Source organism: Brassica napus, chromosome A3 (genome assembly GCF_020379485.1).
Source record: "Brassica napus cultivar Da-Ae chromosome A3, Da-Ae, whole genome shotgun sequence".
NCBI lineage: Eukaryota > Viridiplantae > Streptophyta > Magnoliopsida > Brassicales > Brassicaceae > Brassica > Brassica napus.
The window spans coordinates 36,666,785-36,738,873 of NC_063436.1; the positions used below are offsets into that span (position 1 = coordinate 36,666,785).

Genomic DNA, 72,089 nt, shown 5'->3' on the forward strand with positions numbered 1-72,089 from the left:
GTTTCGCGAAAGACACCAGAGAACCCGTTAAACCGACGCTGGTTTAACGTGTTTGGATTACAAAAACTCACGTGGTTTCGCGAAATACACCACGTTAAACCGACGCTGGTTCAATGAGTATTTCGCGTGTTCCTAGAGAGTTGGGTATTTCTCAACTCGCGAGGACATGAGCTCTACGAGGTGTCAGGTTGGAGATGGAAATTTATGCTTTGGCGGGGTCCTTATAATTGAAGATGGATGGATTACCAAAACTCACGTGGTTTCGCGAAATACACCACGTTAAACCGACGCTGGTTCAATGAGTATTTCGCGTGTTCCTAGAGAGTTGGGTATTTCTCAACACGCGAGGACATGAGCTCTACGAGGTGTCAGGTTGGAGATGGAAATTTATGCTTTGGCGGGGTCCTTATAATTGAAGATGGATGGATTACCAAAACTCACGTGGTTTCGTGACAGACACCAGAGAACACGTTAAACCGACGCTGGTTTAACGTGTTTGGATTACCAAAACTCACGTGGTTTCGCGAAATACACCACGTGAAACCGACGCTGGTTCAATGAGTATTTCGCGTGTTCCTAGAGAGTTGGGTATTTCTCAACTCGCGAGGACATGAGCTCTACGATGTGTCAGGTTGGAGATGGAAATTTATGCTTTGGCGGGGTCCTTATAATTGAAGATGGATGAAGCTACCAAAACTCACATGGTTTTGCAAAATACACCACGTTAAACCGTCGCTGGTTCAATGAGTATTTCGCGTGTTCCTAGAGAGTTGGGTATTTCTCAACTCGCGAGGACATGAGCTCTACGATGTGTCAGGTTGGAGATGGAAATTTATGCTTTGGCGGGGTCCTTATAATTAAAGATGGATAGATTACCAAAACTCACGTGGTTTCGCGAAAGACACCAGAGAACCCGTTAAACCGACGCTGGTTTAACGTGTTTGGATTACAAAAACTCACGTGGTTTCGCGAAATACACCACGTTAAACCGACGCTGGTTCAATGAGTATTTCGCGTGTTCCTAGAGAGTTGGGTATTTCTCAACTCGCGAGGACATGAGCTCTACGAGGTGTCAGGTTGGAGATGGAAATTTATGCTTTGGCGGGGTCCTTATAATTGAAGATGGATGGATTACCAAAACTCACGTGGTTTCGCGAAATACACCACGTTAAACCGACGCTGGTTCAATGAGTATTTCGCGTGTTCCTAGAGAGTTGGGTATTTCTCAACACGCGAGGACATGAGCTCTACGAGGTGTCAGGTTGGAGATGGAAATTTATGCTTTGGCGGGGTCCTTATAATAGAAGATGAATGGATTACCAAAACTCACGTGGTTTCGTGACAGACACCAGAGAACACGTTAAACCGACGCTGGTTTAACGTGTTTGGATTACCAAAACTCACGTGGTTTCGCGAAATACACCGCGTGAAACCGACGCTGGTTCAATGAGTATTTCGCGTGTTCCTAGAGAGTTGGGTATTTCTCAACTCGCGAGGACATGAGCTCTACGAGGTGTCAGGTTGGAGATGGAAATTTATGCTTTGGCGGGGTCCTTATAATTGAAGATGGATGGATTACCAAAACTCACGTGGTTTCGCGAAATACACCACATTAAACCGACGCTGGTTCAATGAGTATTTCGCGTGTTCCTAGAGAGTTGGGTATTTCTCAACTCGCGAGGACATGAGCTCAACGAGGTGTCAGGTTGGAGATGGAAATTTATGCTTTGGCGGGGTCCTTATAATTGAAGATGGATGGATTACCAAAACTCACGTGGTTTCGCAAAAGACACCAGAGAACACGTTAAATCGACGCTGGTTTAACGTGTTTGGATTACCAAAACTTACGTGGTTTCGCGAAATACACCACGTTAAACCGACGCTGGTTCAATGAGTATTTCGCGTGTTCCTAGAGAGTTGGGTATTTCTCAACTCGCGAGGACATGAGCTCACGTGAAGAAGTCAGGTTGGAGATGGAAATATATGCTTTGGCGGGGTCCTTATAATTGAAGATGGATGGATTACCAAAAATCACGTGGTTTCGCGAAAGACACCAAAGAACACGTTAAACCGACGCTGGTTTAACGTGTTTGGATTACCAAAACTCACGTGGTTTAGCGAAATACACCACGTTAAACCGGCGCTGGTTCAACGAGTATTTCGCGTGTTCCTAGAGAGTTTGGTATTTCTCAACTCGCGAGGACATGAGCTCACGTGAAGAAGTCAGGTTGGAGATGGAAATTTATTCTTTGGCGGGGTCCTTATAATTGAAGATGGATGGATTACCAAAACTCACGTGGTTTCGCGAAATACACCACGTTAAACCGACGCTGGTTCAATGAGTATTTCGCGTGTTCCTAGAGAGTTGGGTATTTCTCAACTCGCGAGGACATGAGCTCTACGAGGTGTCAGGTTGGAGATGGAAATTTATGCTTTGGCGGGGTCCTCATAATTGAAGATGGATGGATTACCAAAACACACGTGGTTTCGCGAAAGACACCAGAGAACACGTTAAACCGACGCTGGTTTAACGTGTTTGGATTACCAAAACTCAAGTGGTTTCGCGAAATACACCCCATTAAACCGACGCTGGTTCAATGAGTATTTCGCGTGTTCCTAGAGAGTTGGGTATTTCTCTACTCGCGAGGACATGAGCTCAAGTGAAGAAGTCAGGTTGGAGATGGAAATTTATGCTTTGGCGGGGTCTTTATAATTGAACATGGATGGATTACCAAAATTCACGTGGTTTCGCGAAAGACACCAGAGAACACGTTAAACCGACGCTGGTTTAACGTGTTTGGATTACCAAAACTCACGTGGTTTAGCGAAATACACCACTTTAAACCGGCGCTGGTTCAATGAGTATTTCGCGTGTTCCTAGAGAGTTGGGTATTTCTCAACTCGCGAGCACTTGAGGTCACGTGAAGAACTCAGGTTGGAGATGGAAATTTATGCTTTGGCGGGGTTCTTATAATTGAAGATGGATGAAGCTACCAAAACTCACATGGTTTTGCAAAATACACCACGTTAAACCGTCGCTGGTTCAATGAGTATTTCGCGTGTTCCTAGAGAGTTGGGTATTTCTCAACTCGCGAGGACATGAGCTCTACGATGTGTCAGGTTGGAGATGGAAATTTATGCTTTGGTGGGGTCCTTGTAATTAAAGATGGATGGATTACCAAAACTCACGTGGTTTCGCGAAAGACACCAGAGAACCCGTTAAACCGACGCTGGTTTAACGTGTTTGGATTACAAAAACTCACGTAGTTTCGCGAAATACACCACGTTAAACCAACGCTGGTTCAATGAGTATTTCGCGTGTTTTTAGAGAGTTGGATATTTCTCAACTCGCGAGGACATGAGCTATACGAGGTGTCAGGTTGGAGATGGAAATTTATGCTTTGGCGGGGTCCTTATAATTGAAGATGGATGGATTACCAAAACTCACGTGGTTTCGCGAAATACACCACGTTAAACCGACGCTGGTTCAATGAGTATTTCGCGTGTTCCTAGAGAGTTGGGTATTTCTCAACTCGCGAGCACATGAGCTCTACGAGGTGTCAGGTTGGAGATGGAAATTTATGCTTTGGCGGGGTTCTTATAATTGAAGATGGATGGATTACCAAAACTCACGTGGTTTCGTGACAGACACCAGAGAACACGTTAAACCGACGCTGGTTTAACGTGTTTGGATTACCAAAACTCACGTGGTTTCGCGAAATACACCACGTGAAACCGACGCTGGTTCTATGAGTATTTCGCGTGTTCCTAGAGAGTTGGGTATTTCTCAACTCGCGAGGACATGAGCTCTACGAGGTGTCAGGTTGGAGATGGAAATTTATGCTTTGCCGGGGTCCTTATAATTGAAGATGGATGGATTACCAAAACTTACGTGGTTTCGCGAAATACACCACGTTAAACCGACGCTGGTTCAATGAGTATTTCGCGTGTTCCTAGAGAGTTGGGTATTTCTCAACTCCCGAGGACATGAGCTCTACGAGGTGTCAGGTTGGAGATGGAAATTTATGCTTTGGCGGGGTCCTTATAATTGAAGATGGATGGATTACCAAAACTCACGTGGTTTCGCAAAAGACACCAGAGAACACGTTAAACCGACGCTGGTTTAACGTGTTTGGATTACCAAAACTCACGTGGTTTCGCGAAATACACCATGTTAAACCGACGCTGGTTCAATGAGTATTTCGCGTGTTCCTAGAGAGTTGGGTATTTCTCAACTCGCGAGGACATGAGCTCACGTGAAGAAGTCAGGTTGGAGATGGAAATTTATGCTTTGGCGGGGTCCTTATAATTGAAGATGGATGGATTACCAAAATTCACGTGGTTTCGCGAAAGACACCAGAGAACACGTTAAACCGACGCTGGTTTAACGTGTTTGGATTACCAAAACTCACGTGGTTTAGCGAAATACACCACGTTAAACCGGCGCTGGTTCAATGAGTATTTCGCGTGTTCCTAGAGAGTTGGGTATTTCTCAACTCGCGAGCACATGAGCTCACGTGAAGAACTCAGGTTGGAGATGGAAATTTATGCTTTAGCGGGGTCCTTATAATTGAAGATGGATGAAGCTACCAAAACTCACATGGTTTTGCAAAATACACCACGTTAAACCGTCGCTGGTTCAATGAGTATTTCGCGTGTTCCTAGAGAGTTGGGTATTTCTCAACTCGCGAGGACATGAGCTCTACGATGTGTCAGGTTGGAGATGGAAATTTATGCTTTGGTGGGGTCCTTATAATTAAAGATGGATGGATTACCAAAACTCACGTGGTTTCGCGAAAGACACCAGAGAACCCGTTAAACCGACGCTGGTTTAACGTGTTTGGATTACAAAAACTCACGTGGTTTCGCGAAATACACCACGTTAAACCGACGCTGGTTCAATGAGTATTTCGCGTGTTCCTTGAGAGTTGGGTATTTCTCAACTCGCGAGGACATGAGCTCTACGAGGTGTCAGGTTGGAGATGGAAATTTATGCAGTCTTTATAATTGAAGATGGATGGATTACCAAAACAACGTGGTTTCGCGAAATACACCACGTTAAACCGACGCTGGTTCAATGAGTATTTCGCGTGTTCCTAGAGAGTTGGGTATTTCTCAACTCGCGAGGACATGAGCTCTACGAGGTGTCAGGTTGGAGATGGAAATTTATGCTTTGGCGGGGTCCTTATAATTGAAGATGGATGGATTACCAAAACTCACGTGGTTTCGTGACAGACAACAGAGAACACGTTAAACCGACGCTGGTTTAACGTGTTTGGATTACCAAAACTCACGTGGTTTCGCGAAATACACCACGTGAAACCGACGCTGGTTCAATGAGTATTTCGCGTGTTCCTAGAGAGTTGGGTATTTCTCAACTCGCGAGGACATGAGCTCTACGAGGTGTCAGGTTGGAGATGGAAATTTATGCTTTGCCGGGGTCCTTATAATTGAAGATGGATGGATTACCAAAACTTACGTGGTTTCGCGAAATACACCACGTTAAACCGACGCTGGTTCAATGAGTATTTCGCGTGTTCCTAGAGAGTTGGGTATTTCTCAACTCGCGAGGACATGAGCTCTACGAGGTGTCAGGTTGGAGATGGAAATTTGTGCTTTGGCGGGGTCCTTATAATTGAAGATGGATGGATTACCAAAACTCACGTGGTTTCGCAAAAGACACCAGAGAACACGTTAAACCAACGCTGCTTTAACGTGTTTGGATTACCAAAACTCACGTGGTTTCGCGAAATACACCACGTTAAACCGACGCTGGTTCAATGAGTATTTCGCGTGTTCCTAGAGAGTTGGGTATTTCTCAACTCGCGGGGACATGAGCTCACGTGAAGAAGTCAGGTTGGAGATGGAAATTTATGCTTTGGTGAGGTCCTTATAATTGAAGATGGATGGATTACCAAAACTCACGTGGTTTCGTGAAATATACCACGTTAAACCGACGCTGGTTCAATGAGTATTTCGCGTGTTCCTAGAGTTGGGTATTTCTCAACTCGCGAGGACATGAGCTCTACGAGGTGTCAGGTTGGAGATGGAAATTTATGCTTTGGCGTGGTCCTTATAATTGAAGATGGATGGATTACCAAAACTCACGTGGTTTCGCAAAAGACACCAGAGAACACGTTAAACCGACGCTGGTTTAACGTGTTTGGATTACCAAAACTCACGTAGTTTCCCGAAATACACCACGTTAAACCGACGCTGGTTCAATGAGTATTTCACGTGTTCCTAGAGAGTTGGGTATTTCTCAACTCACGGGGACATGAGCTCACGTGAAGAAGTCAGGTTAGAGATGAAAATTTATGCTTTGGCGGGGTCCTTATATTTGAAGATGGATGGATTACCAAAACTCACGTGGTTTCGCGAAAGACACCAGAGAACACGTTAAACCGACGCTGGTTTAACGTGTTTGGATTACCAAAACTCACGTGGTTTCGCCAAATACACCACATTAAACCGACCCTGGTTCAATCAGTATTTCGCGTGTTCCTAGAGAGTTGGGTATTTCTCAACTCGCGAGGACATGAGCTCTACGAGGTGTCAGGTTGGAGATGGAAATTTATGCTTTGGCGGGGTCCTTATAATTGAAGATGGATGGATTACCAAAACTCACGTGGTTTCGCGAAAGACACCAGAGAACACGTTTAACCGACGCTGGTTTAACGTGTTTGGATTACCAAAACTCACGTGGTTTAGCGAAATACACCACGTTAAACCGACGCTTGTTCAATGAGTATTTCGCGTGTTCTTAGAGAGTTGGGGATTTCTCAACTCGCGAGGACATGAGCTCACGTGAAGAAGTCAGGTTGGAGATGGAACTTTCTGCTATGGTGGGGTCGTTATAATTGAAGATGGATGAAGCTACCAAAACTCACGTGGTTTAGCGAAATACACCAGAGAACACGTAAACCCAACGCTGGTTCAATGAGTATTTCGCGTGTTCCTAGAGAGTTGGGTATTTCTCAACTCGCGAGGACATGAGCTCTACAAGCGATAAGAAATCTCCTCTTCTTCTTTTTTTTTTTGCTAAATTGTAAATATCATTAATGAAAATAAAGGTTTGGTTACAAAGTGAATTGTAGCCACATTCTGTTTACACAGCCTTTTCGATAGTCAGTGATCCATCTCCAATTACAACTACCCCACCATCGCAAAAATTTCCATCTCGCTTTGATCTTCCACGATTAAGAGGAACGCGAGTTGAGAAATACCCAAGTCTCTAGGGACAACCGAAATACTCATTTTTGAAACACATTACATCGACGACATCATCTCGAAAAGTGTCTTTGGTTGATTCAAATTTCATTTGATCTTTCTTGTGTTATTCGACTCAGCTGACTAATTGTCTTTTTATTTCAGACATAAGGTAGATGGCAAAACTGTATTGTTGTCTTTCATTTTATGAGTTTCAACTTTCAAGTGACAATATTTAAGAGTTATGTAAGTCACGTACGAGTGACAATATTTCAGACATTTTAGTTACGACGACCCGAGTCAGTGATCCTCCACGCTTATGTCCTCGCGAGTTGGATCTGTTGTTAAACGAGCTCGCGGTCAGTTGTTAAAGAAAAAGAAAAAAAGATGGGCTTACAGGTCTAAACGGGCATGACGTTGACAGGCTTTAAAAGGGTACTACCTCGACGGGCTTTAAACGGGCGGGTTCTAACCGGCAGGGCCTAAACGGGCCCGGGTTGCCCGTATTAATATCCTTACAGCACCAAAGTGATTAATGTAGGTTTATCAGAAATGCCCACCTTGGTCCTGTAGGTATTATACCTTTTTCCTCAAAAACTGTTCTTTTCCAAAGTGCACAATATAGCCTTTCCGAAGTGCTCACTTTGACGCGATAAGAAATCTGGTTTTGTTACAAAGGGTCCACCACCATCCACATCAGTAACCAAACCTTCATTTTCATTAATGATATTTACAATTTGGCTTGAATCAACCAAAGACACATTTCAACAAAAAGCCGTGGGTGTTGTTTTTCTTTTTCTTTAACAACTGACCCGTGAGCTCGTTTATTTATTTTTTATAGATGCAGTTCAGTTACTTTTAATTACAGATTTATTTGTTGTCTTTCAAACAGTTTTGCCATCAGACTTAACAAGAAAAAAAAGAAACAATAATAAATCTGTATTGTTGCGATGGTGGGGTAGTTGTAATTGGAGATGGATCACTGACTATCGAAAAGGCTGAGTAAGCAGAATGTGGCTACAATTCACTTTGTAACCAAACCTTTATTTTCATTAATGATATTTACAATTTAGCAAAAAAAAAAGAAGAAGAGGAGATTTCTTATCGCTTGTAGAGCTCATGTCCTCGCGAGTTGAGAAATACCCAACTCTCTAGGAACACGCGAAATACTAATTGAACCAGCGTCGGGTTAACGTGTTCTCTGGTGTATTTCGCTAAACCACGTGAGTTTTGGTAGCTTCATCCATCTTCAATTATAACGTCCCCGCCATAGCAGAAAGTTTCATCTCCAACCTGACTTCTTCACGTGAGCTCATGTCCTCGCGAGTTGAGATAATACCCAACTCTCTAGGAACACGCGAAATACTCATTGAACCAGCATCGGTTTAACGTGGTGTATTTCGCTAAACCACGTGAGTTTTGGTAATCCAAACACGTTAAACCAGCGTCGGTTTAACGTGTTCTCTGGTGTCTTTCGCGAAACCACGTGAGTTTTGGTAATCCATCCATCTTCAATTATAAGGACCCCGCCAAAGCATAAATTTCCATCTCCAACCTGACACTTCGTAGAGCTCATGTCCTCGCGAGTTGAGAAATACCCAACTCTCTAGGAACACGCGAAATACTCATTGAACCAGCGTCGGTGTAACGTGGTGTATTTCGCGAAACCACGTGAGTTTTGGTAATCCATCCATCTTCAATTATATGGACCCCGCCAAAGGATAAATTTCCATCCAACCTGACACCTCGTAGAGCTCATGTCCTCGCGAGTTGAGAAATACCCAACTCTCTAGGAACACGCGAAATACTCATTGAACCAGCGTCGGTTTAACGTTGTGTATTTCGCTAAACCACGTGAGTTTTGGTAATCCAAACACGTTAAACCAGCGTCGGTTTAACGTGTTCTCTGGTGTCTTTCGCGAAACCACGTGAGTTTTGGTAATCCATCCATCTGCAATTATAAGGACCCTGCCAAAGCATAAATTTCCATCTCCAACCTGTCTTCTTCACGTGAGCTCATGTCCTCGCGAGTTGAGAAATACCCAACTCTCTAGGAACACGCGAAATATCATTGAACCAGCGTCGGTTTAACGTGGTGTATTTTGCGAAACCACGTGAGTTTTGGTAATCCAAACACGTTGAGAGAGTAAATCACTCCCTATGGTAATTTGAGTGATATCAACGATATCCCAAAAGTTATCTCTTCGTATATTCCACGTTCACGAATCTTCGTAAAATTAAAAAATTTCAAATTTGTTCTCCTAAGACGAATAACAAATACGACGATCTAGCAAAGAGTTAGAATATGAGATGACAACTCATAATCTTCCCTCTATATTCACACGAATACAAACATGCTCTTAAAACGCAAAACTCAATTTATTAAAAAGAAGCCACAAAGCGGCATGGATTCGAAGCCACATGCGGCCAGTCCCAAAAATATAAATACGGCCACACTTGGCCAACGCAAACAGCCAACAAGGCTAGTCTCGAGGCGACAATGGTCCAATAACCTCTACACGACACATAACTAGACCGTACTGGTCTCACTGGAAAACATATCGTAAGAATCTTAACTCCAGAACGAACTACGAAAGGCTTGATCCCTTTCACAAGGGTACATTGGCAGCCTTCATAAGGAGCAGCCCCAATCTGATCACATTCCATTCTCGTGATGACTAAAGAATGAAAGTCTGACGCCTTATAGGAATATGAGAATGATATTAATTAATTTTCGTAATAAAATAACCTCGACAAAAGTTTTCGAGAGAAAAATGAAAAGCATTCCTAGCCATAGATTCCGAATAAAACATTACTCGCCCGCAAGAATCATGCCCGAAACTTGCAGTCTGGGGGGGGGCTAACTGTTGGAGTAAAAAAAGGTAATCTCGAAATCAACATCTAAGATTACTACTCGTAAGGAACTTTCCCGAAATAATAACAGAAAGGTCCTAAGTAGAAATCCTCGGAATATCAAAACGGCCCCGCCCTTACCCAACACGACGTATGGCGAGTAGGACGTACAACGTGCAACTCGTCACTAGCCGTACGCAACTCGTTACTCGCCGTACGCAACATGTCACTCGCCGTACACAATTTGACACCGCTCGTCACTCGACGTACTCCACTCGCCACTCACTGTATGCAACTCGTAACTCCTTGTATGCAACTCCCCACTCACCGTACGCCACTAGCTGTATGCCACTCGTCGTACGCCGCTCGCCAATGGCAAGCACAACTGCACCTTATTGTTGGGGTCAAAATTGGTAACGACGAAATCAATGTCGAGAAGTTCCTAAGAAATTTTTTTAAAAAGAAAGTAAGAATACGGAAAACTAAAACTTCATATTTTTAAAGACTTTTGCACGACAAGCTCCTCACAAGGGATCATTCAACCCATTGAACGGACAATTCCCGAGCATCTGAACAACCAAACCAGCATCATCTGCCCGCTATCAGGCAAGTTGGATAAGCTAAGTTCAACTCAACCAAGGGCGAGTTGGATCGACCAATTCAACTCGCTGTTGGGCAATTTGGATGAGGTCTCAAGCTCTCCCAACGGCGAGTTCGATCGACCAACTCCAACTCTCCATTGGGCGAGTTGGACCAGTCTTTTCCAATTCAGCATTACGCGAGTTGAATCAGTCCAGTTCTATGTATTCTCGTCTCTGAAACTCCCCCCCCCCCTTCGGGTATCATTCAAACTATCTCTTGTTTCGTCTCGATTGGAGTAACCGTTAGAACTTGATAATAAAAATGATGAAGACTTATGTTCTCGTATAAGTTCGGATCAATCCTATAAAACGATATCGGTTTACTAAACACCAAGGTTATCTCAGCTATACGATTGATCTCCCCTGTTTCGTAAAATCGGCGTCGTACTGAAGGCTATTCGTCCAAAAGAAATCGTAAAAATGTTTTCATCGAAAAGCGTCCCAAAGGGTCTAAACCCCGGCAAAAGCCCACTTACGATTTTTAACAAAATATTGGCCCAAAGTGACTATGATGGTTTATCGAATATTCGCGAGAAACGATAAATGTCAAGTTTGAAGATAAATGTCAAGTTTCAAGGTATAATAATGAAGATCGGAAAAATAGAATATTTCCACGAGAAGATAAATTCGACCCAAGGACAGAAATTGAAAGCCCAAACCGACCTATGAGGAGTATATAAGGGACGCGAAAGCAAGAGGTGCATGGACGATTCTTTTAGATTCATATAATTCTCTGCACTTAGCAACTTTAGACATTATTCTCTACATGTTTTGATTCTATGACTGGCACTCGATTACCAGACGAACTCGCACAAGCAGTTCGATCTCTTGGTTCATTCTTTCAATTGAACTACATTCGGCTTGATCCTTGAAAAAGGTACGTAGACAGGCTTTCATAAGGTTCAGTCTGAAAATCAACAAAACCTTTTTTCATGTCTTTTTTGGTTTGTTGTTATCGTGCTATGACTCAACTAGTTTTAAGGTTTTTGATGGCTAGAACTAGGGAAATCACTGACAGCTCTTGCGGCCAAAGCTTTTATAATCTTTTGGAATAATCGCCATGCTCTTACGCAGATCCGAATTAAAGATCTACTTTCTCTATAAATTTGTTTTGTTGTCTTTTCATATTTTCTGTATTTATTTGGTCACTTGTCGTTGGCTCTCTCAGAGAATCCGGAACCTCATGGAAATTTAGGGTTTCTTGACTTTCCTCTGACTACGGAAATCGACGGTGTGAATTCGGTTCCCACAAATAAAAGCTTAATTGACAATAGAAAGGAATTGCAACAAACTAGAACTGCATAATAGAAGGTTACATAATATCAAACATAGTAATGTTTTCCACATTTGTGACAAATTCCTTTCGAGTTCGTATTAGTAGCACCCGGTTTTTTTTTTTGAACAGTGTGTTCGCGTTGGCTTTTAACTTCCATGTGGAATGAAACATGATTGATTTTTATGAGGTTCTTGTTTTTATCTTCAAACTTTATCATGCTGAGTATATCATCCAAAGACGTTAACCTACTTTAAATACGCCTCAAATAAATCCTGAAGTTCACCCAACTTGCAGGAAGATTCTCGATCAAACAATTTACTATAAAAGTATTGCAAAGCGAAATACCCTCTGAACTCAAATCGCAACAGATTGAGTGAAATTTCTCAATTTTTTGAACAATAGGTTTAGAGTCCACTATTTGGAAGTGTAAGAATTTAGTAGTGGCAAAATGTGTACTCCTCATCACATCTGCTTTTGTGATTCTTCTCCAAAGATAAACACAATGCCTCAGAAGCTTTTTCATAAAAATATAATGCAAAAAAGGGGTCGGTTAGTCAGCCTAATGTCATTCTTTTACACATATAATCACCATGGATCCACGCTTCTTCACTTGCAAGTATGACGACATCTGTGTTACTAACATGATTAACTAGTTTTTCCTCACAAAGGTACCTAACCAACTTCAAATAGGATAAATATAGTTGCATCTCTCGTTTCCGAATCCAAAATTATTTTCGTCAAAACTTTTAGGCAGTGATGCAGCTGCAATATTACACAATTCAAAGTCCATTACCTCCTGAATTGATTGGCCATCGAGTTTTTTTTTAAGATTCATCTACAAGAGCAATATTTCAAACAGACAATATCATCATATGGATATTATAATAACACAAGAGAGTAAACAAATAAACGGGAACATTTCAAACAAATTCAATAATATAGAGCAAGAATAGTATACCGATAGATATTTAAAGAGTGCTTTAATTTATGAAGAGAAATCAATTTAATACATAAGGTAACTATCAGAGGTAAAAGATTTCATTAGAAGATACAATTAACAGAGGTTCAAAATAGTTTAACAAAGCGTATATGACAAAACTTGGGTATATCCGAGATATTGCAGGATTCAATATTTATTGCAAGATTTTCATTCTTTATTATGTGTGAGAGAATATCGGTCAGCAGAAAATCAAATTTTAGTGGCAGTTGTAGAAACAATGGGGGTGATTGGTAGTTGCTGTAGGTGCTGTCCACAGCTCTATTTATTTTCACAGCACCAAATTCAGAGCAATCAAGCTTTAAATTCTTTTTTGAAACTACAGCTCTTAAAATATCCTACAGCTGTACAAGTGCTCTGCAGAGCCAAATATCCAAAGCAATTTTTTAGTGCTTCAATAAAATTCTACAGCAATAAAATCTAAAGCCACAGCAAAAAGTCTACAGATTTTTTTCTACAGCAAAATATTTAAAGCTACAGCCATTACCAATCGGACCCAATATCCATCTTATTAAAACTCAAGTACAAATTAGCTTTGTTTGGAAACATGTATAGCATTTTTTTAAAAAGGTTTGTTTGGAAAGATAGATTGTAGTTTAAAAAAAAGTTTGTTTGGAAACATGGATTGCAGTTTTAAAAATGAGGTTTGATTGGAAACATAGATTGTAGTTTTAAAAAATAGGTTTGTTTGGAAACATGGATAACAGTATATTAAGAAAAAAAAGTAATGGGCTTATACTTTTAAAAAAATTTGGAAGTTCATTATATTGTGAGAAATTATCTATCTGGTATATAATCGGGTTCGGTTCAGTTCTGTTTGAGTTTCGGGTTTCCGGGGTCAAAGATTTTAGCCTCATTCTAATATTTCTAAATTTCTGTTTGGGTTCATTTAGAATTTTTGCGGGTTCGGTTCGAGTTCAGATATAATTTTAAATTACTTTTAAAATTTTATAATACATTATATATTTATATACTTTAAATTTATCAAAAAGTATAAACAAAATAATATATTAAATATAAATTTAAATAACATATGTCAGAATACCTAAAGGTAACATATAAATTACTTTAGTTCAAATATTTGGATAGAGAATCAATAATTATTTTAAGTATTTTTGGTGTTTTAAGTATACTTTTACTATTTTATATATTTACTATTGATTATTTGTATAAATTTTCAAGTATTTAAACCAACTTAAAAGTATCATATATATTCTAGATGTTTTATATATATTAAATCTAAAAATAATTAATATATATAAGTATATAAATCTATTTCGTATACATTCGCGTACCCGAAATACTTCGGCTCGGATCGGATTCGGTTTTGGTTCTCTAAAAACCAAAATTTTGAATAAGTCAGATATTTACTCAATTTTGGTTTGGGTTTGGTACTACTTTTTCGGATCGAGATCGGTTCGGTTCTTCAGATTCGGGTATTATGCATAGCTCTTATATTATTGACATGAAAAACAAATAGAAACATAATTTTGAAAAATATACCCGCGCGGACGCGCTGGTCAAAGTCTAGTTAATCTTATGAGAAAACTATTCGGAAACATTATAAATTCCTATAAAAAGTCAATATTCCCTTTTACAGTGGGCATCGTTTTCAAAAATAAGAAACTATTTCGAAAACTATATTAAATGCTAAAATTAAACTATATGGATTATATTGTTTGTTAGATCAGAATAGCAAATTTTTAGTAGCGGTTACAGAAATATTATCAATTTTAATATTATCAGAAAAGCAAATATTGTGAGATAATATTGTATGTGATCGGTTGTGAATGTGAAAATAGTATCATTGTTTAAATGGCTAACTCAATCAAAACCAAAAAAAATCATAGTATAACTTACACTGAACTAACCCTTAAATGGAATACATTGTTTATGTAGACTCATACTTTGAGTTGAAAACATTTTACACACATAATAAAAAGAAAATAGACTTTGACCCGCGCGCCCGCACGGATATATTTTTTTCAAAAATATGATGCTATTTATTTTTCATGTCACTTTTATAAATCATATATGTGTCATAACTAATTGTATTTTATACGTACTATCATATAATTAATAGTATTTTATACGTACCATCATATAAATAATCACATATATTATATTTTTAAAATTTAATGTGAAATATAAGAACCATAATTTAAGTTGATGTTTGAAATTGGGCTTTGTATTGTATTTTTCTTATATATATTGAAAATATTTTTTTTATAATGGTTATTGGAAACTATTTTAGTAAAAATCTATGGGCAATTCTCATAAATAGACCATTTTCAAGTTTTTGTCACAAAAATAGATCATAAGGAGGAAAATGACCAAAATATTTCATTTAATAGGTAAAAGGACACTAATATCCTAGATATATAAAAAACAAAAAAAAAATAACAAAAAAAATTTAGATTATATGTTTTCAAATTTGAACTTTTTTATAAATTTTTTTTTGAATTTTTTTCGAAATTTTTTATTTTTTTTTTCAAATTTTCTTTTTAAAATTTAAAATTACTTTTTGAAACTATTTTTCAAAATTTTTATTTTCAAATTTTTAGTATTTATGTTTTATTTTATAAAATTTTAAACCTCAAACTCTCCCCACCCCTTAACTCTAAACCCTAAGGTTTGGATTAGTTAACCCTAGGTATAAGTGTATATTTACCTCTTTAATAAACATTTTGGTCATTTTGATTATTAGAGTTTATATTTGTGATAGAAACTTTTTTAGTGCTATCCTAGGGTATTTCCCAAAATCTGTTTTTGAATATATGTATATTTTGAATCAAATTTTGATATAAATAATTTTTAAATTATTATTTTTATTTGAAATATGTATATAAAGTTTAATTTTTTTATGATTATTTTAGACAAAAGATATTTTTAGTAATTAGATTGGACTATTTTTGTTTATTTTAAAGGTGGCCTAGATAGATAATTTTCATAATATAATGGATTTCCTATTTTTCTTAATAACATAAACCTATTATTATTATTTTCTTAATATACTGCTATCTATGTTTTCAAACAACATTATACTCTTTTTTATACTGCTATTTATGTTTTCAAATAATTCTCAAATGTACTTTAGTTTTAATAATATAGATGTGAATTTTGAATATAGCAGTTAGAGTATTATTTTGGGGGGTAAATAGCAGTTAGATATTATTGGATGCAATGTAAACAAAGATTTGTATATATATACTCAATCAAGTAAATAAATACATTATTCAAAGAAACCAATCAGAAACAATATATTATTTTCAACCACTAATGAACAGTAGGAAGTTGTGGCTTCCTAAATTTTAGGAGGTTATTAAGTTGACTATGATCACAGAATATAATATTGTTAAACAATTTTGGTTTTTCTAACTTTTTTGGCACGTAAATATTGTATACATATTTGCAAGATTTTCGGTTTCATAGATATTATTTGTTTTATTTTCAAACTTTCCTTGTAGGTAAAATCCGCATGGTTCAAAATACGGAACCGGTTGATTAATTAAACCTAATACATCATCATGTGAAATGCCAATCGAACAGCCTCTGTTTTTATTAAACTTCGTTGAGTATGTTTTACGAAAATCTTATTAGTAATATTCATATAGAATTGCATCAATATCATAATATATGTGAAATTAAATTTTATACATATATTATATATTATATGTATTGTTTATCCGATTCAATATGTAAGGGTAATATGCCAATGTGTATATTGTCTAATTATTACATATATGATTTAAATTGTTAAATATGATACTATATTGGCCCACAAAAAACTTGTGAATCATTTTAATGGGCTTCAATAAAAACATTATAATGCAGGCCGAGATTAATATATAGAGAGAGTGGCATTCAGTGGTAATTATTGAGGAAAACATAGGATCAAATACTAATTGTACTTCAGTTTTAATAGTTTAGATATGTAGATTACAAACTGATGGTCTTGTACGAACGATTTATTAGTCAAGGTTATCCGAATACATACCATCTTTGGCAAAAAAAGTATTATGATAAATTTAAATAAGAGCTGGGAAACTATTAATAGAACAATACATGTAAATAATAAGTTGTCACATATGAAATCCTATTTCACAGTACACTATTTGTAAAAATGCAAGAATTTTATTCTTTCGTAATCTTCGGGTAAGTTTTCAGATATGACGTGATATGGACCACAAACTTTCCTGCTCACATCATGAATCATTGCCGTCTTACTCGTTTTAAAAATATTTGTTTTATGATCAGTTAGCTTAATGTTTTTTTGATCCTCATAGTATCTTTAATTCTTCTGCATTAGATAACAAACACATTATTATACAAATTTTTTTATACAAATTTGAAAATAAAAAATTAGGTGAATATAAATTTCTAAAGTATGACAATTACGGAATGGTGAATATGATATTCAGTATAATTATCATTCATCTGCATTAGTAAAGAATCGTTGGTAGCAAGATTCATATGTATTAGATATGCAAGATTAGTACATGAATGAAAGACTATAAAATAGTCGAGCAAATTAGTTTATATGTACTATTTATTGTAGATCGAAAAAATTCAATATTAAACATATTCATATAAAATAATCCCTAGAATATTGATAGATCAATATTAAGGGAAATCCTACTATATAAAAGGGACTAAATTCAAGGCTTTTGAGACTATCCACCTCAGCCAAAATATTCTCATCCAAAAAGAATTAAAAATAAATGTCATTTAGAAGATAATTAACTAATATAAAACTTTTGATATTTCTAAAAATTTCAAATTTGTAACTGCTAATTTATTAATAGAATCATATATCTATATTGAATTATGTTCTATTTTTAATCGTTACTTTAAGAGTAAATAAATTATTAATTTATAATATATATATAGTTTATAACTTTATATTGTAGTTATAAATAAAGAGAAAATAACCGGGAAAGGTGAAGAAACTCATATAAAATTATGTAATTAAAATGGTAAAATGGTGAATATGATGAAGTGAATCTAAGAAAATTTGTTGTACAAATTATGGTGCTTTCTTCGTCCACTATAATGATTTAAAATAATATATATTCATATAAATAAGTCAATATTTGTTGTTTTTTTGTAAGATGTTAAGATTATCATTTTCTGAAAGGTTACACTGATCCAAAGAGATTAGTTTGTGGAGCTAACCAAACGAGGATTATAGTGTTTACTTTGGAAAAAGTAATAGGTTGAACGATAGATGGCGTGCGTGTTTTTTCACATGGAAATCTGCACATATATTAAAATTGTAAGATTTGAATCATAGAGAAAATATAGTGTATATGACTGAAGTTGATTCATTCCGAAACTAAAGATGGCTAAAATTCTTCTTTGTCAAAATGCATAGATGTGAATCTTATATGAATAGAGTTCTCAATTGCTTATAGCAGTGTAATAAATTCCGTGTGTAAAGGAAAAAAAATGTTATATAAGTGAAAACAAAAATTATGATTTTTTTCTTGTGCCTATAGGCTCTTCGCAATTTGAAGAAGAAAGAACATATTGTGTGAAAATCTTTGGCTCGGTCAAATTTTATCGAGTTGTTTATAAAACTGTTGTTATATGATTCATGTAAATTTTCAGTGTTGATTTAAAAGCCCAAGAAAACCCATCTATACTGACTTTTTGATTTTTTTCTGTGATTTAAATTTAAAAAAGATAAAACTTTCGATAAGTTATGTAAACTCAGAACAAGTATTTAACTTTAGAAAGCATTTACATGTAAAAGAAACAAACCGACAAATAATATTATAAATAAAATAAATTTATAAGACACAATCCGCGCGAAGCGCGGAAAAAATCTCTAGTCTATTATATAATAGGAGAGTTTCTCTCCTCCTAATGCGACACGTCAGCGGTATGAAAAAATGTCAAATATGTGGCTCGAACCCGGGTTATTAAGATATAATCACCCACAACTAAACCATTACACTAAAGGATATTTTTTACATTGATGGTCGAAACTAATATATATTATAAAGGCCGGAAACTAATATAACATTGTGGACCCCACCTCTTTTTTTTTTTTTAATTGATGGGTAACAAATGGACTTCGACAAAAAGTAGACTTTGGGCTTATTGATTTTCTGTTTATTAGGCTTTGTATTTGCCCAAAGTGGTGATACAGACAAAGCTAAGAAGATTAGGGAAGCCGCCATCTTCACCATCTTCTTCGTCGCTTGCGATTCCCATTCCGGCAATCAGCTATTATGGTCGATCTTTAAAGTTCTACGCACGTTTTGCGCCTACCAAACGCTTAGTTTCTCCTCTAACGCCTTCAGAGCTCTCATATATATATAATCCCTCGAGGTAAAAGCTCCATCTTGTCTCGAACTTTTCTTTCTCATTTTTCCGATCGCTTTACTTTCTCACATCCGTCACGAAAATGACTTATCCAGCTGTTCCAGCCGCTTCAGCCGCCGTTCCCTACTCCACCTTCAACTCTCTCCGCCTTGGAAGGTCCACTCAGTCCATTGTTGGTCGGCTCATCCGATTCTAGGATTCCAGGCACATTAACAAGAATTGAGAGTTTATGGGCATCACCATTCTCCTCCTTGATGAACTGGTGATGATTGTTTCTAACTTATTTTTTTTATCACTTTAACTCTGCTTTGCTTATTCTTTGTTCATATATGAAACGTGTCTTCATCTTTTTGTTTTGGTTTTGTCTATGGGTTTTTGTATGAACAACTAATGATTTTTCTCTGTTTTTCTTACAGGATTCTGTGATCTACGGTTTCATCCCTGCAATCTCCAAACAAAACAAGAAAACTGAATGAATTATGTTTTTAGCAACCGAATCTAAAAGAAATAAAAGACATCTTACTTAACAAATTAAAACCTTTTCTTTTGCAGATTTCGACGACGACGACGAAGCATCCGAGGACCAACGACAATGGAATGATGCGGACGAAGCCTAAGTAAACTCCTCTTCAATAAAGCATCACACTATTATCGCTCCCCAATCTCACAAACTTAAGCTCTAATCATGCCAGGGATCCCACAGGTGATGCTGTCCCGACGACGGAGAAAAAAAAGAAGGATAACCTAACGTTTTTTTTTTCAGTTTTTAAGTTCAAATCATGTTTTAGACATAGAGCCCAACATAATTTGAACCCAAACATTTTAAACCCACAATTACTTTTTCATAATGTAAAAACATCAACTTTCGTTTATGTTTTGTTAAACTATTTTAATCTTTATGTTTTGTTAAACTATTTCACACAAGGGGCAGATCTCCTTAGAAGGGGAGCCACTCGCCACGATGCTTCCAGTTTCACCATTCTTGAAACTCTTATGAACCACAAAGCCAATATAAGAGCTCTGTTTCAATCCAACGGCTGAATTTTGTCACATACCACCGCTAAGCCTGAAGAGGAAAGAGAAGTGGAGTGCTGCGTTTTGGAAGATGGTTACTTGGAGTTTACAAGATGAAGATGGAACCCGTGACGAGGAAGACAAGGAGAAGTGTTACTTGGAATATCCTAACGTTGAGGATGTAGACAATGTGTGATCTTAGCGATGAAGATTAGTGTAGCTTTAATATATGCTACTACGGTCCTTGAGCTCCCTAACAAGTACTAGCAAACCAGATTGTTTGTTTTCAAAGGGGGGTGGGCTCAGATTTAGAGATCTTCAAGATTTTAATACAAGCTCGCTAAACAATTCTGGCGATTGCTAGACAAACCAGATTGTTTGTTTTCAAAGGTTTTTAAAGGATGATATTTTTGAAATACTGATCCTTTGGACGAACACAGATCATATTCATCCTGTTATGGGTGGAGAAGTATCTGCTCACCTAGATCTCTGGTTAAAAAAGGGCTAATCAAAAGAGAGAGAATAGGATAATCTATCTCTGTATAGACAATTCCGTGGATCCCCGCTCGTCGCCCGAGGTCAGCAATACCAAAAACAAATACTCAATTTTTAAATCCTTCTTTAAAGGTGGAACATCTCATCAACCCGGTTGATTGTTCATGGAATGTGGATTTGCTTAATGCATATATACATCCTGACGATGTGAAACTCATTAGAGGTTTAGCAGTAAGTAGATCTAAAAAACTAGACACAGTGGGATGGAGTTTTACGGAGTCTGGTAAATCAGGTTTTAGAGTTGAATATTTATACCCAGATAGAATTCAAAGAATAAATTATTTTGGACCAAATGTAAAACCTCTGTTAGCTTTTTCTTGGAAACTGAAGTGTCCTCTAAAGTTGAGACATTTTGTGTGGCAAATTCTATCTGGTACGCTACCAGTTTCAAAGAATCTTAAAACTCGGGGGGTCGATTGTGATACATGTTGTAGTATGTGTGGGGCAGAAGAGGAGTCCACTTACCATGTATTTTTTGAGTGTCCACCAGCACTACAAAAAGGGGCACTCTCTAGAATTCCTTCCTCTCCGACGATTTTTCCATCTTCCTCGTTTTCACCAGTATGGATTATCTATTTTGGAGACTGCCAAAAGAGGAGGATCTTAGCTATTTCCCGTGGATATTATGGTATATTTGGAAGGCCAGAAATGATAAGATATACTCAAAAAAGGATGGAAACCCACAGGAGATATTGCGGTTGGCTGATGTGGAAAGTAAGATTTGGATGGAGGCTCAGTTAACTATGAACCGCACTTCTGAGAATTCCCATAGTGGGAGCTTACAACAACCTGTTTGTCTAGCCTTGGAAGATACTAGAGTTTGTTATATTGATGGGGCTTGGAAAGAGGAAGAAATATTTACGGGACAAGGGTGATTCTGTAGAAAGATTGGCTCGACATATGTTATGATGGGGGCAATGAATCTTTGTAGGAGTTTGTCAACTTTGCATGCTGAGAGTGAAGCACTAATTTAGGCAGTGGAGTGCATGAAGACCCTCCAGTTCTCTGATGTAGTTTTTGCGATGGATTGTTCTCAACTGTTGAAGATGGTGTCGATACCTGAAAAATGTCATGGTTTCTCTACACACATGGAATGATTCAACCCCAGTAAGATTGTCTTCCTTCACTTCCACATCAAACATATTCCTAGAGCACAAAACACTTTGGCGGACAAGCTTGCACGTGGTGCGAAGAGTTCTCCTTCATCTATGCTTTATGTCGATTCAGTCCTACCGGTTTGGCTTGCTGGACCGGTTGGAGGTTCTTCGTAGTTTCTAAATGATGTTGTCAAAAAAATGTATGTAATAATGACAAATTGTAAATTTCAAACATTAATTGTATCTACTGAACTTTGATTGGTTAAAAGTCATAGGAAATAGTTAAACAAAGAAAACAATGCATTTATTATCAAAATTTTACATATTTTCTTAATAAATATGAAAACTTTAGAATATACATTATTTTGAAACATAAGGGAAGGAGTATTTAACAACAATAAACCGAAGGAGTTTGAACTTTCCATTATGGTTCTTATTTTTCTTTATTTTTGTTTCTTGTCTTTTTTTTTAACAAATTTTTTTTTAACGACATAATAATTTTTTTTTGTTTCTTGTCTAAAATGTTTCTTTTACACTTCTTTTATTTTATTTTTCAGCACGCATCTTTTTTTGTAACTATATTTGCTTAACAATTCTTTTTTTTTTCACTTAACAATTCTTCTTATCACATAACAAAAAGAAACCTCTAGGCTCCAAGAAGAAGGGGGTGATTGGTTGGGATTTAGCAAGTGACTTTAGCTTTAATTTTTATCTACAGCTTTAAAATCACCAATCATGATTTACATTACTTTTTAAAGCTACAACCAAAAAATTAAAGCTACAGCCAAAAAACAAAAAAAACTAGCTATAAAAGTCTTATTTTCTAAAGCTCCATCTTTTTAGCTGTAGGAAATTTTAAAGGTACAGCTCTTAAAGCTAAATCAAAAAATCCTACAGACAAAATTCTAAAGTAAATTTCTAAAGTTACAACTCAACCAATCACCCCCGAAACTTCGAATCTTCCTAACTACAGTTTATACCAATTTTAAAAATTACCTCAAAAGAAAAAAAAAATCCATCTGCATTACTAATTACGAGCGAGGAGAGGATCAAAACGATGTAGATAAAATAGTATTTACCCATGTCTACTCGAATTAAAGACCACATCAAACACTACAGAAAACATTGTATCATATCATACCAAAGTCAGGTAACTCGAGATCTAAAAATTCGAACTTGGTGGTCAAATTTGAAATCTTTGCACATGCATATAAAGAAAAGCAAAACACAATTCGATACTTTGTTGTCAATTCTTTTCTTCCCAGACTGAAATACCCATTACACTTTCCAAGGTATCTTTTGCTTTGTATTAGCTATACCACATACGTTTTTTTTTACTTTTAGTTTACTACATAAGCCTCACAACCCACAACACAATTCATACTATTTCCTATTAATTCCACAAAAATGCATAACAAGATTGGCTCTCTACCGGTCAGATCCGATCCATCAGCCCGGCCTATATCCCGTCACAACTCAACGAGCTACATTGATCGGGTCAAAGAAAGCCTTACAACAAGAGTGTCCAAATTCATATGCGCTATTTTCTTAACGGTTTTGCTATGTTTAAGCATTGTTTTTTTCATCTTATGGATCAATCTACGTCCTCATCGACCCCGTTTCCACATCAGCGAGTTCTCTCTCCCCGGTTTGGGCAACACTGACGGTTTCGAGACCTCCCATATAAGCTTCAAGATAACGGCTCATAACCCAAACAAAAAAGTTAGTGTTTACTATGATTCCATGGAAGGATCCGTTTACTACAAAGAGAAACGGGTCGGGTCGACTAAACTCACTCACCCATTGTACCAGGACCCGAAGAACATGAGTTTGATCGAAGGAGTCTTACGTGGGCCCACAATGACGGTGAATAAGGACCGTTGGAAGCAGATGGGACGAGACAGGAATCAAGGGAAGGTGGTGTTTCGTTTGGATGTAGTGTCCGTGATACGGTTTAAGGTGTACACTTGGCACAGTAAAAGGCATAGGATGCACGCAAACTGTTATGTTGAGGTCGGCTGGGATGGCATGTTGCTGAGCCAGACCAAAGACAAGAGATGTCCGGTTTATTTCACTTAACCAAATGTGACACAATAATGATTTGAACCTTTTTTTTTCTTTTTTATTAATATGATTCCAATTTGATTAGTTCAACATATCGGCTGTATTCTAAACATTTCTTCTAAATGATTCCAAAAATTATCCTAAAATGATGGTTCATGTGTATTTAGTTTAGGTGTCACATTTTGATTGGCATGATGACCTGTACAAATTCTTATAGCCATCCTATAATTCAACGTCAATGTTTATATATTTGTGCCTAATGATTTGCACCATTTACGCGCTTATGTTTATGTGAGTCATGTTGTTTGATTTATAATTAATATTATAAGGACTAGGTGATGACCCGCGCCTTGCGCGGAGTGAACGAACTAAAAGAAAATAAAATTTTGATTAATGTCTTAAAAAGATAAAAAAATAATAGTAACAAATAATTCATGTTATATGACACAATGCTGTAACTTTTTATATACATATCAATGAAAACAAACAGTTTGGACTTTCCGATTTATTGTGTTATCAAGATTAAACGAAAAAATAATAATTAAGAGTATTAAGATTCTTAGTAGACTCATATGTTATAGTTTTTCACAATTTCATATTGTTTCGCCGAATCCCTAAAAATAGTAGATGGATAAATGTAATATCTAAAAATAGTAGAAGGATAAATGTAATCTGCTAAAAATAATAGTTGCCAAATTAAGTGGGTAGATCAATATGGGCTATTATTTCAGATGGACTACTTGAAATGTTTCGTTTTATACAAAATATTGTCCTTGATATATATATTGTCAAAATTGTTAGGGTTGACAATTGTTAGGATTTAGATGTTTGAAATTAGAAGAGATAAATGCAATCTGATACTGTAGCTAGAAGTTTAGTGTGATATATATATAGTCACAATTGTTAGGGTTTAGACCGCCTCAATTCAATCCGAGAATCACTCCGAGAAATTCCTTATTATTTGATTCCAAGTGAAAATTTTGGAAAGTAATAATTGGAAGGAAACAAAATATAGGAAATAATAAAGTAAATTATATTTGATTATATAACTTAACCGGATTCGATTTTTATATAAAAATTAGAATAAATGTCTGCCACCATTAATGTTAATTTTGAAATTAAAATTTTTAGTTCTTAAGTTAAGGGATTGCATATAATTTAATATGTATATCCTTTTGAATACAATCCGTCATATAAATGTTAATATATATATATATGAAAAACTAAATTGAGACCATCAAGTTTAAACAGTTCGAAATTGTCTCAAGAAGTTGTTATAACATCAGTTTATGCTTGGAATGGAAAGAGTGAGACTAAAGATTGATGTTTATAAAGAAGTACTGATGTTTTATCGATCCTACATTGCCCAAGATTATATAGGAAATGTATTTAACTACATTTAAGGAAAAGCTTTAGAATCACACATTTATTCTATTTTTAAACAAATGTAGAATTGGTTCTGACTTGCCTAAAATATTCATGTGATCACATAATTTAGTCTATTCTTGTCTTAGAATTAATGCCACATATATGTTTAGTGTACAATTAATGGCAAGTTTTATTAGTAAACTATTTATACAATAAAAGATTGTGATCATGTTAATACATACATTTTTTCTAATTTCCATACAATAATAGGTTTGACTCCTTCACAAACCTTCAATCACATTAATAGAGAAATGTATGGACGAAATTAATATATATTCTCTCAAAAATCCATTTTTATATTTGACAACCCAGTATGTATAAGATTAAGCATGCTGTTAACCATATATAATACATATATAAACAAATGAAGGAATATATTATGGTTTTCCCTTATAGTTAATATCATATAACTTTGCAAAGTAAGAAATCCATCTTACCTTTAGATTAAATAATTTATCCAATTATCATTGTACCAAAGAAACAAACTATATGAAACAATTTATAAACTTGTTTATGTTTCTATTAACCAAAATTTACGAATCATTGATTTACTATATAACAAAACCACTGAAAATGTTTTGTTTCAAGGATCAAATAAGACAATGTTCACATAGTATAATAGATTTGTGACACTTTTCATACCTTTGAGAAAATAAGATATGTGACAATGTTGACATACTATAATATATACTATCTGATAATAAATATTTTATTATGTTTTTTTTGAACCGATCTTGGTTTTAGTAAATAGTCCATAACCGTTAGCATAAGTGAAATTCATTTTTGTGTCAAGCACCGCAATAATAAAATGTTCACATGATATAATAGATAATTGAATATTTTTATATTGTACTAAGGTATAACAAAATGGTTTAATGTTTGGTAAAGACAAACAAAATGGTTATTGCGGGTAGAATTAATTTCCTTTAGCGTAAGTTGAATTTATTACCGCACGAAACATATAGTATACTAACTTAGTAGTTTTAATAAGTAGTGGCATTACATGTAATTAATCTAGGTAAAGAAGGGCTATTAATTATTGGATGTGAGAGAGATTCTTATGATGACACTAAGGGTCCAACTGGTGACACCAATTGAGGAAAAAAATTGCAGGGAATACTATGTTCCTCTCAGTTCCCGTCTTTTGTTACCAGTTAAAGGGAAATTTTATTACTTGTAGGAATTAGAAATTCCCCCACGTTCCTTTTCTTATGAGGAATATAGTGTAAATATATTCCATGTCAAATTAGATAAGGAATCAAAAGGAAAACTATAAAAATGGTAAAAAATATATATTAATATGTTAATGTACCAAATAAATTTATAGAAAACTGACATTTTAAACCAACTTCTCAATGTACGTAGGTTTGTCTTCTTCTATATAACACTAGTTCATCAAGCTTTTTCTTCATATAACCCTAATACATCTAGAAACAAGAGAAGCAGGTAAACTATACTTTTAAGATTATTTATTTTGTGTATAAGAAAAAACACACGCACTGATCAGTGTTGGTTAATAATAAAACTTGTTTCATGTTTTATATTATAGCTATCATGTCAACTCCAAGAAATCAAAACGGAGCACGTCGTGGACGTAAGTCAAACAATGAGGCAAGAACCACAATCGATGGTGAAACCACTCGTGAAGGCCAGGTAATTATGTTATATAATTTTTTCTGCAGTAATGAGCTGTATAAATGAGATATTTTAAGTTAACAACTAGAAATATGTACTTTAGTATCTGTGGAAAGACAAAAATTGTCAAGTTATGCTTGAACTTGTCATTGCGGAGTTAAGAGCAGGAGACTACCGTAGTAGAATGCCCGATGCTGCTGCTAAGAAAAGAATTGAGAACAAATACTTTGAGTTGGTGGGAGAAAAGATTTGTTGGGATCCAGAAATAACTAACAAAATTGGTTACCTGCGTAAACTATGGAGTATCAATGGTCAACTGATGAAACGCACTGGAGTTGCAGTTGATCAATCTACTGGACAGATAGATATGATGCAAACTTGGTGGGCTGATCGGATTGCAGTAAGTCTTTATGCATATACAATTAACTATGTTCTTATTAAAAATCTAGTAACCTACATTTTTATGGTTATCTCTGTAGGAATATGGAAATAAAGGAAAATTTGTTAGCGTGTTGCAAAAAAAACCGTTGCCGTTCAAAGATTTGCTAGACCAAATTTTTGGTGAACATGATGTTGAGCAAGATGAACGTTATTCTCCGCATATGCTTGGCCAACATATCCAGCAGATTCAGCCTTCTTTGCCTAGCAATGATGACACGGTATTTGACCAAATGCAAGAAGATCAAAGTGTTGAACAAATTGCAGATGCGACTAACGATCAAGGATCCCAACCGCCAACTCGAAGAACATCAGCCCGTCGCCCTCCAAGAAGAAGAAGTAGTTTTGAAACACAGGTTGAGAGTGGATTTCAACGTGTAATAGATACTCGGCAAGATATTTTGGAAGAATTACGGTCACGAAAAGTTCAAAAGCTATCATATGGTGATGCGACGGCTGTTCTAGAAAAACTACCAATTGAACAACTTGGAGTGTTTTGGTGGGCAGCAAATAAGCTGTTGAAGAATGAAGTAGATGTCCGTGAAGCATTTATAAAAATGGAGAGTCAAGATATTAAGATCAGATATTTGGAGAGTTTAGTTGGCATAGATAGATACGGCAATCCATGCACTCATGTTGATCTGCTAATGACAAGTCAGAACCTCTTTCAGAATGTTGGAATGACTGGAACTAGTTCAATGGGAACTGAAACTGTTAGAACTGATTTCATGGGCTTACTTGGGATGCACTCTTCTGAGTTAGAAGAATCAACAAAAAATGCAGCACGTGTAGTCCATATACATGATGATGGAAGTGATGCTGAAAAGCTTGTTTAAGTTTTCTGAGATTTATATTTTGGTGTTTGATATTTATATGGATTTTATTTATTTTTATTTATAAAAGCATGAAGTTTTTCTAAGGATTATATCAATAATAAGTTTTATAAATATATATGCAGGATCTTCGTATTATATATTTACTTTCTCGTGGAACTGAAAATCTAGAAGAAGATGAGTTAGTGGAGCTTATGTTATTGGAAGAAGAAGAATTTATGCAAAGGTACATGCATCCTATATTAGAGTATTACAAAAACAACTTTTGCAAGAATCCAATGAACAACGTGTGGGGAAATGGTTGGAAAATAATACGGGAACAAATCTACAGCAATGAAATCTCGTGCCGTACTCTTATTCGTATGAGCTCAGAAGCGTTTATCCGTTTATGTGAAGTCCTTGAGAAAAAGTATGGGTTACAAGAGTCGCTTAATATTAAAGTCGATGAGAGTGTTGCAATTTTTCTTGTTCTCTGTGGTCAAAATGACACTCAACATGACATCGGTTTAAGATTCGGTCATGCCCAGGAGACTATAGGTAGAAAGTTTCATCATGTTCTGGGGGCAATGGTAAAATTGGCAGTTGACTACTTACGGCCAAGAACTGCTTCTGAGTTTGAAGCAATATCTAATAGTTTACAAGGAGATAAACGATATTGGCCATATTTTAATGGATCTATCGGGGCTCTTGATGGAACACATGTACCCGTAATGGTGACTCCAGGTCGTGATGCATTACGATTTGTTAACCGGAAAGGAACGGCAAGTCTAAATGTTCTAGGAGTATGTGATCACGATATGCTTTTTACATATTGTTTCGTTGGAATGGCAGGATCAACACATGACTCTAGAGTGCTAGATACCGCTATGCGCGATGATCCGTTGTTTCCTAAACCTCCTGGAGAAAAATATTATCTCGTAGATTCTGGTTATGCAAATAGACGTGGTTATTTAGCTCCATACCGAAAAGAAAGAAAAGAAGGTACTCGATATCATCTTCAAGACTTTATAAATTGCGAGCCTCCAAGAAATAGTAAGGAAATGTTCAATAGATGGCATGCATCATTACGTTCAGTTATTGAACGTACGTTTGGTGTATGGAAGAAAAAGTGGAGGGTTTTAAATGAATTCCCAAGGTACGACATCTCCACACAGAGGAACATTATATTTGCAACAATGGGGCTTCACAATTTTATTAGGTGGAACAAAATTAAAGATGTTGATTTTGAGGAAGCGACTATGGAGAACAGTGGTGTGCATATGCATCAAAGTGAGAATGATTCAGATGATGAAAATGATGTACGAGGAAATGAAGAAACATCAACGACAGTTTATATGAAGATTGTTCGAGATCAGATTGCTACACAACTGTGGTCAGATAAAAGACTTGGCTCCCGTCGAGTATAGGTCAGTATGTGTTTTTCTCTTTATTATTATATACAAATTCTTGGATATATCTATATCTCTTAAAAAGCACAATATATACTTTCAGTAACACAAGTTTTTGTTTTGTAGTTATGAGCTACATGCATTGTGGCAATTGAACTGGACGTGGCAACATGAAGCGTAGACCAAAAATCTTGCTTACATTATTTATTATTTTTAGAGTTAATTATCTGATTATTTATTGTTTGAAATTTTGTTCCTTGTTTTGGTTACCATTCACTGACAATTTGTTACATTCCTTCTCTACAATTTTTCCTTCTAATTAATTCCATATCATTCCTTTAGATTCTTTTCCCTATGATTCCTTTCATTTTTAAAGTGGTCACCAGTTGGACCCTAAGCAATGACAATTTTGTTAATCACACATGGAACAAAGGTGTATTGTTAATAGTGCTTCCCAAATAATAAGAAAGGGATCATTGTTGTCAAAAACAAATTAAGGATAATTAATTAGTGTGTTTTACAAGATTGAAACTTTCATTTTTTTTACAAGTTTGAATTATTCAACTGATAATGACTAACTTGAAATAAGTAATATGAAAGAATATATAAGTTTATATTGACTTTGTGATAGGAAATAGACCTATATTTAATTTCTTCAGCTTTCCATATATACTAAACTTTTAAGATATATTTTTTTTTTTTTACCAACAATGAACAAATCCATGATCCTTTAAATTTTGAATAACTTATACATAGCTTATTTTCATCATACTTTTAATGTATAGAAAATAAATTTATAAGTTTAATATTTGTTAATTTAAAGTAAAAAAAAATTTGGCCACATACTTGAAAACCAAATCTATATTTGAACATAAGATATACTAAGCATTATTTGTATCATTCGAATTTTTGTCTAGAAAATATGACAAAATACCTCTAATTTGAACTTCTGTAAAAAAAAAGTATGGAGCTATTTTCAATATATATATTATATATGTATATCAAGACTAATTTACGTGTGATTAAGCATGCAACAAATGTAAAGTTGGATTGATCATTTTTACTGTAGTGGTTAAAATATATAGGATGTGATTGGTAGTGGTTGTGGGTGATGTCCATAACTTCATTACTAAATTTACAAAAATCAAATTTTAATAAAAAATTTAAAATCACAACTTTTGAAATAACATACATGTGTATAAGTGCTCTGTAGAGCTAAATATCCACAACAATTTTTTTTAGGACTTTCCATAAAATTATACAGTAATAAAATCTAAAGCCAAAAGAAAAGATTTACTGATTTTTTTTTTATAGCAAATTTTTTAAAACTACAGCCATTAACAATCGGACTCATACTCTTTGTTTCTTATATAAGTTGTTTTAAAGGTTTTTTATGATGTAAATTTTTCTTAAAATCCAATAAAAAAGTGAATTGTGTTGAAAGCAAAATTTTAAATATAATTTTTCATTTGTTATCCTATCCATTTAATTAAATCGAAAAAGCAAAAAACAAATTATCTTTATTATACCTTATTCAAAGAGTAATTATACTGTTTTGACGGTTATTATTCAAAAAGTTATAATAATTAGCGAAATGTTGTAAAAAAACTTGTGATATCTTATATATTAAAACAGAAGTCACAACCTTGATTCATGTGTGATTTTTTTAAAAATGGACCTAAAGGACATATTATTAGAAAATCATGTTGCATTTAATATCTAATTTTATCATTTAAATTTTGAGCCTACCAAATTTTTTTATTAGGCTATCAATAACTGGATTTAAACAATAAATGATCCATTAGATTTATAGATAGTATAAATTAAATAGATATAATTTAATGTTGTAATACTTTTAAAATAATAAAGAATTTTTTTTAAATAACAAAAATTATATTATCTAACAATGATTATGCTTTACTACCTTATCTAAAAATTATTAATCTTTACTACCTTTAACCAATGAAAACAAATTTTAAACTATATAGTTTATTTTAAAAATTAAACAAAAACTAAATGTTTAATTATTTACTCGATAATATAAATCTATGAAGCGAAAAGTTTAATTTTTAAAAAACTTTCTAAATTTGTAAAATGTTAAAATATCTTTGAATATGACAAAACAACAATATTTTACTAATCTTTATATATATATTTACGATTTTAACAATGAAATAATAATCCGAAAATATATATATAAAAGAAGATACAAATATATATGAATGTTTGAAATAATCTATTCAATTAAAAAAATATACCGTAAACTTATTATGTTTAAAAAATTGATAGACACATATATATTATAATATAAAAAATTTAGAATTTAACACAATATATTTATATAAAAATAAATGAAAACAAAAATTCGTGCGGTTGCGTGGATCGAGATCTAGTCTGCTCTATTAAAAGAGAAGTGTCATTTTATCTACTATTTAGAAGTCATATAGGACCATTTATTCAATTACATTTATTTGAATATTTACATTATTTTATTATATATATCACATTTCTACAAAATCTAAGTAATTATAAAGATATCAATAATAAATCAGTTTTGGCTGTAAATTTAAATTTAGTAATAACAAATCTGTTGAGAAAAATTTAACAAAATCTTATAAAAAATTTAAATATTTTTTTAATTAATGCATAGATTAATTTCTAAATTGGTAGTATAATCTTCTTTTTCAAAAAAAAAAATTGGTAGTATAATATTATTATAAATTAAGTTTAATTAAAATTTTATTATAAAAAGATAAAATAATATTCTAAGCTTTTTTTAAATTTTAAAAGTATATTATATATTATATATAAATAGAAGTAATAAATGAATTAAATATGAAATTTATATTAAATGGGTAAACTAATACATTTTAAAGTTTAATTAATAAATAAAGTATCATTTACAGTTTAAAAGGATTAAAATATCATTCTATCATTTGAGAGTCGATTCACGAAGATTGGATGTTATTGGGTTCACACAAGGAGAAACTAAAGGATTTCTACAGATCAAGGCAAGCCATGGGAAGAATCGGAAGGAATATGGTTTTGGTTTTCTAATGGAAATTCGAGGATACGAGATCCGGTTGTGCGGTAACAAACGAATCAATTTCGAGGGGATTAATGATTGGTTTCGATGGATTTCCTTGGGATTCTTTGGTTCTCAGATCAGATCAGAAGATGGGAAGAACATGTGGGGCTCAATCAGAGTCAACTTGCCACAATATACAACACATGACTATACAAGGAGGGCGGCATTCTCGTACACAGGTATGTTAAGGAAAGAGGGAGTGGCGGTAAGAGTTTTAACCTGGTGGGATTTGGTTAGGATTTCGTGGATATTGGTTAGAATCTGTCCAGAACAAGCACATGGCTGTTCATATTTAATAGTGATCGATGATTCTAAGGTTTGTAGGCTTCCTGGTAAAGGGATGGAGTGGTTTCATGGAAGGACTTTTATACTCTTTGAGCTTTATAAGGATCTTCTTGCTGGAGAATTAGGTGGTTTAATTTCTTTTAAGAGAAGTGTAAACCTGCTCTTTGGTATTTTGCAGTTGGATTGTGACCTCGATCTCATTAAGTTAAGTGTGTCTGGTGGGAACAGACAAATGCGTACCAGATGCGTTCAGTGCTATCGGAGCAATGAGGTATTAACTTATTGGTACAAGCGGTCATGCCATGGGACTAGACAAATGCAGAGGATACGATCAAGCTTTTTTGGTGCTTGTCTGATCGCTATGGAAACATGGTTCATCCTAACTGTAGTTGACCTGCAAGGAGTGCATCCTAGGGAAGGAAGAAGCTTGAATGAGGTCTCTTTAAACACATTCAAATTTCTCGTAGTGAGGTTTCTCTTACAGCAGCGACGAGAATATTATGGAGCACTCGGGGATGGTAATAGAGTTGTGAAAACGAGGAATCATGGGAACATTTATTTGGTGGCATTGGATGAAGGCTTCTTCAATAAGGATGTACGGTGTTCCTGGTGGGGCTTTTTTAAAAAATGGTGCATATTCGCAATGTATTGGTTTTTCTATAAACAGAAAGCAGCCTTTCTTTTAGTTTATGGTTTTTCATTTCCAGGCATTTTAATAAGCTCTGTGAGCAGTTTATGGTTCAATGTTTTATTCTTTACCTGGTGTTCTAGCTTGGCTCCTCTATTGCATGAGTCAAAGTTCCTCTTTATGATTATTTTGTGGAATAAATTTGGTTTCCTAGGCTTGTGGTATGGGTGGTTCAATGTTCTTTTCTATATCTGGTGTTCAAGCTTGGCTCTTCAGTTGTATGAGTCATTATTAATCTTTATGATTATCTTTTGGAACAATATTGGTTTACATGGCTTCTGGTATGGGGGTTTCATTATTTTTGAGAAGGAACAGACAGGAGATACGTTTAATGGGAGTGTAAAGCCTTTTGGAAATATAGAGGAACAAGTCTCAACTATGGTTTCATCAGACCACAAGAAATTGGGAAGATTGGCCTACATTACGAGATGGAACATGATCGGAACATGATCGGAATGATTTTTTTTATATATGAATATTTTAAGTTGGAATTGTAGGGGACTATGGAGTCATTGGACTATAAGTTATCTTCGGGAGATATGACATCAACATAAACCAGATTTCCTATTTTTATCTGAAACGAAACAGGATTTTGAGTTTGTACAAAGATTCCAATCTCATTTTGGATATGATAGTTTAGTTACTGTAGATCCAAACGGGAGAAGTGGTGGTTTAGCTCTTTATTACAATAAGGATTATCAAGTTCAAATCTTATATTCTAGCAACACAATGATAGATATCGAGGCGGTGGTCAAAAGAAAACAAGTTTTTCTTACTTTTGTTTATGGGGACCCGGTACAAAAGTTAAGAGAACATGTCTGGGAGAGACTAACTCGGTATGGATTAACACGATCTGAACCATGGTTTATTATTGGAGATCTAAACGAGATTACTAAAAATCCTGAAAAGGATGGGGGATCCCTAAGAAGTGCCACTTCCTTCATACCCTTTAACAATATGATAAGGAATAGTGGTCTACTAGAATGACATCTGATCGTCATTGCTCCTTTTCCTTTACCTCTCTTTGCTTGCCATTCTAGTAGACCACTATTAGGAAGCGGGTACGTATTGGAAGCGTATATCCATATATAAATATAGATATATATATATATATATATATATATATATTAATTTAAAAAAATTAGGACTAAAAATTATATGATTTAAATTTGAAATAAGGCATTTATTCATTTATAATAATTTTGAAATTATTTTATATTAAAACTGTAAAAATACACATAAATGAAGTTTACAAAAAATATTATATTAATTATTTTTAATACTTCATAAATAATTGACACAATATATTTCAACTTGTGCTATATCTTTAATAAAAAATCTCAATGCATAAACATAATTTATAGTATTATTTTTAATATTTGTATTTTTATAACTCAATATTCATTTTTTATTTTATATAGATTAAAACTATGGTTTTATATTTTATTGATATACATTGCATTTTTTTTAAAACGGAAGCGTGATTCCAAAACGGAATCGTAAGCTTCCAACAAATTTTTAAAGAGAATATTTTAGAAACGTTTTGGAAGCGAGATTCCGCAAGCTTCCACAAGGTTCCGATTCCGATTCCGGTTCCGAAGCGGGAAGCAGACGTCCGATGAAGCTTCCGTCCAACGTAGGCGGTAATAAATGGTAATGGCAAGCAAAGAGATGTAAAGGAAAAGGAGCAATGACGATCAGATGTCGATTGGACCAGGCTTTGGCTAATGAGGAGTGGCATACACTTTAACCATGTTCTTACACAGAATATTTGAGGATGGTGGGCTCTGATCATCGCCCTGTGATAGCTTTTTTGGAGGATAAGGTGTTAAGAAAAAAAAGGGGACAGTTCAGGTTTGATAAGAGATGGATCGGACAGGAGGGGCTTATGGAATCAATTGCGGCAGGATGGACAGGAAATCAGGAAGGACAACTGGAGGATTTTGTTACAAAAATAAATAATTTTCGTCATGAAATTTCATCATGGCGAAAGGATAATCAACCATACGGGAAGGACAAAATTAAAGATCTTCAACATGCACTTGAGGAGGTCCAGTCAGATAATAGTAGATCAAAAGAGGACATCTTTGAGGTGTCCAGAAAGTTACAAGGATGAAGAGGAATATTGGCATCAGAAAAGCCGGAATATGTGGCATTCCTCTGGAGATCTCAATACCAAATTTTACCATGCTCTAACAAAGCAGCGTAGGGTCCGTAGTAAAATAGTTGGTCTCCATGATGACCTAGGTAATTGGATTACGGAGGAAAATGGGATTGAGAAGGTGGCGGTGGATTATTTTGATGGTCTTTTCAGTACTACAAACCCAACGGACTTTGATAATTTTCTGGATGAGATAGTACCGTCTATTTCTCCGCAAATGAATCAGATACTGTTGAGAACAGCAACAGAGGAAGAGGTTCGCCAGGCTCTATTCATGATACACCCAGAGAAAGCGCCAGGCCCGGATGGAATGACAGTCCTGTTTTTCCAGCATTCCTGGCATATTATTAAGAAGGACGTGGTCGAGATGGTGAATAATTTCTTGGTTACAGGCAACTTAGATCCACGGTTAAATATTACTAATATTTGCATGATTCCAAAAGTATAGGGGCCTACAAGGATGATGAAACTACGGCCGATAAGTCTATGCAATGTGGGTTACGAGATTATATCAAAAGTTCTGTGTCAACGACTGAAAATATGCCTCTCCCGATTAATTTCGGAGACACAATCGGCTTTTGTGGCAGGAAGGTTAATCTCGGATAATATTCTTATAGTGCAGGAAATGTTTCTTGGTCTGAGAACAAATAAGTTATGTCAAAACAAGTTTATGGCCATTAAAACGGATATGAGCAAGGCATATGATAGAATAGAGTGGAGTTTTATTGAGGCCCTTCTTAACAAAATGGGGTTTGATCCTCGCTGGATCACTCTAATGGTGGAATGTATTTCTTCGGTTCAATATAGGGTCCTCCTCAATGGCCAGCCGCGAGGCCTTATAATTCCCCAGCGAGGTCTACGTCAAGGGGATACATTGTCTCCTTATTTATTTATTTTGTGTACTGAGGCTTTAATTGTGAATATCAAGAAGCGGAGAGGGTGAAACAATTAACCGGTATGAAGGTAGCGAGAGCTTGTCTGGCAATCTCTCATTTGTTATTTGCCGACGATAGCCTTTTCTTTTGTAAGGCAAATAGAGAAGAATGTCAAACTATTCTCAGGATTTTAAAAGAGTACGAGGCTGTTTCAGGGCAACAAATTAATTTTTAGAAATCCTCAATTCAATTTGGACACAAGATTGAAGAGTCCAGTCGGCAAGAGTTGAGAGATATTCTGGGTATTCAGAATTTAAGAGGAATGGGATCTTATCTAGGGTTACCCGAACACCTTGGGGAATCTATGGTCCAAGTGTTTGGGTTTGTTCAAGAACGCTTGAATAATAGGGTAAATGGATGGACTTTTAGATATTTTACTAAAGGTGGAAAGGAGGTGATCATTAAGTCGCTGGTTACGGCTCTGCCAAATCATGTCATGTCTGTTTATCGATTACCAAAAGGTACAGTTAAAAAATTAACGAGTGCAGTAGCTCAATTTTGGTGGAGTCCAGGAGGGAGCACAAAAGGCATGCATTAGAAATCATGGGATAAGTTATGTCTCCCTAAAGACAGTGGTGGTTTAGGTTTTAAGGATCTTATGGATTTTAACATGGCGATGCTTGGAAAGCAATTGTGGAGGCTGATTGAGAAGCCAAACACTCTTTTCTCTAGAGTCTTTAAAGGACGGTACTATAGGAATGCTTCACCCCTTGAACCGATCCGATCAGACTCCCCGTCATATGGTTGGAGAAGTATGATCTATGCTAGATCTTTGGTTTGTAAAGGACTAATTAAAAGGGTCGGAACAGGTTCATCTATTTCGGTATGGAATGATCCTTGGATCCCAGCCACTCGCCCGAGACCAACAAACAAAAATCTTCACAACAGTTACCCGGATCTCATAGTGGATTCCCTTATTAATTTAGAATCCCGAACTTGGAATCTTGAGGCAATTAGGGCTTTGGTGGATCCTCATGATGCACAAATTATTGAAAGTATTCCATTAAGTAGACATCAGATGGAAGATAGGAATGGATGGCATTTCACTAATAATGGAAAATATTCGGTAAAATCAGGGTATCAAGTGGAACAGGTCTATCCTGACAAGGAAAAACCACCAGAATTTTATGGACCCACAGTGGATACGTTAAAAGCTTTCTGTTGGGAAGTACGGTGCCCGCCGAAGTTAAAGCATTTTTCATGGCAACTCCTTTCAGGTTGTATAGCGGTAATGAAGAATCTTCGGGGGAGCGGAATACAAGGGGATATTTGTTGTTCTAGATGCGGAGACCCAGAGGAATCAATAAATCATGTGTTTTTTGAATGCCCTCCAGCACGTCAAGTGTGGGCATTATCTAAAATACCATCGAATCCAAATTCTTTTCCTACTTGTTAGTTTTATGGTAACATGGATCATCTCTTTTGGAGAGTTACTCCAAAGATGGATGACCACCAATTCACATGGATATTATGGTATATATCGAAAGGTCGGAACAATAAAGTGTTTAGTAATTTGGATATTGATCCAAGGGAAACACTTAGATTAGCATAACTGGAATCAGCACTTTGGGCTGAAGCACAGGTAATCACTGATCAAAGAACGGAGAGGCAAGTGCAGACCAGACTTACATTAGAAACTACAGGACGATGGTGTTTTATAGATGGTTCGTGGAAAGAGAAGGAACTATTTTCGGGACAAGGATGGTATAGTACCTTGGTTTTGATGGTTTATTAGGAGCAAGGAATGTAAGGGCGTGTCTATCACCTCTTCACTCGGAGGTGAAGGCATTGATTTGGGCAGTGGAATGTATGAAGAACTTACGACAGTTTAAGGTTACGTTTGCAACAGATTGTTCTCAATTGGTGAAGATGGTTTCGGAACCAGAAGAATGGCCAGCATTTGAAAGCTACCTGGAAGATATCAAGCTTTTACGAGGAAGCATCATCAACTCAGACGTCGTCCATGTACCCCGAACGGAGAACCTAAGGGCGGATAGATTGGCACGTAGTGCTAGGAAACAACCGTCTTTCGTCGTTCATATGGATGCAGAGTTGTCGATTTGGTTTATAGAGTCAATATGAGTCTGTGAATGTCTTGCTGTAAAAAAAAAAATCATTCTATCATTTAAAAGGATTAAAATTCGTAAACTATGTAATGTTTTTACACAAAAAAAACTAAAATTTCTTAACATATGTTTTTTTTTGTCATCAACAAACAGACTCATATAGACTATGTGAACCAATCTGGTAGCTCCGCATCCATTTGAACGACGAAAGACTATTGTTTTCTGGCACATCGTGCTAGACTATCCACCTTTTGATTATCCGTCCGGGGTACATGAATGATCTCTGAGCTAAGAAAACATGTCTTCAATATCTTTATGTCTTGCATATAACTCTCAAACGCCGGCCATTCCTCTGGTTCTGAAACCATCTTCACCAATTGAGAACAATCCGTAGCAAAAGTAACCTGAAACTGATGTAAATTCCTCATACATTCCATTGCCCATATCAACGCTTCCATCTCCGCATAGAGAGGTGAGAGACATACCTTTTACCTGAATAAGGCTCTTCATCTTTCCAGAAACCATCTATAAAGCACCAGCGACCGACCCTTAACTGACGATACAAAACGTCAACTTATTGTGGTGCCTGCTTAGTCTTCATCACCAGAGCCTCAGTCCAAAGTGTTGATTCAGTTTCCGCAAGATTAAGTGTATCTCTTGGGTCTATATCTAGATTACTAAAAACCTTATTATTCCTTCCTTTCCAAATATACCATAATATCCACGCAAAATGATGATCTTCCATCTTCGGGAGTACCTTCCAGAAAAGATGATCCATATTCGTAAAGAGAGAGCTAGTAGGAAAGTAGGTTGGGTTTAACAGTATCTTTGACAAAGCCCAAACTTGACGCGCATGAGGGCACTAAAAAAACACACGGTTTATTGATTCCTCCTCAGCTCCACATCTAGTACAGTAAATATCTCCTTGTATTCCTCTTGCTTGCAAATTCTTCTTAACAGCTATGCATCTGGATACCATTTCCATAAAAAATGCTTAATCATCGGGGGGGGGGCATCTCACCTTCCAGCAAAACGCTTTTAGAATATCCACTGTGGGACCATAAAACTCTGGCGGTTTTGCCTTGTCCGGGTAGACCCGTTCTAACTGATATCCTTATTTAACCAAATGTTTCCCATTATTTGTGTGGAATGCCATCCATCCTTATCCACCATCTGATTTTTACTGAGAGGAATGCTTTCAATAATTTTAGCATCCTGGGGGTCCACCAAAGCCCGAATTGCTTGCGAGTTCCAAGTTCGTGAATTTGGATCTATCAAAGAGTCCATTGTGAGGTCCTGATAAGTGTGATGTTGATTTTTGTTTGCTGGTCTCAGGCAAGTGGTTTGGAGACATGGATCACTCCATACAGTGATAGAGGACCCCGTTCCCACTCTTTTGAATAGTCTTTTGCTAACCAGAGATCTAACATATATAATACTCCTCCAACCATACGACGGGGAGTATGAACTGATCGGTTCTAGGGGTGAGGCATTCCTATAGTACGTCCATTAAAAACTCGAGCAAAAAGAGTTGTAGGCTTCTTTATCAGCCTCCATAATTGGTTTCCAAGCATAACCGTATTAAAATCCGTTATGTCTTTAAAACCCAGACCTCATTCGTCCTTATTTGTACATACTTTGTTCCATGACTTCCAGTGCATACCCCTTGTGTTTCCCCCTGGACTACACCAAAATTGTGATACCGCACTCGTCAATTTCTTCACTGTTGCCTTTGGTAACCGATAAACAGACATCACATGGTTAGGTAAGACCGTGACCCCTGATTTAATGATCACTTCCTTTCCACCTTTGGAAACATATTTAATCGTCCATCCATTAACCCTATTATTCATACGGTCCTGGACAAATCCAAAAACCTGCATCTTGGATCCCCCAAGACTCTCCGGCAAACCAAGATATGATTTCATTCCTCCTAAATTCTGTATCCCTAGGATATCCCTCAACTCCTGTCTAGTAGACTCCTAAATCTTATGTCCAAATTGGATTGAGGATTTCAGAAAATTAATCATTTGACCCGATACCACCTCGTATTCCTTCAAGATCCTAAGGATGGTATGACATTCTTCCTTCTGTGCCTTACAGAAAAAAGACTATCGTCTGCGAACAACATATGATAAATTGAAGGGCAAGCTCTGACAACCTTCATTCCCGTGAATTGATTACCCCTTTCAGCCTTCTTAATATTTGCAATCAAAGCCTCAATACACATGATAAATAAATAATGGGATAAAGGATCTCCATGCCGTAAACCTCTTTGAGAAACTATATGACCACACAGCTGCCAATTTAACAATACATGATATTGAACCGATGATATACATCCCATAATTAATTTAACCCAATGCGGATCAAAACCCAGTTTGAGGAGTAGCGCTTGAATAAAATCCCGCTCGAACCGATCATACGATTTGCTCATATCCGTCTTTATCGCCATGTATTTACTTTGGCAAGTCTTATTAGTCCGCAATCAATGAAACATTTTCTATGCAATAAGAACATTATCCGAAATCAACCTTCCTGGCACAAATGCTGATTGTGTCTCTGATATTAACCGTGGGAGACATAATTTCAGGTGCTGACATATGACCTTCGAAATAATCTTGTAAAACAACTAATTGGCCTTAACTCTGACATCCTTGTAGGCCTTTCCGTCTTTGGGATCATACATATATTGGTAGTATTTAACCTTGAATCCATGTCACCTGTGATTAAAAAATTATTCACCATCGCAACCAAATCACTTTTGATGATATGCCATGCGTGTTGAAAGAAAAGCGCGGTCATCCTATCCGGTCCTGGAGCTTTTTCCGGATGCATCATAAACAAAGCCTGTCGAAGTTCCTACTCCGTTGCTGCCCTCAGCAAACCATGATTCATCTGTGGAGCAATAGACGGAGCTACTTCCCCCAGGAAACTATCAAAATCTGAAGGAGAAGTGGTACTAAATAAATCTTCAAAATAGTCCACCGCCACCTTTTCTACACCTTTTTCTCTGTTATCCAATTACCAGTTTCATCATGAAGGCCCACAATTCTATTCCGAACCCGTCTTTGTTTTGTCAAGTGTTGGGGTCAAAAACGAAAACAACGAAGTTAATATTCAAATCTCCATAAAAATCAGCATAAACCTTTTTTACGAAAGTTATAATTCGCAAAAAGAATCTTTACGAAGAGGTTTGCGGTAAAATCTTATTCTAAATCTCAACTGAACCACTGAGTTCCAATTGTCTGAAACAACGGACACGTATCCAAATCGGCCACGCACAAGCCAAAGCTCGGTCCATACGTAGCGACCAAGCACACACACAGCTCGGTCGCTATGTAGCGACCGAGCACGCACACGGCTCAGTCGCTATGTAGTGACCGAGTACGCACACGGCTCGGTCACTACGTAGCGACCGAGCTCTCGCCAAGCTCGGTCGCTACGTAGCGACCGGGCACGTACATGGCTCGGTCGCTATGCCAAGCTCAGTCACTACGTAGCGACCGGGCACGTACACGGCTCGGTCGCTATGCCAAGCTCGGTCACTACGTAGCGACCGGGCACATACACGGCTCGGTCGCTACGTAGCGATCCAACACGAACACAGATTGGTCGCTACGTAGCGACCGAGCTCTCCCAAAACGTCGATACGACACGAATCCATGAATTCTCGTCTACTCTTTAATGCTATCTCCGTGAGCCATGTCTAAATCATTCTTAGTTTCTCATCACTTGAAGTCATCAGTCAAACTTTATGATAAAACCCGCGGGAAGTTCGTTTTTATCAAAGAAACCGTAATAAAAGTTTCGAGTCAAAGACGGCCCAAAGAGACCTAAAACGCAACTCGAAGCCCACTTACGATTTCCTAACCAAAAACCCAAAAGCCTTATGATGGTTTATGTTTGGTTTGTAAGGCAAGATAAACGTCAAGTTTCCGCAGATAAATGTGATGTTTTTGAAGATAATTACGAAGATCGGGAAAATTAGAATATCTCCATTTTTGAGCTATGACGGCTTAAAGGCAGAAAAGGAAAGGCGCAAACCGACCTAGGAGCAAGTATATAAGGAGTCCTAGGCGAGAGGCAGAGAAGGATACGCGATACATAGCAAACTTAGCACTTAGAGAAATTTAGGTAATTTTCCGTTTTTGTTATTCGAGCTGCGACTCAATTAGGTTTAGCAGCTTTAGGGTTTTAGAACTAGGAATCTCACCGACAGCTCTCATAGCCCAGACTCTTACCTTGTTGTAACGCTAAAACGCGAATTCGGAATAAGATCAACTTTGCTCCCTTTTCAATTTATTATTCTTTCTCGTCTTTATTTCGTGTTCTGATTGCTTGGCGTGTGGTATTAGCAGATATCCGGGACCTCTGGGAAATTAGGGTTCTCTTACTTTCCTCATTTAAACGGAAATCGACAGTGTGAATTTCGGTTCCCACAGTTTGGCGCTAAAAGCAGGGGGTGTGGGTACGGATCAATCTAACTCTCAGCCACAACACGCTCAACCAGACATGTCAACTGACGACGCAGACAACATGCAAACTCCTCTCAACGGAGGAAGCGACACCAATCTGCACACTCTAGCAGCGGATGTCTCCGCGGCCAACGCACCAGCCAACACCGCAACGCTCGAGGAGTTTAAAAAGATGTTCACCACCTATGAAAAATGGTCGGAAGAACAGGATAAGCTCGTGAATACTTTGACCAAACAGGTCGAAACCTTAACGGCAAGGACTCGAGCAATCCGTCCCTTCGGAACCACGAAGGTTCGCGGGAAATGACTCGACTTTGCAACCCCGCTCGACAGGCTTGGAACATCGCGGGAAAGACCTTCGGGCCAAAACCCCAACGAAACATCCCCTGCTGAGAAACAGAACTCTAAAAACCCTCTATCCCTTGCAAAGGACACAAAGGTAGATGAAGTCGAACATGTCAATTTGGATCTCAGCGACGTCTCCAACAATAGGGAAGAGGACGCTGTCGTACATCCAAGGAGAACCAGACGCCGATCAGCTCGGGAAGACTCCGTTCGATAAACCGATGACAGAAGAAGAGGAAAACCTCTACTGGGTCGAGCAGGAGGAGTTAGCCGAAAAGCAAACCGAGATTACTCGCAGCGAATGCCGACAAGCTTGGAACTCTGCTGGCGAGAAATCGGACATACGCGACCTTCGCGACTACATAACCAAAACTGCAGCATGAGTAAGGACTGTGAAATCCCAGATCCATCACGCTACCAGTGCTGCCCTAGAGATTGATAGACTACTCGAGGGATCTCGGAAGACGCCTTTCACCGTTCGCATCTCTGATACGAGGGTATCTGACCCGGGAAAAATCAAAGTACCAAAGTACGATGGTACAACCGATCCTAAAGCGCATCTTCAGCCTTTCCACATCACGATGGGAAGGGCCAGACTGAAGGATAGCGAAAAAGACGCCTGCTACTACCGTCTGTTCGTTGAAAACCTGGAAGGAGCGGCTCTCGAATGGTTTGCACGCGTCAAGAGAAACTCCATCGGAAGTTTCCACCAACTCGCATCAGAATTTTTCAAACAATACTCTATGTTCATAGATAGAGAAACATCCGATGTCGACCTCTAGAGTATGTCCCAGAGGGAAGACGAACCCCTACGCGAGTTCATAAGCCGGTTCAAGCTGGTTATGTCAAGGGTTAGCGGGATAAGCGACAAGGTGGCCATAGACGCGCTCAGAAAAACGCTCTGCTACAAGTCGAAATTCAGTAAATGGATAACCCTCGACAAACCACGGATGATCCAAGATGCCCTCCACAAGGCAACGGACTACATCACAATCGAAGAGTAAAAAAAAGTTTTGTCGCAAAAGCATAAACTGACAAAGCCGCCCTCGAAGGATGAAGACCAAAAGACGAAAAAGAAAAGCTCTCGTAACGACAAGTACGTCCATCACGAGGGGGAAGAACTCCAAGGGGCACATAACTACGCGATAAATTCGGATCAAAGGCCAAACCACGGGTAATACATAGACTCACAACCAAGGATACGACGAAAACACCTTCTGCGAGTTCCACCAAACCCGAGGACTCTCCACGACTAACTGCAAAGTCCGGGGAGCGAGATTGGCCGCGAAGCTGCTAGCTGGAGATCTCTCCGAAGTGACCAGCGTAAAAGATCTCATCCTCCCCTAGTCTCTCGCTTCCTCTCTTGACTCTTCTTTGAGTTCTTCTTATCTAAAGGACATATTTTGTCCTTATGGCAGAGACTGTAACAAATCTTACAGTAGCCGAAAAGCTTCTCATACCTCAAAGATATTAAAGCTTCCTCCCCATCTTAGAACTCCCCACCCTTGAAGTCCACCGTAGTCTCAAAGCATAGCTCTTTGAATGCGTCCACCACCACTTGAAACCGGGTATGATCCACGTTGATTGCCACCGTTCTCCCAAAGGCGTTCCTAATACTCTCAAAACGTAGGGGCCGTCCTAAACTCCAGCGGAACGCCAAGCACTCTTACCCGAAAGGTAATTTCTGACGGGTAATGCTGCGGCTTCCTAGGTTGCTAGCGTGCAACAAAGAACTTCAAGTAAACGAAATGGTACAGTTGAATCTTTAGTACCCCATCTATGTCTTCCTCTCTCTCAAAATCAAACTGGAACTTACCAAGCGCCAGATCTTGTCCTCCAGCTTCAAAATCTTCGGGAGGTTCGCAATCAGCGCCATCATGTCCTACTCCTTCGGGTTCATACACCTGCCCACCAAAGTTCTGGAATACGTCTTGATTAAGGAGGAGTTGTCAAAATGAGGCACTGAGATCTTCAGCCTTTTCCTAGTACCCTCCCCGTTGTTTGAGTCCCCCGCATTCCCCAGCAAAAGACTCTACGTCATAGTAAACCAAATGAGACCAAAAGCTTGAAACTTGATGTAGCTGATAGATATCGAGATGAGTGTTATTCTATGACAAAAGACGACCCCGAGAATACTTCTATAATAGTTCCATATGTTCCTCTCTTCACTTCAAAAAAAAAACTCATATTAGGACCGTATCGTCTGTGATAAGATCTTTAAATCATAATCCCGGGAAAATATTGACAAATCAAAATCTTCTGTGTTACTTCACCACCCATAACGTAAAAGACTCTTCCCAAACCATTAATTGAATCAAATGTATAATTGATTCCTCCAATCTCCATAAGAAAGCCAAAATTTCTAGATTGACAATCCTCAAAGATGTTACCTTCACTATTCTGCGATACCGTCTTAACATATGTTAAACTTTATATTTAGAACTATTTATTATATATTTATTTATTTTTTAAATAACAGAAATATGTTATTTAAAAATAATTATACAAAATATAATATAAAATTATATATTTATAAAATGAAAGGTTATCCACACAGATGTGAAGGTCAAAATCTAGTTGAAAACATTAAAAATCTACTCTTGCCGCAAATTTTCGAACTTACTATTTTATTATTTCTTACTATTATGAATTTTTTTACACTTAGAGACACTTTCTCACATTCTAATTACATTACAAGACACTTCACACTTGAGACACACTTTTTCTTGTGAAAATAACTCAGATGACCTTCTTCTTTCTTATGTATCACATTAATCTCTCTCCTCTTCTTATTATACTTTATTGTTTTTCTCATTTCACTTTATGATTTTATTTACTTTTATCTCAAATTCTAAAATATATTAAACAAAACTAATTGTCACAATAAATTATATATATAATTATCTATCTTTTAAGATCCATTTTCATATAAATATTTTATATATATTAACAATTTTGAATGTGGATGTGAACACCAAAGCGTAGATAATATAATTATAAATTAGTTGTGGACGTGGACATTTTTAACACGAAGACCGTTGGTTCTCTCTCTCTCTCTCTCTCTCTCTCTCTCTCTCTCTCTCTCTCTCTCTCTCTCTCTCTCTCTCCTCTCTCTCTCGGAGGAAGACGGCATATTTGATTACACTTGTTTGTCCACACAGTAACATCGTCTGTCCACATATTATTCATCACTCATCCACACATCACCCATCCACGTATACTCCGTCCATAAATCATGCATCCACGCATCACCCGTCCACAATTGTCGTTTCTATTAAGGGCAAAATTGTCCAGTATCTGTTACTAGCCCACAACAAAGTGTGTCACATGTAAGAAGTGTTTCTAGGTGCAAGAGAAAGTGAAAAAGTCTCTCTCTCTCTCTCTCTCTCACTCTCTCTCTCTCTCTCTCTCTCTTTCTCTCTCTCCTTCCTTTCTCTCTCTCTCTCCTCTCTCTCTCGGAGGAAGACGGCATATTTGATTACACTTGTTTGTCCACACATTAACATCGTCTGTCCACAGATTATTCATCACTCATCCACACATCACCCATCCACGTATACTCCGTCCATAAATCATGCATCCACGCATCACCCGTCCACAATTGTCATTTCTATTAAGGGCAAAATTGTCCAGTATCTGTTACTGGCCCACAACAAAGTGTGTCACATATAAGAAGTGTTTCTAGGTGCAAGAGAAAATAAAAAAGTCTCTCTCTCTCTCTCTCTCTCTCTCTCTCTCTCTCTCTCTCTCTCTCTCTCTCTCTCTCTCTCTCTCTCTCTCTCTCTCTCTCCCTCTCTCTCTCTCTCCCTCTCTCTCTCTCTTTCTCTCTCCTTCCTTTCTCTCTCTCCTCTCTCTCTCGGAGGAAGACGACATATTTTATTACACTTGTTTGTCCACACAATAAGATCGTCTGTCCACGTATTATTAATCACTCATCCACACATCACCCATCCACGTATACTCCGTCCATAAATCACGCATCCACGCATCACCCGTCCACAATTGTCGTTTCTATTAAGGGCAAAATTGTCCAGTATTTGTTACTGGCCCACAACAAAGTGTGTCACATGTAAAAAGTGTTTCTAGGTGCAAGAGAAAGTGAAAAAGTGTCTCTGAATGTAATCAACTCTACTATTATGTATATTCTCCTAAATATTTTTACCGTTTTGGTATCACAACTACATTTATACTTCATAATATTATAGTTTACGTTCATGACATAAATGTTCGTTAATCCTAACCAGAAAAGTCAAATCAGACAGCCTGGCCCAAAGTGGACTCAGAAAAACATAAACTATAAAAAGTGAATTGGCTTAAAACCCAAAAGGAACGATGAAATTAGCAAACTATATATGATGGGACAAATTTTGTGTCTATCAACGAAGGCACCATGGTGTGGGATTTAGGGTATTGACTTAATTAGGGAAACAATTGTGTATACAACATGCAATTTCACAACAATAAAACTACTCCTTCTTTTTCATATTGTTAGTAGTTTTAGCAAAAATAGTTTGTTTCACAATATAAATAGTTTCAATATTTTTATTTATATTTTATTTTATTTTATTGGATATTGAAAGACCACATAAATATGTTAATGTTTTTATAATTGGTTGAATTTATTGATTAAATGTTATTTTTTTTAAAGTAACAACTTTATTAATAGGAGAAATTTTATGTTTACCACTTTCATGGTACCACTTTTCATGGTACCACTTTTCATCTTTACCATCACTAAAATGACATTTTCAAAAATATCTTCTTCATTAAGTGGCAAAATACTCTTATACCATTATTATGTATATATAATAAATCATTATTTAAATATATATATATATATATATATATATATATATATATATATATATATATATATATATATATATATATATATATATATATATATATATATTTATGTTTTCGAATTATAATTTTTCAAATTCAATCTTTTTTATAATTTTTTTTTCGAATTTTCTTTTAAATTTTTTTCAAAATTTTGTTTTGAAAATCGAAAATTATGTTTGAAACTATTTATTCAATTTTTTTTAAAAAAATTAAGTATTTATTTATATATTTATTAGAATCTTAAATTTTACATTCCAAAAACCTTACTCCACCCCTCAACTCTAAACCCTAAATTTAGATTAGTTAACCCTAGGGGTATAAGTGTCTTTTACCCTTTATTAAAAGTGAAGGTAAAAATCATTTGTATAAACATGAAAAGTGGTCCTATGAATATGGTATTTATGACAATATCCCTTATTAATATTAGTGCGTGTAGTGTATTTATACTTATACTAGATTGGATGTATACTAAATTTGAAAATATACTTTTTAAATAGGGAATTTTTCAAAACTAACTCATCTTTTCAAGTCAAACCCAAAACCAACCTCTGTTTTTTGTCATTACTATTCATCAATGAATTTTCTATATTATCCCTATGTTTTTGAATTATTTACAAAATTGCCATTATTATTTAATTTTTTTTTATTAATTTCAAAATACCCAAAAAATCAAATACACCCACACCATTTTTTTTATTTACAATAATGCCATTATCATAAATTTTTCAACCATCATGAACCACCATTGTAGAGCTCTTAAAGCTCTAGAATTCAATTTTCAACCACCTTTTTCTCATTTTAAACCAACAAATCTTCATTTTTTTTCTCATTTCCACTACATTTCCATCTAAAAAACTCTCATAACTTTCATTTTCATAAGCACAAACTTCATATTTTCGAGTTTCTTCATTAGTGAATCGTCAAAGGCGGTTCTTTTTGTTCATATTTGGAGTTTGGACGGTTGAGAAGGTTGGAAACGAGCTTTACACAAAACAAAAATAATTATTTACACAGTTTTCGTCATTTTTCAGATCTGTGTCGAGATAGTAGACTGTTTTGTATGTCTACGCTTATATGCAGACGTACGATGCAGTCTACTTGTCAACACACAGGTTAGTTTTGCAATTGCCCAAACAAATTTCTTTTTGGATTGCAGACTTCCCCAGCAGTCTTTGTCTTTACCTTTGACAATAAAAACAAAAATTTAGGTAGACTTACTAAGACGTCTACGTAAAAGAGGTTAGTTTTGCATTTGACCAAACTTTTGACTTTAACTGTAGATTTCCGTTGAAGTCTATGAAGTGTAGATTGCCTGAAAAGTTTACAAAATGTTAGTTTTGCATTTGACCAAAACTTTGATTTCGTTGAATAGGTTACTTTTGTGTTTGACTAAAAAGTTTTAAAATTAATTAAAAAATTATGAAATTGTAGACGTCATCTACAGTCTTCTTATCTTATAAAAAAAAGATAGACTACATGTGAAGTATTTTATTTTGGTCAAATGCAAAACTAACATGTCGAATTTGAGAGTAGACTTCCAACAAAGTCTAAAAATATGTAGACGTTCGTTTCCATTTCCTCGTAGAAAGTCAAACTTGGTCAATTGCAAAACTAACCTCTTTCAAACAAATTCAAAAATGTAGACTGCATATGAAGTCTACTTCTAAAAGTCAAATCATGGGTAAATTTTGGTCAACTAAAAAAACTAACAATTTTGAAATGTAGACTGAAATGGAAGTCTACATGTATAAAATCACAATCTTTTTTCAAATATTGAAAGTGTGTATTAGTTAATCCTAATGGGTTTGAGTGATTTTGAAAAGAAAATCTTTTATAATTATGAAAGTATAATACTTTTGATTTGACTATGTTGTTAGCTAATAATTTTAGATGTATTTGTAAGTTTACCTTTAAAGTTTTATGAAACATGAAATATTTCTCCGCTAATTATGTAAACTATATTTTTTTTCCGGAAATAGTTGTGTTACCTGTTGTATACGGAGAATGGGTGGTGAAAGACTATTTGCTGGAGTTTGTGGTCAATAATCAGAAATGAGGAAGAATGTTCCTTGTGCATGATAGCTGTACACATGGTGAGCGTCTTGAAATGACAAAAGAAGATTATGATCTGGACAAGAAAGTCGAGAAGATGGTACTAACATATTCCTTACCAGACGTCATTTTAAAACAAATGACTTCGAATAGGCGAATACTCCTCTTATGCATGTCACGAATGATCGACCAGTGCGGAACTTGATCGGGTTATCTAAGATACACTTTGTACGCCTTTGTGTATCAAGCCAGCACCAAGTGCACTAGAAATTTTTGGTTGATTATATGTTAGATATTAAATGTAGACGTCTTTGTAAATCTACAAATGTAGACTGCAGTTGAAGTCTACGTCGTACATTTTATTAAAAGTGCATTTGTGTATTATTCATCTTATTTTTCACGATTTAATAATCTTACAGTGCATGTTAGTAAAATTTTAATGGTCTTGGATGAATTTCAAAAGTTAATGTGTTATAATTTATAATTATATATTTGAAACTTATTGCAAAAATTTGTGATTAGTTTTACTCTTAAAACTTTTTGGGAATTTTGTATATATTTTCTTCTTCTCACATGTGTGTTAGTTATGGTTTTAGCTTATGGTGATTTTACTTGTTTGGTTGATTAGTGAAAAAAATGATATAAAAAATTAATAATATCATACAAGTGAAACACAACAAAAAATGAATACAATGTTTATAGATTATACATTAAACAATTATTTACAAATTAATATTTTATTATGAGAAATTATTATGAAGCAATATATTAAAAAGTATTCTTGAGTGTGTTTGATTTTCTATAATCTTGATGCATCAAATAAAGTCTTGGAAAATAATACATGCAAAGTAAAATAAAGTTATGAGAAAAACATAAGATTAAAAAATTGGGCTTTTTGCAGATTTGACTCAAAACATAAAGTGAAACACAAAAGTAACCTCTCATTCTTTTTTATTTTTATTTTGCTCTATTCACCCCACATATTCACATTATTTACGAAGTTGGCATTTAATTTTTTTTTCTTTTCTAAAATGGCTTTTTACTCTATCAACCTCATCATCTTCAAGTATTTGCAAGATTGACATTGCCATCAATACTCCAACAACCATGAACAACCAATTTGAAGCTCTTAATGCACCTAATATCGATTTACACTCTCTCTTTCTCACTTGGAATGAAATAAAAACAATATCTCTTTCACTTTGCCTCCATATTCATCCAAAAAACTCAAGCTTTTGATTCAAATTTTTTTATGGTTGATAGAGCCATTTAAGCATACTATTCTTAGTGGGTTACTTTCGTTTGTGATTATGGGTGGTTGGAAAAGACTCTGTGTGCTAAGGAAATCATCTCACTAGTTTAAGGTATGAAATTGAAATTTTTTCCAGATCTGTTCACGTAGATGACTTACCCGTAAGTAGTCTGGCTGTAGAAGACTTACGGGTAAGTCTTCTGGTCAAACGGACGAGTTACTTGTAAGTCGTGTAGGATAAACGGGTTAGTTTTGTATTTGATGGAATTGTGTCAGATATTTGACTTTTCCTCGACGACTTACCCGTAAGTCGTCTCTGGGAAAACAAAAATTTTAATATTTTATTAAAGCTAGATGACTTATCTGTAAGTCGTCTCAGGTTACTTTTGCAATTGGAAAATAAAACTTAAATATTTAACTTTTCCCAGACGACTTATGCGGAAGTGGTCAAGTAAAACGACTTACTTGAAAGTCGTCCAGGATAAGGAAAGTCGTCCATATTTATTTCCTAGATTCTGGTCAAACCTTGCTTATCTCAGACGACTTTCTCGTACGTCGTCTACCTGGATGACTTTCAAGTAAGTCGTCTGGATAAAGTTAAATACTTAAGTTTCTTTTTCGAATTGCAAACTAACTTGAGAAGACTTACAAATAAGTTGTCTAGCTTTAATAACATATTGATATTTTTGTTTACCAAGAGACGACTTACTGGTAAGTCGTCCAGGAAAAGTCAAATATCTGACACAATTCGGTCAAATGCAAAACTAACCCGCTTTATCCTAGACAACTTACGAGTAAGTCGTCTAAAGTTTTTTTTTTTAACAAAAAAAGCTGGACGACTTACTTGTAAGTCATCCTGTTTAAAATTCAATTGCACAAATGACCCGTTTGGACAACTTACTGGTAAGTCTTCCAGACGACTTACTAGTATGTCGTATGCGTCAATGTTTAGTAAACTTTCATTTTCTCTATGTTTACTAATGTGTTTTATTTTGAATTTTTGTAGATGATGCGTCAGTTACATGCAGTGTATGGAGAATGGTTATTGAAAGATTGCCGTTGGGATTTTGTGGTTGATAATGTCAAAGGAGCGAGAATCATTTTTTGGGGGGAAGGTTCGACACATGCTGAACTTCTTGCAATGGCTCAAGAAGATTTCAACCTGGACATGAGCACATAATCTGTGGAGATAACCTACTCATTACCAGCAGAAATGATGCTGGCTCCAGACACCCCTCCTATTCATGTTACAAGTGATAGACAAGTTCGAAACTTGCTTGAGATAACCAAAACGCATGGAGTACGGCTTTGTGTATCAAGCCGTAGCAAGGTGGAAACGGTTTCAGAGTTCAGGGAAGAAGATTATGAAGCTGATGAATGTTTTGAAGATGATGATGATGATTTGGTTGAAGATGAAAATCATGATGGGGAGGAGGATGCTGGTATCTCTATTGTTGCTGAAGCGGACGAGAATGGTGAGGATTACCATGTTTATGGAAAGGTTGAAGATGAGGATGAGGAAGATGATGATATATGTTTTGAAGATATCAAAAAGATTGAAGGAGGAAGATCGAATGGTAACAATATCTATGTCAACCAGAGTTTTGTTAGCAAGGATGCACTGCTTTCAGAGCTGCGGTTGACAGCAGTGAGGTTTAGGTTCTCCTCCATAATATACAAGTCAACGAAAACTCTTCTTGTGACAACATGTCCGGTTAGTGGTTGTCAATGGAAGGCCAGAGCGAGTGTGAAAATGGGACAAACATGTTTTGGGTAACAAAGTATGTGGAAAAACATACATGCTCAGTGGGAGAACGACTCGCTCAGCGGAGACACTGGACTCCGAAGTATGTTGGTAGGCTTTTCATTGATCGTGTTGGAATCATTGATGGGTTGAATCCGCAGCATCATGTTTGGTATGACGCTTGATTACACCACTTCATACAGAGCACTTTTATATGCACAAACATTGGTAAGAGGATCAGCAGAAGATGGGTATTCGCGTCTGCCATCATATGTCGAGCAAATCTCGATTCTATCATGGCTATAGAACTTGATTCTATCAATAGATTTAAGTATCTATTTCTCTCTTTTGGAGCTTCTATCAAAGATCTTAAGTATCAGAGAAGGGTCATTGTGGTGGATGGGACTCACCTAAGTGGGAAGTATGGAGGTGTTATATTAATTGCAGCCGCACAAGATGAGAATTTTCAGATATTTCCATTTGCTTTTGGGATCGTAGATACTGAAGATAAACCTTCTTGGGAATGGTTTTTCACAAAATTGGCTAGTTGTCTATCTGATGAGCAGCCTTTGGTGATAGTCTCCGACCGGCACGCAGCTATTAAATGTGAGTGTGATAACGTGTTTCCTTGGGCAACCCGAGGAATATGTTATTATCACCTTCAAGATAACATTGTCAAAAAGTATAAAGGGAAACATCTCTTGTACTTGGTGAAAGGTGTTGCTTATGCTCATACGGTTTCAGATTTTGACTGGTACATGGCTGAGATACGGAGTGCAAACCTGGACTTTGCAACATATTTGGAGAATGCCGACGTCGGCCTATGGTCAAGGGTTTATTGTCAGGGGGACATGAACAACATAAAGACAAGCAACATCGCTGAATCTATTAATTTCCACTATGAAGCGAGCTAGAGGATTTCCGGTTCAGTTCTTGTTGGAGTTCTTAAGGGAGAAGCTAGGAAAGTTGTTTTGGAAAAGGAGAAAAGATGTTTTGTGTCTCCCAACTCAACATAGTCGAGGTGTTGAATACTTGCTTGCTGTTCGATCGGAGATAACGGATACGATGACGGTACAACCAATTGATGGATGGTGATTCTTTGTGAAAGGTGGCAAAATGGACTGTGTGGTTGATTTGGAACATATAATGTGTGATTGTGGTGTCTATGCAGTGGAGAAAATACCTTGCTTTCATGCTATAGCTGTTGGAACATCTGCTGGTTTGCATATATCCACACTTGTATGTCCAGTGTACTCAAAGGATTTTCTGTTTGCAGGATACTCGGATAATATACATCCTTGTTTTGGACAACAAGTTGAGGAATGCGCATGCTTTCCTCTTGATGTACAGCGTGGTCCGGGAAGCCTAAAGAAATCAAGATGGCAATCTTGGTTGGAGCTATCCAGGATGAGAGGACGCAAACCCCAGAAGCAATACATGGTTTATAGATGCTCAAAATGCAAGGAAACTGGCCATACGAAACAACATTGTAAGAAATGACGTGGACGACCGTCAGGTAAGTCATCCCGAACGTCGTCCAGTTAGTCGTCCAGGTTTTTTTCTTCCAGAAGACCTTCAAGTTAGTCGTCCCGTGTTTAGTCTTCCAGAAGACCTTCTAGTAAGTCGTCCAGAAGACCTTCAAGTTAGTCGTCCAGGGTTTTTTCTTCCAGAAGACCTTCAAGTTAGTCGTCCAGTATTTAGTTTTCCAGAAGACCTTCTAGTAAGTCGTCCAGACGACCTTCAAGTTAGTCGTCCAGTGTTTAGACTTCCAGAAGACCTTCAAGTAAGTCGTCCAGAAGGTCGTTGTGGGAACCGAAATTCGCACTGTCGATTTCCGTTTAAATAAAGAAACTAGGAAAACCCTAATTTCCCAGAGGACCCGGATATCTGCTAATTACCACACGTCAAGCAATCAGAATACGAGAATAACAACGATAAAGAATAAGAAATCGAAAAAGAGAGCAAAGAAGATCTTATTCCGAATTTGCGTATGAGCGTTTACAAAAAGGTATAAGCCTGGGCTCGAGAGCTGTCGGCGAGATTCCTAGTTCTAGCAACCCCAAGACGGCTAAACCTAATTGAGTCGCAGCTCGAAATAACAAAAACAAAAAATTGCCTAAATTGCTCTAAGTCGCAGCACGGTTTAGCTCAAAGGTCGGTTTACGCTTTTACTCTTCTGCCCATAAGCCGTCATAGCATAAAAATGGAGATATTCCATTTTTCCCGATCTTCACAATTATCTTCAAAACTTCCGTATTTATCCGCGGAAACTTGACATTTATCCTTCCTTGTGGGTCAAGCGTAAACCGTGCTGCGGTTTACGGGCTTTTAGTTGAGAAATCGTAGGATGGGCCTCGAGTCGTGTTTTAGGTCCTTTTGGGCCGTCTTCCGACTCGACACGTTTACTACGATATCTTTTTGATAAAGAACGAACCTTCCGCGGTTTCTAATCCGCGAAGTTTGATCGATGAGTTAGAATAGCGGAAAACATGGACTGAGCTTGCTACGGTCTTCGGGAGATAGCATTCGAAGGTTTGATCAGAATGCATGGATTGATGTTTGTCGATGTTCGGAAGAGTTCAATCGCTTCACAGCGACCGAACTTCAGCTCGACCCCGGTCGCTACGTAGCGACCGAGCGGGACGAGCGCTCGGTCGCTACGTAGCGACCGAGCGGGACGAGCGCTCGGTCGCTACATAGCGACTGAGCGGGACGAGCGCTCGGTCGCTACGTAGAGACCGAGCTTTGTCTCGAGCTCGGTCGCTACGTAGCGACTGAGCGGGACGAGCGCTCGGTCGCTACGTAGCGACCAAGCTTTGGCTCGAGCTCGGTCGCTACGTAGCGACCGAGCGGGACGAGCGCTCGGTCGCTACGTAGTGACCGAGCTTGGCTGAGCTCGATCGCTACGTAGCGACCGAGCGAGACGGACGCTTGGTCGCTACGTAGCGACCGAGCTTGGCTCGGGTTTGGTCGCTACGTAGCGACCGAGCTTTGGCTCGAGCTTGGTCGCTACGTAGCGACCGAGTGGGTCGGACGTTCGATCGCTATGCAGCGGCCGATATCGCCCCGAACTTGGTTGCTACGTAGCGACCGGACGGCGTGTATGCGCAGTAATTACGCAACGACCGAGCCTGGTTTGTTTGGTTTGAATCTTCAAGGATACTTCTTCGTAAAAACTTCGTATTGGTTATATTTTACGAAAGTTGTATCCTTCTTTTTACTATCTCTTTCGGAAATACGATCTCTGAGGATTTTCGGGTGGTAATTCCGTCGTGACCGTTTTTAACCCCAACAGTTAGCCCCCAGCCCGTTAGGATCATGCGTCGTAGGATCCTAGCGTGCGGTTAGGCATGTTTGGTAAGTTCGGCGTGTTGGATGGAATTATTATCCGAAAGTCCGAGCTTGAATAGTAAATCCTCATGCCTATAAGAAGGGAGGTAAATTGTTTCATAGTTTTTTCACTTTCTTGTCTTTCTCTAAGATCTTTCTGAAGAAAAACTTTATATCTTTCTCTCCACCCTTTTCCTCTATTTTCTCAAGAGAAGTGTAAAGATATCGAGCAAGAAAAAGATTGCGAAAAAAGGGTCTTCGTCCGCGAGTGCTTATGAAGAGCTCATCGTTCCGAAGACAGAGTTCGTGCCTCACTCGGTACATCCTGCCGAGAACGAGGCATGGTGGGTTGCTCATTATGGCTCGTTGACCCCTCCCAAGGAGAAGTCGTTCCCGGTCCTGATCCATCGTGGAGACGAGAAAGGGGATGCAAGCAGGAGTACCGACGAGTTCCTCGCGATCATGCGATTGTTCTACCATATCCCGGATGATGTGGAGTTTCGGGTTCCCCGCCGCGGGGAATGTGCTAACAGCCCCCCAGAGGGTTACTTCACTTGCTATGAGGCGTTCGTCGTGCGTTGTCGCCTATGGTTCCCAATACCCGAAATTCTCGCCCGAGTGTTGGACCGTTTTGAAGTTGCGATAAGCCAGTTGACTCCCCTTGCCATTCAGCATCTCATTGGGATCCTGATCCTAAGCTACGAGCATGGTCTTTCCCTTTCCGTCGATCATTATGAAGCGCTTTTGAGGCTTCAACTTGTCACAGATATGGATAAGCATAGGTTGGTCCCTCGGAAATTTATGTCAGTGGTTAAGAAGTTCATTTCGAACTTCAACTCGTGGAAGAAGTTCTTTTTCTTTGTTCGTATAGACGCTGCGTCCGTCGAAGAAAGTTGCATTCCACTGTTCCGGAGGTTGCCGAATGATCGTCTCTTCATCAACCCTCTTGCTCCGTTCCCTGAGGACATCATTGTGGTGAGGGATCTTCTCAGGAACGGTCCTTTCTTCTGGACTTCTTTAACGCCGAAGAGGGTTCAGAGGGCACTGAGATTCGTGCAACCCGGTCCTGCTTCGGCTGCGAACACGGGAAGTGACTCCGAACCTGACGACCAGAATCCCGTCGAAGCTCCAACAGCTGTGCCGGAGTCGAGCTCTTGGAAGGGAAAAGATATCGATCTTGGTAACATAGAATTTTCGATGGATGACTCTATGCTTCCAGGATGGGATCCGAACCTTGCTTACGGCGATGGGAGTGGTTCGAGCGAGGTCCCTATTCCGGATTTTGATGATTTCTTTGCTGATCTGCCACCGAGTTTCGATTCTCCTCCTCCTACGAAGGAATCGGCGAGGCCGAGAGTCGTTGCGGAAGGATGTCGCATCATCAATGGGGTTAGTTTTTTTTTGAGAATTTTTTGGCGATTGTCCTATGTATATATATATGTTTATAACATGTCAATCGATTTTGCAGGGCCTGAGCTTGCTGGGCTCGGCCATTGAGGCGGGCCATAGAGAAGCCATGGTCTACCGCTTCAAAGTGGAGAAAGCGGAGCGGGATCTCGCTCGCGTGCAAGGTGAGATGTTGGAGCGAGAGGCGCAACTTTCTCGTGATCATGCGCGGGCTATCCGCAAAGCGGAAAGGAAGGGCAAAAGGGAAATCGTCGAGGTGATGAAGACTCGTGCCTCTCAATTCCAGGTTGAGTATGGGAACCTCAAGAATGCCTTTACCTCGGTGGGTGACCTTCGTGAGTGCCGCGGTTCGGTCGGAAGTCTTTGGAGGACGCAAGCCGATGACTACGTGTTCGAGAACGAAATGAGCTTGATGAAGAGTGGGATGAATGAACATGCCCACGCTGAGGCGCTTATCCCTCCGATTGACGAGCGGATTCAAGGGTTCTGGGATTCCATCCCGGTTTCCCCTGATACCGAGGAGGTTTCGACCGGGTTTCCCGATGGTGGCGAGGAAGTGGATCGTCCCGCGGATGCGTTCGGTGCTTCGTTGTCCGGGGACTTTGACTTTGGATTATGAGCGGTGGAGTAGTTATCGAAAGAAAGATGTTCGTCTTTCTGTTTTATGTTTATGGCCGAGTGTGGCCGAGAGATTTGTATGGGCCTATTTTGGCCGTTTTTATTGCTTATCGGGACTGGCCGTTGGTGGCTTCGAATCCCCTTGCCGCCTTACGCAGTTATTTATATGATGAATGTTTCATTTTTTGAGTAGGTTCGGAGTAAATATGAGTTGTCGTCTCATATTCAATTCCAATGAGACGTCTAATCTGTTGGTTCGTTCGTGATTTTCGTAAGAATTACCCATTTTTACGATTTTCGAGAACATTGAGATACGAACAGAGAGACATGGTTTAGGATCTCGTATCATTTAGATATCATGCCTTGAGATGTTTGAGACCAGAGCGTTGGGTTTAGGGCAAGACCTAGGTTTACTTTCAGTAAAGGTTTGTGCGGTGACTAGCCGGCTATCGTTTTTCCTGTTGTGATTTCTTCCTGACTCTTACCGATTTAAAGTTCGCGATAGGTTCTCGGCTTATATGACTTGTATGGTACGAATCGAGCATCTTCTCAGAGTAAACTGGAAGTGCTAAACCAAAATTTCGGATTTTTGTTGTCTCGCGCTTTTGTCCTTGTGCTGGACGTTTTGAAGATCAAAAGAATGATCGAATTGCGTTGGAAGGGACTATGTCGTTTAATGGCATACAACCGCCATGATTCGATCAATCCAAATTTTAATAAAGATCAAGTGAACTCGATAGAAAAGTGCACATTAAAGTTATTGAACCTTTTAAGTCGATACAAAGGTCAAGTGGGAGAATGTAAAAATATTTTATATTCTATGTGACCTATGTATCTATTGGTTTAATATAAAGTTCAAGTTCATATTAATGTTTTTAGATTCTAATATAAAAGACGATACCGTGATGGATCGGTTACGATTAAAGAGTTAGAATTTGGGTGTATTGATAACCCTCCTACTTTACCTTATATTTATAAATGTCTTTAATCTCATGATCATATATGTAAAAGGTAATAATAATAGAATATATTACCATAAGATTTAATATATATATGATCATACATTATGGTGCACTAATACGGTTATTATAACGAAGTGTTGCGTCCAATTGTTGTGTCGGAGAGTTGTGTTGATTGACACACATCTCTTTGATTATTATAAAAGTGACCCGTACGTTATTTTACTTGTATGTAAGAAAACGCGTCTCTCTAAAACACAACACAACAATTATATTTATCAAAAGGAGAGATTAAGGAAGGTTTGGGATTTCTTGTCCATCAAGGAAATTACCAAAAGGAGAAGATTAAAGAGGAGAACATCAGTTGGTGGGATTGCATCCAAGCATGGATCAAGGTTAGTGTTTCTACCTTCTTTAGAAATGTGTTAGGGTTGAATTAAATCAAATCTAGATCAGTTCTTGGTGTTGAAATAAATTAACACGAAGTTCCATTTGGTTTGATGGTTGGTTAATATTTTTAGTGTTTTTACTATTTTCACGGTTTAGCATATATAATCAAAATAATAAAGTTCTACAAACTTATTGCCTAATAAGAATGTTGTTCATCTTTATTCTTCATTTTCGATGAAGCTATGTTCTTGAATAGAACCTTATTGGCTTCGAGACGGGTTTTGGGATCAAAACCTTATGTAACTTGTTTTCTTCTTCTTCGTGTGGTTTTCAATGTCGATGATCCTTCACAAGGGCTTTCCATCTATAGTATTCGACATCTCATAGGAGGGATTTAATACTTTGTATTTCTTCATGTATCTTGTGTTGTAATGGATCAAGTACCTAATCAATTATTCTTTTTGAACTCAGATATTTACTCTTATTCTTTATGATCATACATTATGGTGGACTAATACGGTTATTATAACGAAGTGTTGCGTCCAATTGTTGTGTCGGAGAGTTGTGTTGATTGACACACATATCTTTGATTATTATAAAAGTGACCCGTACGTTATTTTACTTGTACGTAAGAAAACGAGTCTCTCTAAAACACAACACAACAATTATATTTATCAAAAGGAGAGATTAAGGAAGGTTTGGGATTTCTTGTCCATCAAGGAAATTACCAAAAGGAGAAGGTTAAAGAGGAGAACATCAGTTGGTGGGATTGCATCCAAGCATGGATCAAGGTTAGTGTTTCTACCTTCTTTAGAAATGTGTTAGGGTTGAATTAAATCAAATCTAGATCAGTTCTTGGTGTTGAAATAAATTAACACGAAGTTCCATTTGGTTTGATGGTTGGTTAATATTTTTAGTGTTTTTACTATTTTCACGGTTTAGCATATATAATCAAAATATTAAAGTTCTACAAACTAATTGCCTAATAAGAATGTTGTTCATCTTTATTCTTCATTTTCGATGAAACTATGTTCTTGAATAGAACCTTATTGGCTTCGAGACGGGTTTTGGGATCAAAACCTTATGTAACTTGTTTTCTTCTTCTTCGTGTGGTTTTCAATGTCGATGATCCTTCACAAGGGCTTTCCATCTATAGTATTCGACATCTCATAGGATGGATTTAATACTTTGTATTTCTTCATGTATCTTGTGTTGTAATGGATCAAGTACCTAATCAATTATTCTTTTTGAACTCAGATATTTACTCTTATTAGTCTCGGTTGTTATATGCGACATATGAATCCTCAATCATCATATATTTTAATGAATTCACTTGCTAACCATGGATTAATTAATCGATTATAATATGATAAACTTAGGAGTGTACGAAATAAATAAATATATATATATATATATCTAGTTTTTCTTGAGAACACAGATAATCAAACATTTTAAAATAAGGAAGAACAAAATATATTATATTTTGGCACAACAAAATATATTGTCGATAGATATAAACACACTAAGAAACAAACCTTAAATGCTATTATAAATTCAATCCTCAAACCAGAGATTATTAGAACATGATTATTGGCGAATTTTTAGGGTGGGGTTTTTAGCGTCTCTTCACTTTTAACTTAAAAAATTAAGAACCGGTTCTTAAATATCTTATTTAAAAACCGGTTCTTAGCTTTTTTAGTTAAAAGTTAAGAGACGGGTTCTTATATATTTTATGTTGATCTTTGTTTGAACCGAGACTGTCGATAAACTAGTAAAAAGAAAGGACAAGTTCTAGTCGGTGGGTCAAGACAAAGACGTGTTTTATTAGATCAATGAGTCGAAATAGTGTTACAAAAGGGGAAGAAAGCAGAGGAAATAGTCCGGCGAAGGCTAGTTCGTCGGACCGTACAAGTTGCGAGATGTAAGATATAAAACCATAAGTCTAGCCGAAAGTAAGTGTAGTGATTTGCAGATCCCCTTCCTTGTTGCCTTTCCCCCTCCTTTTATAGACAAATGCTCGTTGACCTAATACGCTCTGTCTCGATGGGCCTCCTCGAGTAGTTGGGGCGAGGTGTCGGGCCGCTGAGTCAAGTCGTCGAGCTGATGACGTTCAGTCAGTCGTCTCAGCGACCAAAAGTAATCTAAAGCCGAGCCGATCGCCGGCTTGCAAGTCGACGAGCCGACTCTCTTTGTTATAATCATGTGCCTGGATAATTGTCTTGTGGGCCTTTTGGGAGGGCTAGGCCCATACCCAACAGTAAGTCCCCCCAGTTCGCTGGTGAGTAGCATAGCCGACTCAGCGAATTTGAAAGTAGGGTTTGCAAGGCAACTATCCCAGGTCTATGATCTCACTCGACTCCTCGACTATGTAGGCAACTCATCTGCTCGCACTTCATGATCTGACCGATTTTGGTTCGGACCTGTGGTTATTTTTGGTTTTGATTTCGACTGTTGGTCTCGATTCAAACCGGTTTTGGTTCTCCTCGAGAAGTCGAAAAGTCGCGACGTATGGTGAGCTTCACGCGCTTAAATGGGCCGGTCTAGGCCCATCTAGGTCTAATGATGACGCCTCGGGGTGCGATGCACTCCTCCCCCTATGAATACCCTTCTCGCGTCTCATTTTCTCATATCGCGTTAAATTAATTATGTTCTTATTTTCTCATAATTAATTTAACCCAATGCGGATCAAAACCCAGTTTGAGGAGTAGCGCTTGAATAAAATCCCGCTCGAACCGATCATACGATTTGCTCATATCCGTCTTTATCGCCATGTATTTACTTTGGCAAGTCTTATTAGTCCGCAATCAATGAAACATTTTCTATGCAATAAGAACATTATCCGAAATCAACCTTCCTGGCACAAATGCTGATTGTGTCTCTGATATTAACCGTGGGAGACATAATTTCAGGTGCTGACATATGACCTTCGAAATAATCTTGTAAAACAACTAATTGGCCTTAACTCTGACATCCTTGTAGGCCTTTCCGTCTTTGGGATCATACATATATTGGTAGTATTTAACCTTGAATCCATGTCACCTGTGATTAAAAAATTATTCACCATCGCAACCAAATCACTTTTGATGATATGCCATGCGTGTTGAAAGAAAAGCGCGGTCATCCTATCCGGTCCTGGAGCTTTTTCCGGATGCATCATAAACAAAGCCTGTCGAAGTTCCTACTCCGTTGCTGCCCTCAGCAAACCATGATTCATCTGTGGAGCAATAGACGGAGCTACTTCCCCCAGGAAACTATCAAAATCTGAAGGAGAAGTGGTACTAAATAAATCTTCAAAATAGTCCACCGCCACCTTTTCTACACCTTTTTCTCTGTTATCCAATTACCAGTTTCATCATGAAGGCCCACAATTCTATTCCGAACCCGTCTTTGTTTTGTCAAGTGTTGGGGTCAAAAACGAAAACAACGAAGTTAATATTCAAATCTCCATAAAAATCAGCATAAACCTTTTTTACGAAAGTTATAATTCGCAAAAAGAATCTTTACGAAGAGGTTTGCGGTAAAATCTTATTCTAAATCTCAACTGAACCACTGAGTTCCAATTGTCTGAAACAACGGACACGTATCCAAATCGGCCACGCACAAGCCAAAGCTCGGTCCATACGTAGCGACCAAGCACACACACAGCTCGGTCGCTATGTAGCGACCGAGCACGCACACGGCTCAGTCGCTATGTAGTGACCGAGTACGCACACGGCTCGGTCACTACGTAGCGACCGAGCTCTCGCCAAGCTCGGTCGCTACGTAGCGACCGGGCACGTACATGGCTCGGTCGCTATGCCAAGCTCAGTCACTACGTAGCGACCGGGCACGTACACGGCTCGGTCGCTATGCCAAGCTCGGTCACTACGTAGCGACCGGGCACATACACGGCTCGGTCGCTACGTAGCGATCCAACACGAACACAGATTGGTCGCTACGTAGCGACCGAGCTCTCCCAAAACGTCGATACGACACGAATCCATGCATTCTCGTCTACTCTTTAATGCTATCTCCGTGAGCCATGTCTAAATCATTCTTAGTTTCTCATCACTTGAAGTCATCAGTCAAACTTTATGATAAAACCCGCGGGAAGTTCGTTTTTATCAAAGAAACCGTAATAAAAGTTTCGAGTCAAAGACGGCCCAAAGAGACCTAAAACGCAACTCGAAGCCCACTTACGATTTCCTAACCAAAAACCCAAAAGCCTTATGATGGTTTATGTTTGGTTTGTAAGGCAAGATAAACGTCAAGTTTCCGCAGATAAATGTGATGTTTTTGAAGATAATTACGAAGATCGGGAAAATTAGAATATCTCCATTTTTGAGCTATGACGGCTTAAAGGCAGAAAAGGAAAGGCGCAAACCGACCTAGGAGCAAGTATATAAGGAGTCCTAGGCGAGAGGCAGAGAAGGATACGCGATACATAGCAAACTTAGCACTTAGAGAAATTTAGGTAATTTTCCGTTTTTGTTATTCGAGCTGCGACTCAATTAGGTTTAGCAGCTTTAGGGTTTTAGAACTAGGAATCTCACCGACAGCTCTCATAGCCCAGACTCTTACCTTGTTGTAACGCTAAAACGCGAATTCGGAATAAGATCAACTTTGCTCCCTTTTCAATTTATTATTCTTTCTCGTCTTTATTTCGTGTTCTGATTGCTTGGCGTGTGGTATTAGCAGATATCCGGGACCTCTGGGAAATTAGGGTTCTCTTACTTTCCTCATTTAAACGGAAATCGACAGTGTGAATTTCGGTTCCCACAGTTTGGCGCTAAAAGCAGGGGGTGTGGGTACGGATCAATCTAACTCTCAGCCACAACACGCTCAACCAGACATGTCAACTGACGACGCAGACAACATGCAAACTCCTCTCAACGGAGGAAGCGACACCAATCTGCACACTCTAGCAGCGGATGTCTCCGCGGCCAACGCACCAGCCAACACCGCAACGCTCGAGGAGTTTAAAAAGATGTTCACCACCTATGAAAAATGGTCGGAAGAACAGGATAAGCTCGTGAATACTTTGACCAAACAGGTCGAAACCTTAACGGCAAGGACTCGAGCAATCCGTCCCTTCGGAACCACGAAGGTTCGCGGGAAATGACTCGACTTTGCAACCCCGCTCGACAGGCTTGGAACATCGCGGGAAAGACCTTCGGGCCAAAACCCCAACGAAACATCCCCTGCTGAGAAACAGAACTCTAAAAACCCTCTATCCCTTGCAAAGGACACAAAGGTAGATGAAGTCGAACATGTCAATTTGGATCTCAGCGACGTCTCCAACAATAGGGAAGAGGACGCTGTCGTACATCCAAGGAGAACCAGACGCCGATCAGCTCGGGAAGACTCCGTTCGATAAACCGATGACAGAAGAAGAGGAAAACCTCTACTGGGTCGAGCAGGAGGAGTTAGCCGAAAAGCAAACCGAGATTACTCGCAGCGAATGCCGACAAGCTTGGAACTCTGCTGGCGAGAAATCGGACATACGCGACCTTCGCGACTACATAACCAAAACTGCAGCATGAGTAAGGACTGTGAAATCCCAGATCCATCACGCTACCAGTGCTGCCCTAGAGATTGATAGACTACTCGAGGGATCTCGGAAGACGCCTTTCACCGTTCGCATCTCTGATACGAGGGTATCTGACCCGGGAAAAATCAAAGTACCAAAGTACGATGGTACAACCGATCCTAAAGCGCATCTTCAGCCTTTCCACATCACGATGGGAAGGGCCAGACTGAAGGATAGCGAAAAAGATGCCTGCTACTACCGTCTGTTCGTTGAAAACCTGGAAGGAGCGGCTCTCGAATGGTTTGCACGCGTCAAGAGAAACTCCATCGGAAGTTTCCACCAACTCGCATCAGAATTTTTCAAACAATACTCTATGTTCATAGATAGAGAAACATCCGATGTCGACCTCTAGAGTATGTCCCAGAGGGAAGACGAACCCCTACGCGAGTTCATAAGCCGGTTCAAGCTGGTTATGTCAAGGGTTAGCGGGATAAGCGACAAGGTGGCCATAGACGCGCTCAGAAAAACGCTCTGCTACAAGTCGAAATTCAGTAAATGGATAACCCTCGACAAACCACGGATGATCCAAGATGCCCTCCACAAGGCAACGGACTACATCACAATCGAAGAGTAAAAAAAAGTTTTGTCGCAAAAGCATAAACTGACAAAGCCGCCCTCGAAGGATGAAGACCAAAAGACGAAAAAGAAAAGCTCTCGTAACGACAAGTACGTCCATCACGAGGGGGAAGAACTCCAAGGGGCACATAACTACGCGATAAATTCGGATCAAAGGCCAAACCACGGGTAATACATAGACTCACAACCAAGGATACGACGAAAACACCTTCTGCGAGTTCCACCAAACCCGAGGACTCTCCACGACTAACTGCAAAGTCCGGGGAGCGAGATTGGCCGCGAAGCTGCTAGCTGGAGATCTCTCCGAAGTGACCAGCGTAAAAGATCTCATCCTCCCCTAGTCTCTCGCTTCCTCTCTTGACTCTTCTTTGAGTTCTTCTTATCTAAAGGACATATTTTGTCCTTATGGCAGAGACTGTAACAAATCTTACAGTAGCCGAAAAGCTTCTCATACCTCAAAGATATTAAAGCTTCCTCCCCATCTTAGAACTCCCCACCCTTGAAGTCCACCGTAGTCTCAAAGCATAGCTCTTTGAATGCGTCCACCACCACTTGAAACCGGGTATGATCCACGTTGATTGCCACCGTTCTCCCAAAGGCGTTCCTAATACTCTCAAAACGTAGGGGCCGTCCTAAACTCCAGCGGAACGCCAAGCACTCTTACCCGAAAGGTAATTTCTGACGGGTAATGCTGCGGCTTCCTAGGTTGCTAGCGTGCAACAAAGAACTTCAAGTAAACGAAATGGTACAGTTGAATCTTTAGTACCCCATCTATGTCTTCCTCTCTCTCAAAATCAAACTGGAACTTACCAAGCGCCAGATCTTGTCCTCCAGCTTCAAAATCTTCGGGAGGTTCGCAATCAGCGCCATCATGTCCTACTCCTTCGGGTTCATACACCTGCCCACCAAAGTTCTGGAATACGTCTTGATTAAGGAGGAGTTGTCAAAATGAGGCACTGAGATCTTCAGCCTTTTCCTAGTACCCTCCCCGTTGTTTGAGTCCCCCGCATTCCCCAGCAAAAGACTCTACGTCATAGTAAACCAAATGAGACCAAAAGCTTGAAACTTGATGTAGCTGATAGATATCGAGATGAGTGTTATTCTATGACAAAAGACGACCCCGAGAATACTTCTATAATAGTTCCATATGTTCCTCTCTTCACTTCAAAAAAAAACTCATATTAGGACCGTATCGTCTGTGATAAGATCTTTAAATCATAATCCCGGGAAAATATTGACAAATCAAAATCTTCTGTGTTACTTCACCACCCATAACGTAAAAGACTCTTCCCAAACCATTAATTGAATCAAATGTATAATTGATTCCTCCAATCTCCATAAGAAAGCCAAAATTTCTAGATTGACAATCCTCAAAGATGTTACCTTCACTATTCTGCGATACCGTCTTAACATATGTTAAACTTTATATTTAGAACTATTTATTATATATTTATTTATTTTTTAAATAACAGAAATATGTTATTTAAAAATAATTATACAAAATATAATATAAAATTATATATTTATAAAATGAAAGGTTATCCACACAGATGTGAAGGTCAAAATCTAGTTGAAAACATTAAAAATCTACTCTTGCCGCAAATTTTCGAACTTACTATTTTATTATTTCTTACTATTATGAATTTTTTTACACTTAGAGACACTTTCTCACATTCTAATTACATTACAAGACACTTCACACTTGAGACACACTTTTTCTTGTGAAAATAACTCAGATGACCTTCTTCTTTCTTATGTATCACATTAATCTCTCTCCTCTTCTTATTATACTTTATTGTTTTTCTCATTTCACTTTATGATTTTATTTACTTTTATCTCAAATTCTAAAATATATTAAACAAAACTAATTGTCACAATAAATTATATATATAATTATCTATCTTTTAAGATCCATTTTCATATAAATATTTTATATATATTAACAATTTTGAATGTGGATGTGAACACCAAAGCGTAGATAATATAATTATAAATTAGTTGTGGACGTGGACATTTTTAACACGAAGACCGTTGGTTCTCTCTCTCTCTCTCTCTCTCTCTCTCTCTCTCTCTCTCCTCTCTCTCTCGGAGGAAGACGGCATATTTGATTACACTTGTTTGTCCACACAGTAACATCGTCTGTCCACATATTATTCATCACTCATCCACACATCACCCATCCACGTATACTCCGTCCATAAATCATGCATCCACGCATCACCCGTCCACAATTGTCGTTTCTATTAAGGGCAAAATTGTCCAGTATCTGTTACTAGCCCACAACAAAGTGTGTCACATGTAAGAAGTGTTTCTAGGTGCAAGAGAAAGTGAAAAAGTCTCTCTCTCTCTCTCTCTCTCTCACTCTCTCTCTCTCTCTCTCTCTTTCTCTCTCTCCTTCCTTTCTCTCTCTCTCTCCTCTCTCTCTCGGAGGAAGACGGCATATTTGATTACACTTGTTTGTCCACACATTAACATCGTCTGTCCACAGATTATTCATCACTCATCCACACATCACCCATCCACGTATACTCCGTCCATAAATCATGCATCCACGCATCACCCGTCCACAATTGTCATTTCTATTAAGGGCAAAATTGTCCAGTATCTGTTACTGGCCCACAACAAAGTGTGTCACATATAAGGCCAGCTCCAATGGGACTGCAAAACACTATTTTAGTGTGACTTTTGCACCAAATCATCTCCAATGGGACTGTAAAAATCACACCATTTTAGTGCAACACTAAAATTTGACACCAAATTTGGTGTGACACTATTCACCACACTAAAACACTATTCATTTCACTAAAATACTATTCACTTATTTTATTACTAAAACATACAATTAAATAAATGATAAATAAAAAACTTAATATATAAAATATTATAAAATAGTTTTAGTGTGAAGTTTAGTGTTATGGTTGGAGAAGACATTGGTTTTAGTGTTGAAATTACACTAAAATAGTGTGGTTTTAACACTAAAATAGTGTTTGTGGTTGGAGATGCCCTAAGAAGTGTTTCTAGGTGCAAGAGAAAATAAAAAAGTCTCTCTCTCTCTCTCTCTCTCTCTCTCTCTCTCTCTCTCTCTCTCTCTCTCTCTCTCTCTCTCTCTCCTCTCTCTCTCTCCCTCTCTCTCTCTCTCTCTCTCTCTCTCTCTCCCTCTCTCTCTCTCTCTTCTCTCTCTCTCCTCTCTTCTCTCTCTCCTCTCTCTCTCGGAGGAAGACGACATATTTTATTACACTTGTTTGTCCACACAATAAGATCGTCTGTCCACGTATTATTAATCACTCATCCACACATCACCCATCCACGTATACTCCGTCCATAAATCACGCATCCACGCATCACCCGTCCACAATTGTCGTTTCTATTAAGGGCAAAATTGTCCAGTATTTGTTACTGGCCCACAACAAAGTGTGTCACATGTAAAAAGTGTTTCTAGGTGCAAGAGAAAGTGAAAAAGTGTCTCTGAATGTAATCAACTCTACTATTATGTATATTCTCCTAAATATTTTTACCGTTTTGGTATCACAACTACATTTATACTTCATAATATTATAGTTTACGTTCATGACATAAATGTTCGTTAATCCTAACCAGAAAGTCAAATCAGACAGCCTGGCCCAAAGTGGACTCAGAAAAACATAAACTATAAAAAGTGAATTGGCTTAAAACCCAAAAGGAACGATGAAATTAGCAAACTATATATGATGGGACAAATTTTGTGTCTATCAACGAAGGCACCATGGTGTGGGATTTAGGTATTGACTTAATTAGGGAAACAATTGTGTATACAACATGCAATTTCACAACAATAAAACTACTCCTTCTTTTTCATATTGTTAGTAGTTTTAGCAAAAATAGTTTGTTTCACAATATAAATAGTTTCAATATTTTTATTTATATTTTATTTTATTTTATTGGATATTGAAAGACCACATAAATATGTTAATGTTTTTATAATTGGTTGAATTTATTGATTAAATGTTATTTTTTTTAAAGTAACAACTTTATTAATAGGAGAAATTTTATGTTTACCACTTTCATGGTACCACTTTTCATGGTACCACTTTTCATCTTTACCATCACTAAAATGACATTTTCAAAAATATCTTCTTCATTAAGTGGCAAAATACTCTTATACCATTATTATGTATATATAATAAATCATTATTTAAATATATATATATATATATATATATATATTTATGTTTTCGAATTATAATTTTTCAAATTCAATCTTTTTTAATAATTTTTTTTTCGAATTTTCTTTTAAATTTTTTCAAATTTTGTTTTGAAAATCGAAAATTATGTTTGAAACTATTTATTCAATTTTTTTTAAAAAATTAAGTATTTATTTATATATTTATTAGAATCTTAAATTTTACATTCCAAAAACCTTACTCCACCCCTCAACTCTAAACCCTAAATTTAGATTAGTTAACCCTAGGGGTATAAGTGTCTTTTACCCTTTATTAAAAGTGAAGGTAAAAATCATTTGTATAAACATGAAAAGTGGTCCTATGAATATGGTATTTATGACAATATCCCTTATTAATATTAGTGCGTGTAGTGTATTTATACTTATACTAGATTGGATGTATACTAAATTTGAAAATATACTTTTTAAATAGGGAATTTTTCAAAACTAACTCATCTTTTCAAGTCAAACCCAAAACCAACCTCTGTTTTTTGTCATTACTATTCATCAATGAATTTTCTATATTATCCCTATGTTTTTGAATTATTTACAAAATTGCCATTATTATTTAATTTTTTTTTATTAATTTCAAAATACCCAAAAAATCAAATACACCCACACCATTTTTTTTATTTACAATAATGCCATTATCATAAATTTTTCAACCATCATGAACCACCATTGTAGAGCTCTTAAAGCTCTAGAATTCAATTTTCAACCACCTTTTTCTCATTTTAAACCAACAAATCTTCATTTTTTTTCTCATTTCCACTACATTTCCATCTAAAAAACTCTCATAACTTTCATTTTCATAAGCACAAACTTCATATTTTCGAGTTTCTTCATTAGTGAATCGTCAAAGGCGGTTCTTTTTGTTCATATTTGGAGTTTGGACGGTTGAGAAGGTTGGAAACGAGCTTTACACAAAACAAAAATAATTATTTACACAGTTTTCTCGTCATTTTTCAGATCTGTGTCGAGATAGTAGACTGTTTTGTATGTCTACGCTTATATGCAGACGTACGATGCAGTCTACTTGTCAACACACAGGTTAGTTTTGCAATTGCCCAAACAAATTTCTTTTTGGATTGCAGACTTCCCCAGCAGTCTTTGTCTTTACCTTTGACAATAAAACAAAAATTAGGTAGACTTACTAAGACGTCTACGTAAAAGAGGTTAGTTTTGCATTTGACCAAACTTTTGACTTTAACTGTAGATTTCCGTTGAAGTCTATGAAGTGTAGATTGCCTGAAAGTTTAAAAATGTTAGTTTTGCATTTGACCAAAACTTTGATTTCGTTGAATAGGTTACTTTTGTGTTTGACTAAAAAGTTTTAAAATTAATT

At 37.3% G+C, this 72,089-nt stretch overlaps 3 protein-coding genes across 5 annotated transcripts; all 3 read left to right on the forward strand.

Annotated features, from left to right (window-relative positions):
• Nucleotides 1-22,724: 22,724 nt before the first annotated feature.
• On the forward strand, nucleotides 22,725-24,182 carry LOC106352234 (NDR1/HIN1-like protein 26). Of its 2 annotated transcripts, XM_013791900.3 has the most exons (2): nucleotides 22,725-23,694; nucleotides 23,785-24,182. In XM_013791900.3, exons 1-2 carry the CDS (start codon nucleotides 23,380-23,382, stop codon nucleotides 24,049-24,051), a joined length of 582 nt encoding a protein of 193 aa, XP_013647354.1. In that variant the 5' UTR covers nucleotides 22,725-23,379; the 3' UTR covers nucleotides 24,052-24,182. The 2 variants fall into 2 exon arrangements, with proteins under 2 accessions (XP_013647354.1, XP_013647353.1); XM_013791899.3 differs by having other exon boundaries at nucleotides 22,780-24,182.
• A 2,018-nt stretch (nucleotides 24,183-26,200) lies between these two features.
• Nucleotides 26,201-31,452, forward strand: LOC106350741. The gene has a single exon (XM_048777232.1). The coding sequence runs from the start codon at nucleotides 28,490-28,492 to the stop codon at nucleotides 29,774-29,776; it is 1,287 nt and encodes a 428-aa protein (XP_048633189.1). The 5' UTR covers nucleotides 26,201-28,489; the 3' UTR covers nucleotides 29,777-31,452.
• A 1,217-nt stretch (nucleotides 31,453-32,669) lies between these two features.
• Nucleotides 32,670-34,820, forward strand: LOC106350742. 2 transcript variants are annotated; one of them, XM_048777250.1, is made up of 2 exons: nucleotides 32,670-33,256; nucleotides 33,360-34,820. In XM_048777250.1, the coding sequence occupies exon 2, from the start codon at nucleotides 33,364-33,366 to the stop codon at nucleotides 34,267-34,269; it is 906 nt and encodes a 301-aa protein (XP_048633207.1). In that variant the 5' UTR covers nucleotides 32,670-33,256; nucleotides 33,360-33,363; the 3' UTR covers nucleotides 34,270-34,820. The 2 variants fall into 2 exon arrangements, with proteins under 2 accessions (XP_048633207.1, XP_013646048.2); XM_013790594.2 differs by having other exon boundaries at nucleotides 32,675-33,025; nucleotides 33,310-34,805.
• Nucleotides 34,821-72,089: the final 37,269 nt, after the last annotated feature.

Bases quoted from the DNA above. Each gene is read 5' to 3' on its own strand.
- LOC106350742 (XM_013790594.2), top strand. From the start codon at position 32,879: ATGATTGGTTTCGATGGATTTCCTTGGGATTCTTTGGTTCTCAGATCA. The intron at 33,026-33,309 runs GTATGTTAAGGA...GGTATTTTGCAG, and splicing joins GGCGGCATTCTCGTACACAG to TTGGATTGTGACCTCGATCT.
- LOC106350741 (XM_048777232.1), top strand. From the start codon at position 28,490: ATGCAGGATCTTCGTATTATATATTTACTTTCTCGTGGAACTGAAAAT.
- LOC106352234 (XM_013791899.3), top strand. From the start codon at position 23,380: ATGCATAACAAGATTGGCTCTCTACCGGTCAGATCCGATCCATCAGCC.